This window comes from Xyrauchen texanus, chromosome 2, assembly GCF_025860055.1.
Source record: "Xyrauchen texanus isolate HMW12.3.18 chromosome 2, RBS_HiC_50CHRs, whole genome shotgun sequence".
Classification (NCBI taxonomy): Eukaryota; Metazoa; Chordata; class Actinopteri; order Cypriniformes; family Catostomidae; genus Xyrauchen; species Xyrauchen texanus.
Genome location: NC_068277.1, coordinates 34,485,244 through 34,557,332, shown reverse-complemented (window position 1 = coordinate 34,557,332; position 72,089 = coordinate 34,485,244).

Genomic DNA, 72,089 nt, shown 5'->3' with positions numbered 1-72,089 from the left:
TTAATAAAAAATGCACTTAAATATTGATCTATTTCTCACCCACACGCTTCTGAAGATATGTATTTAACCACTGGAGCCATTTGGATCACTTTTGTGATGCCTTTATGTGCTTTTTGGAGATTCAAAGTTCTGGCCACCATTTACTTGCATTGAATGGGCCAGCAGAGCTGAAATGTTCTTCTAAAAGTCTTTGTTTGTGTTCTGCTGAATGAGATGTTCTTCATATTGTGCAACAGGTGTGCAGAATCAGTGGCTTATGATATGATTGGTTAAACTCGCATCTGATTGGCTAAAGAGTACGACAGACCCACGTGGGAAGAAATCTCTGCCAGGAAAGTCTCAAAAACACACACACACAAATCCCTAGGGAGGTGTTTCAGGCACGTCCAGCTGGGAGGAGGCCTCGGGGAAGACCCAGGACTAGGTGGAGAGATTACATCTCCACACTGGCCTGGGAACGCCTCGGGGTCCCCCAGTCAGAGATAGTTAATGTGGCTCGGGATAGGGAAGTTTGGGGCCCTCTGCTGGAGCAGCTGCCCCCGCGACCCGACTTCGGATAAGCGGTTGAAGATGGATGGACATTCAGATTCATGGATACACTCGTACATTTTAAACATTCGAAACTTTTTGCGACTAGTTGTATATCTATGAAGTATGTTTTGCGTTTTTAAAATGTATTTTACGTATGCATACTTTTATTTTGCGCATGTGAATTGCTTTTTGTGAATATATATTTTTTTCACGCACGTGAATTTTTTTTTGTGTACGTGAATTAGGTTTCATGCATGTGAAATTGTCTACGCATGTGTGAATCGTTTTTTGTGCGTGAATTATTAATGAGATTGATCTGGCTCCATACTTAACAGGTTCAATGTTCTGTCTGCCTTATGCTTTATAGCATTTATTGTTGTCATCTTCTGCATCTTGCTTGACTTGCTATGGGCCTGCAGCACAGCACTGACCTCTGGTTTCGCAAACAATTTAAAATGCCAAAAAAAGAAAAAAAAATCAAACATAGTTCACGGTTAAAAAAATTACAGTGTTGTAGTGATTATAATACTGTAAATTGTGGGTTTAACACATTCTCCAAGACCTGAAGCACCATAATTCCAGAATTAGATTGATTCTCACATCATCTACCAGTGTCTGTCTGGGCAGCATCTGCACACTCCAGGTGAAGATGATCATCTACATGTTATATGGCTTGATGTAAAGATGCAAATAAATTAGTAAACTTAGGACAAAAAGGCATATGCTATATAGCACACATGCAGCCTCTTCTTAAAGTAATATTCAGAGTTGAATGCAATGAAACCTCTATTGACAGCATCTGTGGCTTGCTGTCAATTAGCATCTCCTTAGTTTGTAAATGTTTTTGTTAAAGCACTTATTTTTTAAAAGCATGTACAAAATATTACGTACAGTTATGTTATTAATCTTTGCATAAATCTTGCTTTCATGTAAAATCATTCTTAGAACACGGTCACATTAGATCCTTCCATTGAACTGAATAATGGCAGAATTGTCCATAAATGGAAGTGGAGCGTAGTTCTAGCGGGAAGACCAGCAGGTGTACATCATCACATCATTAGCTGGGTAACTCCTAGCCAATCGTACGTAAGCCAATGCTTTATAAGTCCGCTCACAATCTATCACATTGCTGTTTCGGTGTGCTAACACTGCAACTAGACGCATTTCGAACTCTCCAGGCCACAAACAGTGCACGGCACATCTCTGGAAGCCCGCCTTCCCTTTCCAATGACGTCGTCACTTCATCTCAACTTCTGCCAACATCAAACCCGGATCTTCACCCATATCTCATTCACTCAGGAGATCTCTCTCAATCGCATTGCACGACCCGGCGCGGAAGGAGCGCGCACCCCGCGAATCCTGCTAAATCGTCGGCTCAGGCAGCAGCCGGCTTCCATCAGAAATAAGTCATTTTCATATCCATCAAATGCATTCAGATCTAGTCATGGTCTAGACCTTCCGTTGCCATGCTACCTGTTCATCACGAAGTTGCAACGCTGCATGTTCATCATAACACATTCGCATCAATATCAAATGCCAGTATTTCATGTCAAAAGCGCATTCACTCTCATAGTATGGCAGGCAATCGCGTAATCTCATGAGGGCAACTCGGTCAAGGTTCATTCACTTGTCATTCACAGTCTGCCTGCCCGAGTGTTCCCCATCGGGGAATTAAGATAATTATTCAGGCATATCATCATGTACAGTCAACGCTTATCATACGGTCTCCCATTACTTCATTCAGTAAGAATTTACTTCGTTCGGTACAACATTCAATGAGGTTCTCAGAGCGCCTCCAAGGGCGCATTTACACGATCCATAAAACGCAGCATTTTCTTACTCCAGATGTACTTCCATGTTCTCATCGCTAGCACCACTGTTGCAGCGTGCCTCTGACACCTAGTGGTAGGCTCCGCACTGCTTCCCCTATTCATCAGATTATCTACCACCAGCGTAAGATATTTCGCTATGATCAGGTCATACAGCAAGTAATTCCCATCTCATGGCATACTTCCATTTTATTATCATTCAGGCATCATCAAAGAGCAGAAATTCGTTGGCATGTCTTCACAAATCATTCACTCATCGTGGTCAGACCACTACAGCAACAACTATTCAGAACCAATATGATCGACAGCGTAAATGCCGGAATTCAGCCATACATGTTTAGGCGTGCGAGTATCTGGTCTACGGAACATGTCATAGACAATGGTAACTTGGCACATCAGCCGTCGTATCAGCTATCAAGCAAAGAGATTTGCAAATATTCACAAAATATAAAGTGCGATACTGCATCTTCAGGTCGTAAATGTGGGACATGAACAGCCGGAACTGATCCATGCTCGAGAATCACATTCTTGAAGATCCCGATTCATATCAACACTCATTCACAAAGCAGTCTTGTGCAAGATGATTTGCACAAACATGCACACATTTTTGTATGTTTCGGGGCACACCTCCTTCAAAAACTAAACTGTCCACTGCATCTTCAGGGCTCTATGCTGGGAGTACATGAAGACTCTTATGTTCCTTTTACAGCCAACAACTAAACTCTCATGAAGCTTAGACATTATTCTTCTCACAGCTCAAGGAATAAGAGGAAGGAGAGAGCGAGAGAGAGAGAGAAAAAAAAAACACAATGAGCCACGTCTCTAGAATTCTAGACATCACACACATTCTCTAAACATGCAAGCTTCCCCCCTAAAGAAACATGACAGGATCAGGTCTATTTTCACGTCATTCCCTGGTCAGTTTGGGTCTCCTAACGCAATCTCCAGCCCTACTAGGCCACCTCAATTTTGCCATGCTTATCATTCCTCAAGGCCACTCCGCTGTTTTTCCGCCTCCTCACACTAGCTCATTCCATAGACAGCCTCTCCTACCCACCAATCGATGATGGCTGGCGAGAATCTCCGGATGACACGCCCCTATTCTCGGACATGGCTCCCTCCATAGGATTCAGGGGTTGCCGTCTAGGACCATGGTTCACAGGGAAATGGCCAGAATTATTCTTTCTTCAATATAGCTTCCTACGCTCCAGACACTCTCTTCGGAAGTATTTCCATTGCTAGATATTTAATAATTGAATGTATTTAACAACTGTTCTCGATCTACAATCCCAGTCTCGATGCGGCTCAGCAGAGGAAAGAAAGAAAATACACCGAGACCCAAGCTTCAAATCCTTCCTTGCCATTCGTACAGCACTTCATCATACGGTCCAGCAAACAACCCTACCCTCTACCCTCCAATGAAATGGTTCTTTACCCTATATGGGGTAAAATATATGTTTGAGTTCAGAAATAGGAAATACATTCCCAGAACCACTGCAGCCTTGTTCCGCGATGACACAGCAAGCTACATCTACAAAATAAGTTTAAAATAGGCCTTTCTTATTCCACACCCATCATCACGGCCAGCGTCATATGGGTTCCCTCAAGAAACTCAAACGCATCGTAGTCATGCGACAATTCCGCAGTCGTTACTACAATCATTAAAGTCTGGCCCTCCTCGAACCATCATGTCCCCTATGAGACGTCTGACATGGCAGAGCATTTTCTGTAACTTCATCATCCCAGCCAGACACATTCCCGGGTTTTTCAATGTAGTCTCTGACCCCCTCCCTCGCTTCGCAGGAGTTCCACAGACCAGCTCGACGGGCACCCTTCGAGGTATACCGGAATCTACAATGAAGATGCTCGGCCGCTGCTCTCCCCAATCGAACCTGAAATAGTCTACTTGATCTAAATCATCAAACAAGCTCAACTCCCCATCAGCCATAAGTTCTGATGCATATCTGTTTGTGGTTGGTGGCTCTTCCCCAGCTCATCCTTACCTACACAATGATTCATTTCAAGCAAGCTCACCGTTCGCAAGGACAGCACATAACTATGTTCCCCCCTCCCCCTCGCCGGGCTCCCATAATCTCAAGCACAGTTCCTTCACATAGGTATTGCTCAAACCAGCCGCCCCTCGCCGGAAGCTCGCACCATAACGAGATGGCTTTCAACAAGGTATGGCACGACAACATCGCCATTATCGTATGGCGTTATGTATGCTGTTCACTCTGGCAAAGATAACCATCAAACAACTTTCCCATACAATAACGTTGACATTATCGTATGGCTCTACACATGTTGTCCCCCTCGGCAAAGATGCCTTAAACAACTTTTCCCTCGCCGGAGGGTTTTCATATCAATTGTCGTTTATCTTTCAACAAAGACACTGCACATCAATGCCGGCCTAAAGCAAAGATTCTGCTCAACCAGGGGCTCTCGACGGAGTGCCCAAAATCACACTCGAGGACATAGAGGAAATGCACAGGGATGAAATCAAACTCAAAAAAAATTAAATAATAAAATCGCACAGTCTTCACACAACCACACCAGAGGTATGTCAAATTCTGACGCTCGCATCTCTTAATTCCTCCTCCAGAATGAACGCCCAAAACAAGACCTGGTTCGTACCAAACTGGATCATCTCTTTTGGGGGTAGTATACTACTTTCTCTCTTTTTGGGGGTAGGCTCCTCGCCCCTGCCTCCTATCTCTGGCAGGACATGACGGTTCCGTGTACAACTCCCTCGGACTGCCGGATGGGGTCTACGCCAAAGAGAGAGACATCACCTCCCGTTTTACATCTATCAAATAAATGGCATCTCAAACTTCACTCAAGCCTGCGTGTCTTCCCGATAGAAATGGAAGTGGAGCGTAGTTCTAGCGGGAAGACCAGCAGGTGTACATCATCACATCATTAGCTGGGTAACTCCTAACCAATCGCACGTAAGCCAATGCTTTATAAGTCCGCTCACAATCTATCACATTGATGTTTCGGTGTGCTAACACTGCAACCTCCACCTCCCCACCACCACCAGTTGAGCCCTGTCCCGCAGGGATGTAGGCTCCTCGCCCCTGCCTCCTATCTCCGGCAGGACATAACGGTTCCGGGTACAACTCCCTCGGACTGCCGGACGGGGCCTACGCCAAAGAGAGAGACATCACCTCCCGTTTAACATCTATCAAATAAATGGCATCTCAAACTTCATTCAGGCCTGCGTGTCTTCCCGATAGAACTAATTATCTTAAACTGTACCTCCTTAGAGCAAAATGAAAGTAAGTATGTGAAAATACTGCTTTAAGTTTGGTATTTTTTTTATAATGGCAGTCTATCTCTGTGTAAAGAAATACCTAGTTTTGTATTCAAAACAATAACTCTTGCTCCGTCCCCCACCCCCATCCACCTGGATCATTTAAATAAACTATTCTTGGTTGTCAGGAGCCAACCTTCACGTTGACTGACACTATTTTCCTCCAGTGCATCTGTCCCTATGGAAGGGTAAAAGCCCAGCTTATGTTTAGATTATGGGAACAATAGGTTTGTAAACATTCAATAAAATGCCATGCAGAATGAGAGGATATATATAATCAGAGAATATTTCCGTAATTCCATGTATAAAGAAATATTAAAATCAGCACATAACTTTTTATTTTTTTCATGCACGACCAGAAATTTGTGCCTGCCTTTGACTATTTAATGAACTGATTTTGGATAATCTACAAATAATAACACAGGCTTTCTGGAAGTTGTCTAATGAGTTTACGGTTTGATTCATAATGGTGTGGTCTTTTCTGTTTCCTTTAATGGCAGGTGTTTTTTTTTTCCTAACCTATTTTACAAGATAAACTCTCTCTTGAGTGCTCTTAAAAGTGCTCTTTTACTGCAGTGTTGCTGCAGATGGGATTAACTGATTATTCCTTTCAATTAGATTTAGCGAAATGCTGCATATCATCCACATTGATAACATCAGTCAGACTGGCATGTCTGCATGGACCCTGTCTGATAACTCCCCTTGACCTTGGCTTTGTGGTCATTCTCCTTGTGAACGGGAATGTGTGTGTGTGTGTGTGTGTGTGTGTACGTACCTAAGTGTGTCTGTGTGTTTAAAAGATGGACTGTTCAGCTCTATTTTCTTTTTCCTTACTTAGCATTGTCATCTTTTCTAAACTCAGTACCATTCGCACTCTCTTTTTTTCAAAATTATTTAGTTTTCTTCTCATAAATACACTAATAATGCTCTTACTAGAAGGTTCTGCTCTGATCCTGAAATCCTTTAAACAGTAACACTTTAGAATACTGTATCTTACTTAATGCATAACTAATAAGGTATTACTGCAGAACTAATAAGTAATTCTTCATTAACAATTAAGTCACTAATATTAACTACTAAGGAAGATGTGTTAACTAATCAGTATGTAATAGCATTTTATAGTTGTGTTAAGTAACAATTAGTTAATCAATAACTATTGAATTCAATCATGCCTCCTGATGAACTACTTTTAATTATCTACTAATTCAGCTTCAGGAGAAATAACTATTGAGTAACTACTAATGAACAGTCGATTAATTACAATTATTTACAATAATATCATAACAATTAGCCATTACAATATTCAGGTTGTGGCCATTTCGTCTTCCTTACTTCTAATGTTATTATTACTATGGAAATGCAATTTGCATTTTGTGGAATTACTACACTCCCAAAATGAGTCATTACAGCGAATAAGTTTTGGACTGTATGGTCAATTGCTTTGTGAGTGTGGTCTGTAACCAGAAATCAACAACGGAATGGAACCCCATCTTACAGTCAACTTACCTCAGGTAGGTTTATGATTTATATACAGTATAGTGTGTGTATCTCTTGTTTTCCTCAGCACATATCACATTACATTTGGGTCAATTATTCCTGTATGTAAGGCAATGACTGAGGGGAAGGGAACATACAGGGAACCCCCGAGTAATTAATAAAGAATGACCACATAATTATGAGGGAATAACTTACAACCTGAAACAGTATTCTAAAGTGAAAATACAGGGAACCCATGATTAATTAATACAGAATTGCCACATAATTATGAGGGAATTACTTACAACCTGGAACAGTATTGTAGTTAATCGACTGTTCATTAGTAGTTACTCAATAGTTATTTCTCCTGAAGCTGAATTAGTAGATAATTAAAAGTAGTTCATCAGGAGGCATGACTGAATTCAATAGTTATTGATTAGCTAATTGTTACTTAACACAACTATAAAATGCTATTACATACTGATTAGTTAACACATCTTCCTTAGTAGTTAATAGTAGTGACTTAAGTGTTAATGAAGAATTACTTATTAGTTCTGCAGTAATTCCTTATTAGTTATGAATTAAGTAAGATACAGTATTCTAAAGTGTTACCCTTTAAACAATATACACATTCCTTCAGAAAATGTTTGTCATTGGGAAACTGTGTTCTGTAACAGTGACTCACATTTTTTGCATGAGGAAATGACAGAGCACAGAAAAAAGTATGCAATAATAGATGTATGTTGGGAATTGAAGAGGAACTGGAAATAAGATAGGTACAGCTGTACATCTAATTATTCATGAGATTATCTAATCAGCCAATAATGTGGCAGCAGTGTAATTTATAAAATCATACAGATATGGGTCAGGAGCTTCAGTTAATGTTCACATCAACCATCAGAATGGGGAAAAAATGTATCTCAGTGATTGAGACCGTGGTATGATTGTTGGTGCCAGACGGGCTGGTTTGAGAATTTCTGAAACTGTTGATCTCCTGGGATTTTCACACACAACAGTCTCTAGAGTGCAAAGAGAAACAAAAAACAACCAGCTAAAACAAAACATCGCAAAGGCCCGCGGATGCTGTTGATGCAATGTGATTTCTGCCCAGTGCTCCGAATGCCAAAGTGAAGAAATTCAATGACGCGCGGGTAAACAGCGGGAGTAATTATGACTGTTACACGGCCCGGGCACCTCCTCGTGGCGATCGATGGATATGGTGTGAAACTCCGGTGTTGTATTTCACCAACCCACCTGAACTAACATCCGGGCCTCACCCATGTGGACCAACCACCCACCTTGGGGGAAACTGCTGGTTACAGACAAAAACATTTTTCATGAAAAACCTTGCCCCTATGGAAGCCAGGAAAACAGCAGCAGCTTTGGCAAAGACTAACACAAGTACTTTTGAAAAAACTATTACCTCTATGACAGTGACAACCTGTCATTACTGTGGGAAAACCTTTCCTTCCTTGAGAAGTCTGGGTATGCACAGACATCACCAGCACTGTAGGAGCCATGTAATGGGAAAGTCATGTGACCAAACGATAATGGGAGTGTCATTAATTAAGTGGGGTTAAAACACCTGTTGTGTGTGTGTGTGTGTTCATGGAAGAATGGGGGTGAGTGCTGGAGCACATATTTTGTTGACCGTGAAACCTGTACAAAATAAAACAACATGCAAGCTTCAAGGATAAACGCGTCACAGAAGTTATTCCTCCACTCAGCGGTTTTAGGGTTGTTTATATGTGCCGCTACAAGTTAGTCAACAAAATTGTTTGTTTGAGGACGTGAACGCGTCTACTTTGGATTCAAGGAAGAGGCCTTCGCCCTTTTATTGGACGGAAAGGAAGCGCAGCTCTGACTGACGGAGATTTGCCCAGCTCTTGCTTGTTTTAATGAGGATTATTGCACATTGAACTTTTAACGCAACAGGACGGACGTCTTTGGATACGTTTGCTGCTAACAATCATCGCACAATTGGACGTTCAAAGCAACAGGACCGACGTCTTCGGATACGTTTGCTGCTGTTGAACTGGTAGGACATTGGGTTGTTACGTGTCTTTGCTTGTGTTCGTGGATGATTTGAAATGGTCTGGCTGTTTGCGGTTTGTTTACGATTGATGCAGCGCTGTTGGTGTGTTTGATGAATCGTTGTTTAGACTGTTGGTCTTTTGCGAATCTATTGGAGTTGTGAGACATATATGCGTTGTTTTGGATTGTGTTCGCTTGTTTTGGGAAGCGTCTAAATGTACCGTATTCAGACGCGCTGAGGTGTGCGTGCTTCAATCATGAGTGAGATTGAAACAGGTGCGGATGTTGAACCTGAACAGGACACGTGTAAAAGAAAAGTTCAACTCACAGCAAAGGCTTTGGCTTATAAACTTGAGCAACTTCAGAAAGAACGAAAAAGAAAAGTAAATGTGATTAAAGTTCTATACCAGCCATCAAAGAACTCACGCTGAAAAATGAGAACATTAGGCATTAGGCCGCATTAAGGCAGAGGCTGATATTGCAGCTTTGTTGGTACGCCAAAAGTTAATGAAGGAAAAACATGCAATTGAAGAAAAGGAACAGAACTTAAGGAAACAGAAAGAGGATTTTGAGTTGCAAATGGAGATTGCTGTAACTATGGCAAAAGTGAAAGTGCTTAGAGGTTCCAGTGTGCATTATGTTAAAAGTGATGTGACTCAACGGTCCGATGGAATGAATTCCTACTTTGATAAAGGACAACAGGCAACACAGACACTTAACACTGATGCAAATTCATTTACTCCTAGAGCCGAGACGCAACAAATTGTTTCTTCTAAGGATGGTGACAATGCAGGTGCCAAGGCAAACAAGGAGAATGTTTCTCAGACAATTTATTCCCAGAACATCTCAAAGTTAAGTAAAACAATTCCGAGTGGTTATGTGAATGCTGGTCCAGGAAATACTGATCAAGTACTCCATATTATTGATAAACAAAATGAAATTACATCTTTACTGATTCAACAACAGTGTTTGTCATCTTTGCCTAAAAGGGAAATTCAAGTGTTTGATGGAAACCCTCTGCAATATCATGCCTTCATGAAATCCTTTGAAAGTGGTGTGGAGCGTAAAACTGAAAGCCCTAGTGATCAGCTTATACTTTCTTGAACAGTATACTAGGGGTCACCCAAAAGAGATTATAAAAAGTTGCCAGCATATGCCTGCTGACCGTGGGTATTTAAGGGCCAAAGGTTTACTACAAGAGCATTTTGGTGACCAGTATATAATTGCATCTACCTATATGGAAAAGGCTCTCTTATGGGCAAATATCAAAAGTGAAGATGTCAGAGCTTTACAGGATTATAGTCTGTTCCTAAGAAGCTGTTGTAACGCCATGGAAGATATTCAGTATTTTCATGAGTTGGATACACCCTCTAATATGTTGACTGTAGTGAAGAAATTACCATACAAATTGAGGGAAAAATGGAGATCTGAAGTCTGTGAATTGCAGGAAGCTCTCAATCAAAGAGCTACCTCAACTTTGTTGAAAGACAAGTAAAAATAATGACTGATCCAGTTTTTGGAGACATACAGGATGGTCCAGCATTAACAGGAAGTAAATTGTTGAACAAAGGCAAGTCTCAGTCTTCTCTTAAATCTAAAAGAAGCAGTTTTGCTACTACCGTTACAGCAATGGAGAATAAATCAGAAATTGGAACCTACAAAAAAGAAATCGTTTCACCCGGCAACAAGAGTTGTTTGTTTTGTAGACGTGGACATGCTCTGGAATTGTGCCCTCTATTGGAAAAGAGGAGTCATGGTGAGAAGATTACGTTCTTAAAAGAGAATGGCGTTTGTTTTGGCTGTATGTGCACAGGGCACATCAGTAGAGATTGTAGAAATCGCCTTTCATGTAAAGTGTGTAATCTTAGGCACCCAAGTATACTTCACATCTACCCAAGAGAAAAGGAGACCAATTCAAAACCCATCAGGAGACAAATGGACACTCTAATGTAATGGGCAGTGCTCCGGGATCTATTGAGTCCAGTGGATTTATTGGGGCTGGTGAATTGGAATGTAAACTTTCCATAGTTCCTGTACAAGTGAAATCTAAAAAAGGAAATAAGATTGTGATTACTTATGCTTTTCTGGATCAAGGTAGCACTGCAGTATTTTGTACACCTGCACTGATGAACAGACTTGGTCTTTCAAGTAAAAAGACTAATATTCTCTTGCTTACTATGGGACAGGAGAAAGTTACAACTACCCATGTTGTTTCTGGATTAGAGGTGGCTGGTTTGAATAAAGACGACTTTTGGGAATTGCCTGATGCCTATACACAAAATACCATGCCTGTGCATAGTGGAAACATCCCAAGACAAAAGGATCTAAAGAGATGGCCACATCTGAAACATGTGACTCTACCTGAAATTGACTCTGAAGTTGAATTGCTTATAGGAATCAATGCCCCAAGGGTTATGGAGCCAATTCAAGTGATCTGCAGTGTCAATAATGGACCATATGCAATTAAAACCAGGTTGGGATGGACCGTAAATGGTCCACTAAGAGGAGATGGTGGTGACCAGTCTGCTTTTGAGTATCCTGATGTTACAGTTAACAGGATTTCAGTTTCAAACTTGGGAGAGCTTTGGCAACAACAATTCAAGGTTGATTTTCCTGAGTGTAACAAAAATGAACAAGTTGGGTTTTCAAGAGAAGATCACAAATTCAGCGAGATGGTAACAGACTCATTAAAGCTTGTAGATGGTCATTATTCTATTGGCTTACCTTTGAGGAAGAAAAATGTTTGTATGCCAGACAACAGGACAATTGCGGAACAGCGTGCTATGAACCTAAAGAAAAGGTTGAAAAAGGATGTTTAATTTCATTCTGAATACTCTGTTTTCATGAAAGACCTTATTTCTAAAGGTTATGCAGAGAGAGTGCCAACGGAGGACGTAGGACGTAGCGACGGGAAGGTATGGACATACCCCATCACGGTGTCCATCACCCACAAAAAGGAAAGCTCCGGGTTTTATTTGATTGTGGTGTACATTTCTAGGGATATCTTTGAATACCCAACTGTTACAGGGTCCAGATCTCACCAGTTCATTGATTGGAGTGATATCCAGATTCAGGAAGGAAAGAGTTGTAATCACAGCAGATATTGAAGCAATGTTTCATCAGGTGAGGGTGCCAAAAAATTATGCAGATATGCTGAGATTTCTTTGGTGGCCTGATGGTGACCTTACTCAAAATATGGTCGAGCACCGCATGGTTGTGCATCTCTTCGGAGCTACTTCATCACCCAGTTGTGCAAATTTTGCCCTCAGAAGGTGTGCTGAAGACAACAAAGACTTCAGCAAGGACGTAATTGAAGCAATCTTGCATTGTTTTTATGTGGATGACTGTCTGTTGTCAGTAAATTCAGATGAAAAGGCTGTTTCACTGTATCACGACCTTGTTGCTATTTGTGCGAAAGGAGGTTTTTCACTGACAAAATGGATAAGTAACAATCGAGATGTTCTAAGAGCAAACAATGTGAAGGATTTGGATTTGGACCAAGATTTACTTCCAGTGGAAAGAGTGCTGGGAGTACAATGGTGCATACAATCTGATGCCTTCAAGTTTAAGATTGTGTTGCAGCAAAGACCTCTGACCAAAAGAGGGATCCTGGCTACCATGAGTTCTGTCTATGATCCTTTAGGAATCCTGTCTCCTGTAATTTTGTATGCAAAAAAGATCTTGCAAGATTTGTGCAGAAAGAAACTAGGCTGGGACGAAATCATTCCTGCTTCAAATGCTCAGGAGTGGATCAAGTGTTTGGATGGATTGCGTGAATTGGAAAACTTCAAAATCGATAGATGCTTCAAACCAACGGGTTTCGGGGAAGTGGGCACAGCACAATTACACCACTTTTCCAACGCAAGTGAAGATGGTTATGGAGTAGTTTCGTATCTGCTTTTGCATAATGTTGACTCACAATCACACGTCGCCTTTGTAATGGGGAAAGCTAGAGTAGCTCCTTTGAAGTTGGTGTCTATCCCTCGAATGGAACTTACTGCTGCAACACTGGCAAGTCGAATGGATTCAATGTGGAGATTGGAACTGTGCATGGACTTTCAAGACTCTGTCTTCTGGACTGACAGCACATCTGTACTTAAATATATCAAAAACAAAGTCTCTAGGTACAAAACATTTGTCGCCAACAGAGTTTCGGAAATCCTAAAGGTGTCTCGATCATCACAATGGCAGTATGTGAACACTGCAATTAATCCAGCAGATATAGCTTCTAGAGGGTTGAGAGTGGAATCATTCCTGAAAAACAAGAATTGTGTGTTTGGACCTCAGTTTCTTCTTTTGCCTGAACAGGAGTGGCCAGTTAATCCTATTGACCTGGGGGAATGTTCACTAGATGATCCAGAGATAAAATCAAGTGTCACAGTCAATGCTGTACAAATAGAAGAGAATATGAATGTGCCAACATACTTCAACCAGTATTTCTCCTCTTGGACCTTTTTGAAGCAGTCAGTGGCTTGGATCCTCAGATTTAAGCAATTACTCCTTAATCTAAGCCAGAAGAGGAAATTACTGAGTATGTCTTTAATACAATCTGGCATGAACAAAAACCAACAAACACAACATTCGAAAGAGGAAATGGAGAAAATCAAGGCACAATGTGCCAAAATGAGTTTTCTGTGGTAGCTGAATTAGAGGTAATTCGTTACTGCCAAAGAAAAAGATACTCTGATGAAATCTCAAGCTTGCAAAAGGGGGAAAATGTGAAAAAGAACAGTCACATTTATAAGCTCAATCCCATCCTTGAAGAAGGTGTTTTAAGAGTCGGTGGACGTTTGAGTAGGGCAGTTATGCCTGAAGAGACAAAATATCCCGCTATACTTGCTAAGGATTTTCACATCTCAGACCTCATTCTTAAACATATACATCAAGAGGTGGGTCATGGTGGTCGAAACTATATGCTATCAAGGCTGCATCAGAGGTACTGGATACCTGGCGCCAGTGGAGCCATAAGGACGATATTGTCCAAGTGTGTGATCTGCAAGTGTTTGCAAGCAGCTCCAGGGCATCAACAGATGGCAAACCTACCTCTGAATAGAGTTTCTCCAGATAAACCTCAATTTACATACGTCGGAGTCGACTGTTTTGGACCCTTTGAAATTAAGAGCAGGAGAAGTATTGTGAAGAGATACGGAGTTATCTTCACATGTCTAGCCATTTGTGCTATTCATATTGAAGTGGTACAATCATTGGATACTGATTCCTTTATTAACGCACTGCGACGATTTATCGCAAGACGTGGACAAGTCTTGGAAATACAATCTGACAATGGTACAAATTTTCATGTAGCGGAATGCGAGTTAAGGCAAGCTATTGAATGCTGGAACCAATCTCAGATCAACAACATGCTTCTGCAGAAGTGAATAAAGTGGATTTTTAATCCCACAAGCGGTTCACATCACGGAGGCATATGGGAAAGAATGATTAGGTCTGTAAGAAAAGTACTTAATGCCACCTTAAGAACACAAAACCTTGATGAAGAAGGTCTTCATACAGTTCTATGTGAAGCTGAAGCCATTATTAATGGACGTCCCATTACTAAGGAATCTACTGACACCAATGATTTGGAAGCACTGACACCCAATCATTTGCTGCTGTTAAAGACTACCCCATCATTGCCACCAGAGGTCTTTCAAGAGGAGGATATATATGCTTGTCGTCGATGGAAACAGGTGCAATATATATCAGACCTGTTCTGGAAACGATGGACAAAGGAGTACTTGCCTCAACTGCAAGAGCGGCAAAAATGGTCAGCTCCATCTCGCAACTTCGTTCCAGGTGATATCGTGCTTTTGGTTGATGACTCAGCACCACGTAATTCATGGATAACTGGAAAAGTGATTCAGACATTCCCAGATAATCAAGGCTTTGTTCGTCAAGTGAGACTTAAGACCAAGACAAACTGTTTGATTAGACCAGTGACAAAAATCTGCCTTCTGCAAGAGGTGGATATTTGACATTTTTCTTTAAAAGAGAACACAGACATGGACTTATCACACTTATCACATTGACACACCATATATTTTCACTTTACATCGATTGTAAATTCACTCTGTGCTGACACTGTGTTATGGACTTTACAAGGACTCAGTTCTGAATAATTGATGTATTGTAAATGTGCAAACATTTGATTGAGGTAAAAAATGTTTTTGTATTTTGAGATCTTGTATTTATAAATGTCTCCTATGTGTATTTAATATAATTATTGATTTATAATAATTAGGGGCCGGTATGTAGGAGCCATGTAATGGGAAAGTCATGTGACCAAACGATAATGGGAGTGTCATTAATTAAGTGGGGTTAAAACACCTGTTGTGTGTGTGTGCGGGGGCAGTGGTGGCTCAGTGGTTGAGGCTCAGGGTTACTGACCAGAAGGTCAGGGGTTCAAGCCCCAGCACCACCAAGATGCCACTGTTGGGCCCTTGAGCAAGGCCCTTAACTCCAGGTTGCTCCGGGGGGATTGTCCCTGTAATAAGTGCACTGTAAGTCGCTTTGGATAAAAGCGTCTGCCAAATGCATAAATGTAAATGTAAATGTGTGTGTGTGTGTGTGTGTGTGTGTGTGTGTGTGTGTGTGTGCGTGTTCATGGAAGAATGGGGGTGAGTGCTGGAGCACATATTTTGTTGACCGTGAAACCTGTACAAAATAAAACAACATGCAAGCTTCAAGGATGAACGCGTCACAGAAGTTATTCCTCCACTCAGCTCCTTAGCGGTTTTAGTATTGTTTATATGTGCCGCTACAAGCACCCTGAGGAACTTTACGAAGAAAGCGTACAACTACAGCTGGAGAAAAGGAAGATGTGGTCAACACGTGAAGACAACCAGCTGATTAATCTGGCAAATGAGGAATTGAGAGAAACCATGCCCCAAAAGGAGCATTTGAGGATATTGCAGCTGACTCTCTCTCACCGATCAAGCGATGCCATCAAGAAGAGACTGCAAATATTGAAAATGGTAACCCCCTCCATGGAAACCAGATCTGAGCCAGTCATCCTCCTCTCAAATGGCACCAACAATTACATTGCCTAAGGCATTTGATTATCCATGTAACACAGTTCAATGGAAAGGAGGAGGCGAGAACTGTCATGGTGATATATAAACAATATTTTAATGATTAACTTAAACAAAAGACAAACACACACACGACGGACATGTCCATAAACATCTCTCTCGTCGCACCACCGTCCGCAATCGGCCTTTGTCCCTCTCAGAGGCTTAATTAGCCTGATAAGGGACCGGGTGTGTATAAGCACGACCCGGCCCCGCCCTCCGTTCTGTCACAATCAAACTCTGGAAAGAGGAAGGAAGAATGAGGGATGATGTATGAGAGGCAAAATATGGAAGGAAGAGGAAGACAAATATAAAGCAGGCGGATGAGATCTGGAATGCCACCATCCCTAGTAAGATACATGACTAACCTCTACAGTCATTCTGAATTACACCTCGGAACAATGACCACGAAATGTGGAAGAGGGGTGAGGCAAGGGAACATAATCTCACCAATTCTCTTTATACTTACGATGGGAGAGATTGTCGAGAAGGCAATCCCTGAAATTGGTATTGAGATGGGAGAACAGCTAGTGGCCTACGCCGATGACTTGATATTGTTAGCCGAGCACCCACAGCAATTACAGGCCAAGCTAAATTGTCCCTGTAATAAGTGCACTGTAAGTCGCTTTGGATAAAAGTGTCTGCCAAATGCATAAATGTAAATGTAAAATGGACAGAGGAAGCATATGGTTCTGCTGCCCCACTTCTACAACACCAAGGACGGAGTAAGACTATCTATGGGAATGCAGGACAAACAAAATACCTGGGAATGGAGTTCTGTTGGAGATGAAAGATCATTCCTAAGCAAACAAAGAACAAAAAGAATGTCACAACAGCCACATTGAAACCATACCAATGGATGGAACTTCTCAATATATTCCTCGTACCAAAATTACCACACAAAATGGGATGTGCCCAAAGGAACACAATAGCCAAAATGGACAGAATGATAAGGAAGACAGTGAGAAAGTGGTTCCACCTACCAATGGACACACCACTCGGCTTTCTTTATACACCAATAAAAGCTGGTGGATTGGAAATTCCACGTTTGGGGACATCAATCCCATTACTACAAAAATATAGATTTGAAAAGCTACTCGCAAACAATAACATCTTTGAAAAGGCTCTGACTGGACAACCATCTTTCAAGACAATTCTACGGAGGATTAACATGCCTTGTAAAACTGGCAAAGAAACTATATAACCGAAGAAGGAAAGGTTGAGTGGATTAAACAACTAAAGGCCTCGGTGGATAGGAGAGACCTTGTGATGGAAGAAGTGGACAATTCAAGCTGCCACTGGTTGGAAAGATCAGGAAATTCTTTCCCCACCTTCACCTACTGGGGATGCAACTTCAGGGAGGAGTGCTACACACAAAATCAAGAGCAGCCAGAGGAAGGAACAAAGACGTTGAAGATACATGATGTCGAGGGGCATGTCGCACAAAGGAGACATTAAACCATATATTACAGATATGTGAAGTTACCCATGATGCACGATGCACCCGACATAACTGGATAGTTACACACAGAAAAAATCCTTAGGAAGAGTGCAAGACATGGATAGAACCAGTGATACCAATGAAGACAAGCTTCATTAAGCCTGACATCATGATCGACAACATCAGGAAAATAACAATTCTAGACGTCAATAGTGGCAGGATATAGGATGGAAGAGAGTCATAAACTAAAGATCGCTAAATATGGCTCAATAGACAACAACACTGCTATAAATCAAGTCAAGCCAAAAGGTTTTTATTGTCGTTCAACCATATACAGTTAGTACAGTACACAGTGAAATGAGACAACATTCCTCCAGGATCATGGTGCTACATAAATCAACATAGGACAAACACAGTACCACATGAGACTACACAGACTAAATAACATACCTATATAAAGTGCACGTGCAAACATGTGCAAAAAGTACAGGACAGTACCATAAATTACTAAAAATGAACAGAACAATAGGCGCTGTGAGAAACAGGGAGAGACAGTGCAGCACTGACCAGTATGCAGTAGTACAAAAAGATGACAGTTAACATAACATACATAACATACTATGAGATAGTGATCTATGGACATAGCAGTTATTGAAGTAGCAGCCAGGTATATAGTGACAATAATTAAAGTGCAACTCAGGACACGTGTGTGTGTGTGTGTGTGTGTCAGTCCAGTCTCTGAGTATTGAAGTGTCTGCTGGCTTGGGGGAAGAAGCTGTACAAAGTCTGGCCATGAGGGCCCGAATGCTTCGGTACCTCTTGCCAGACGATATGGAAACTGCAGATGGTCTAGTGAGGGAGGCAGCTGGGTCTTAATGTGCCTCATGACGAGCCTCTCGAAGCATTTCATGATGATGGGTATGAGTGTGATGGGATGGTGGTCGTTGAGGCAGGACACTGAAGATTTCTTTGGCATGGGAAAGATGGTGGTGGCCTTGAAGCACATTGGAACGACGGCGCTGCTCAGAGAGATATTGAAGATGTCGGTAAGAACATCTGCCAGCTGGACTTCACATCCTCTGAGCACTCTGCCAGGAATGTTGTCTGGTCCAGCAGCCTTCCGTGGGTTGACTCTATGTAGAGGTTTCCTCACATCAGCCTTGGTAAGGCATAGCACCTGGTCGTTGGGAGGAGGGGTGGTCTTCTTCGCCATCACATCGTTCTGTGCTTCAAACCTAGCATAGAAGTCAGCTCATCTGGAAGGGAGTCATATTTGTCACAGACAACTGAAGTCGTACTTTAGTTGGTGATGGCCTGGATGCCCTGCCACATGCACCATGTGTCGCCGCTGTCCTGAAAGTGACTTTGGATTATCTGGGCGTGTGCGCTGTTTGCCTCTCTGAAGGCCCGGGACAGTTTGGCACTCGCTGTTCTTAGGGCCACCTTGTCGCCTGCTCTGAAGGCGGAGTCTCGGATCCTCAGCAGCGCATGCACCTCTGCTGTAATCCACGGCTTCTGGTTGGAGCTTATGGTGATGGTCTCGGAGAAGGTGACATCATCAATGCACTTGCTGATGTAGCTGGTCACTGATGCTGTGTATTCTTCCAAGTTGGTAGTGTCGCCATATGTTGCAGCCTCACTAAACATGTGCCAGTCAGTACACTCAACACAGTCCTGAAGAGCAGATATGGCTCCTGCTGGCCAGGTTTTCACCTGCTTCTGGGGCGGTTTTGTGCATCTCACGAGCAGTCTGTATGCTGGAATTAGCATAACAGAGATGTGGTCTGAGTAGCCGAAGGATTCAGCTGTAACCACGGCCCTGATAAACCATCTACCGGTGATCATCTCTAGTAGAGTACTGATCTATTGACAATCAGGAAGGGGACTTAGTTAGATGGGACTGTCCAAGCGAGATCTGTCAGACCTCAGTCTTCTGTCAATTATATGATCACTTAAATGTTATGACCTATACACAAGAGGAACCTAAAATATCGCAATAAAGGAAAGTACTATGCAACATGACCTGTGCCTGCAGCGATGACCTTACTAGAGATCACGAATAGCACCTATAACTTAAGCTCTGAGTGGACCTCATCTACAAAGGTGACTTGATAACACGATGTAAATAGTCAAATGCCTCATCATCTAATTAGTGACACGCATGAATGGAGATTCCCACTGTCCCTAACTACTATCTAGCGAAACCACAGATGAGACATGCTGCTGCTTCTACTGTACCAAGATCAAGATAAGCCCCCCAAAAGCTATATTTTAAAATAGATAAAACAAGCAAACAGCAATGTCTCCCCTCCCCCAAGCAGATCATATCGTCAGACGTGGGCTGAAATTAGGTGGATTTCAATCGTGTGTAGCTTGCCATGTGTCCCTAAATTTGTTTTCAATAGGTTTATCTAGTAACCTAAAGAACTATGTGTACGTGAATGAACTAAATTACTAGATAACTAGGAGCAACATGCACCTTGTAGAGTTTCATAAGTAAATATATTTGTAATATCAGTTAGGACAACTTGATTTAGCTTAAAGATTTATATTGCTGCAAGACATTGAATTAGGCTTGGTCTTGACAACTGATCTGCTAACATCTGCTGCTGTTTGCGCAAAACCATGATGCTGCTGAGACAGAAGAGATATCCTGTTGCTACTTTAACACATCAAGAAAAAGCTCCCCAACACTTACAGTATATAATACAGCAAACAGCAGAGTCTCCCCTGTCCCCAGCTGATCAGACCGACAGAAGTGGACTGTAGAAGGATGGATTTCAATCACGTGTTGCTTGCCATGTATCCCTAAATATGTTCTCAATGGGTTTATCTAGTTACCCGAAAAACTGTGTGATTCTCGATTTAGCTTAAAGGGGTCATGAAATGCTCTTTTTCTAGTTTCATTATCTTCCCTGAATTCCACTGATAATATTAGTAACGTTTTTTTTCTTCACCAAAACAGTCATCATTTTGTAATTTATGATAATTTTCCAACCTGTCTCTGACAATCTTTCTTAAAAGCTAGATTTTTGCTTCAGCTCCTCTTGTAAACTTCAATGTAAACACCCTCTGTTATGATTGGTAAGAGCATGCAGCCCCTCAAATTCAGCCATTTTTAAAATTCAATCGGAAGAGAATGAACAAGCACCAACACATTCAAAATGAACATTTCACGGTTTATACATAACACACTTTCAGCACATTGCATTCAAATATATTACACTATTAATCTCAAGCACAACTGATAACACTCACACCCGGTCTACAACGGATGCTATAATCAATGATTCTGTCAACAGTAGAAGCATCCATGGCACGTCACTCCAATAGTAAACAAACAGGTGTCGCATTCAATTTTGCGCTGGTGCTACTACTGCCAACAACACAAAGAAACATTTTAGAAAGTTTATGTCAATGCGCCCAGTGTAGACAGCCTCAAGACATTGCATTGCGTCACGTCAATGGACATGCCCGGTGTAGACAGTGTGTTAGAATCAAAAACAATCATGACACTTTAAATATTAATGAATGGAACTGTTTACTTACAATTTTGATCGTATCCAATAGTGTTTTTAACTGTCACATATCATTCAGTCACATTTCCTAATATAATAATGCAATATGGGAGTAGATCCAGTATGCCAAGAGAGAAAAGAAAGACAGCTGAACTTGGCAAATGCCTATGGATTAGTTCCACTCCAGCTTTTTATCTATGATCTGGAGTTTTTCCATGTAACAGTGCATAATGGAGCTTGGTAGACAGTTACTATGGGGACTTGAAGATATATCTGGCAACACAGGACCATGCAACGTGATGGCAACAACTGGAAAAAGGAATAGCAATGGAATGTTCAATCACTCCCATCCTGTTCACGCCTGGATTTGAGATCATCCTAATTGGTGCAATACAAATGGTCAGAGGAATCTGTGCACAATCTAGGGTCAGATTGCCAGCTATGTGCAGTTATATGGATGATGTCACAAGCATACTCCAGACTGCTGCATGTACAAACCGGCTTTTGAAAAGGCTGGAAGAGCTATTGGCATGGGCTATGATGAAGATTAAGCAAACAAAATCACATAGTCTTTCTATTAGAAAGGGGGTGAGGGACAATTGTATTTCATTTGAGACAGTGATACAGTGGGAAAGAATCCCGGTTGTGGCTGAGCAGCTTTTTCAAAGGTTAGGGAGAGAATATAAACCAGATCTTTCAGAAAAACACATGGCAGAGTTGGGCCTGAAGCAACTGAATGACACTTGTCATCTCCTAGACAAATTCAAGGTTTGGTGTTCCGTGTCAAAAATCTACACTTTGATGCTGCGCTGATTTTAGCGCTTTGGGAACAGCTTTAGGTGTGACTAGCAGTGAATATGTGTGCAACACATCAATGAAATTGACTACAATTTATAGCCTCTGCTGGTGACATCAATTGACTGTAGCAGCGCTATAAATAGATACGTCACAGGAACAAGATATTTTGTCTTCAGATCACTCTGTGTGTGTTGTGCTTCTCAAGCTGTCAGAACTTTCTTTCCTCTGTTAGGAGTTAGAATTTGTTAGGCAGTGCGCAGAAAACCTTTTCTCCTTAACAAGAATGAGTGTATAGCAAAGCAAGCAGTGTGCGTTCCCCTTGTTTATGTTCTATGGCTGAAATGGACACTCACCAGTTTTGTTTTGTGTGTTTGGGGGAAGAGCATGCTGCTCTTGTGTTGGGGCGGGGCGGTTGCGAGCATTGCGATCTGTTTAGAGCCAGCACCAACTCTTTCATCGTGGGGCTCTCGCATCGAAGCGTGCTTTGGCGCCTCTTTGGTTCATGAGGGGGATGCTGAATCTCTTGAGTCTGTGGACTTTGTGTACCCACCTCTGAACATTCCACGTACAATAATAAAGCGGCTGAGCTTAATAAAGCGGCTGAGCTTAATTATTCGAGGTGTTTAATACGGTTGTGACCAGGCTACAGTTAGACTGGCCACATGAATAAGAGACCCCCAAACGCTCCAAACTCCAAGACAGATTTCTGGTGGCCAAAATAAAAAGAAGGGGGGAATGCTATATCAGTCCCTTCCTTTATTTGATGACCTCCATGACAAGCTTTCTCATTCATGGAGGAATCTTTATACTTCCTGTGTCTTCGTGCCCTCGATGTTGACATATTCGACTATCATAGGTGCTGTTATCTCTCGCCTGGCTCGGCATCATCGCTAAAGAGACCCATTCTCCCCACAAAGCCGTGCAGGACCACCTCCACGCTTGTGGGAAGGCTTATCAGGCAGCAGGTCAGGCTGGTGCTGCCCTGCACACTATGGCAGTGTTACAGGTGTACCAGGCTGATCTGTTGAAGGACCTGAGTGTGGGCAATGATGCTGTCTCTCCGCGTGGCACGGATCTGTCTCTCTGCGCAACCAAGCAGACGGATCGCGCAATTGGCCGGTTGGGCATCAGAGATAAGGACAAAGTTTTCCATCTCGATGCCCCTGTTTCGCCTTCTGGCTTATTTGGTGATGCTATGAATGTAGTTATCACCAGGTTCCAGGAGGCAAAAATCCATGAGGAAGCCTCCAGGCAATTCCTTCCTCACCGTATTCAGGGAGAGGGGCCGTCGGCCACCCAGCCCAGCCACGGTCTTTCTAGATGGGAGGCTCAAATACAAAGCGTGGAGAATCGTGCTCCCCCTCGTAAAGACTGGGGGCCGGTTCGTTGCCCTCAGCAGTCCCCAAAGCAACACCTCAAGGCAGTTATTTTTAAAAGGAAAAAACCCTGATGGTTTTGCGACCAGCCTTGTGGGGGTAGCATCCCTTGGGACGGGTCACATGAAACATCCACCTGTACCCTCCTGATACCCCACGAAACTGCTCCATTCCCGCCGCCTCTAGTGTTTCGGGAGTTAGCTGTTTCCAGCAAAATGTTGAGTGTTCCTGCCGTAGTCCAGGACATGGGACACTCGACATCCCCTCATTAGGAAGTGTCAGAATTGATACCCATCTCAGAGAAGATGTTTCACATGAGACTGTTTCAGTTGTGGCTCAAAGCCAAGGGATATCATCCAAGGGCCAATCCCCTAGGCTGATAAGGGTTACGAACCGCATGCTACGTACACTTTCTATGTGGTTCAGACCCTGGTTTCTCACTTTGGGTCCCAATCTTGGTGTGTCTTGCCATCGCAGGTTGCTAACGATAGACGCCTCCCTGACGGGCTGGGTAGCGGTCTTAAAAGGTCGTCCAGCGCAAGGGGAATGGGAGGGTTGTCAGCTCAATTGTCACATTAACTGTCTCGAGTTGATGGCTGTATTTCTGGCCCTGAAATACTTCCTCCAGAGACTGCCATGTCTTGGTGCGGGTGGACAACACAGCGGTAGTCTCTTACATAAACCATCAAGAAGGTCAACGTTTACGCCAACTGAACAGACTGGCATGGCAGATTCTCCTTTGGGCCCAGGGCAAGCTCCTGTTAATCAGAGCAGCTTATATCCCTGGATACCTGAATGGGAACAGATTTACTGTCCAGACAGAAAATACCAACAGGGGAGTGGAAACTCCACCCCGAGGTAGTGGAACAAATCTGGTTGAGATTTTACAAGAGCAGAAGTGGACCTCTTCGCCTCCCAACAGACAGGGCAATGTCCCCTCTACTTCTCTCTGAGTCATCCAGCCTCCCCTTGGTCTGGATGCGATGGCACATACATGGCCCAGAATGTGCCTCTATGCTTTCCCCCTGGTTGCTCTGCTCCCGGGAGCCTTGGCCAGAGTTCGCCAGCAATGGTCCTGCCTCTTAATGATAGCGCCGCACTGGCAGAACAGGATATGGTTCTCGGAGATAATGTCTCTCCTCAACGGCTTGCTTTGGGCAATTTCGGACAGGAGACCTTCTGTCTCAGGGGACAATATTTCATCCCCGGCCCGAGCTATGGAACCTTCATGTTTGGCCCCTGAAGGCTTTCACCTGAAGTTATCAAGACCATTCTAAGTGCAAGGACTCGCCAATTTTGGGGTGTATTTGAAAGACGGTGCATTGCACATAATGCAGATCCAGTTAACTGCCAGATTGTTTCAGTTCTGGACTTTCTGCAGGAAAAATTATCAGTAGGCACATGCCCCACACTCTCAGGGTTTACTTAGCTGCTCTATTGGCTTGGCACCCCTTGATTGACAGGGTGCCATTGTGGAGACATCCTCTGCTCGCTCGCATCCTCTGATGCCCCAGGACAGCTCTTCAGACAAAATACCTGACAATGCACCTGTGACACCTCTATTTTTAGCCCTGCTACAGGTGCATCCAATAAATGTCACTAGCAGAGGCTATACATTTTAGTCAATTTCATTGGATTGTTGCACACATATTCACAGCTGGTCACACCTAAAGCTGTTCTCAAAGCGCTAAAATCAGCGCAGCATCTCATTCCACTTTTATCAGGGAACAGGGGTTACAGTTAAGTAACCAGAGACGTTACCAATTTATACTCTACCATTGCCTGATGTGTCCATAAGGATGGACACCAAGGCCAACAGTTATATCAGGAAGTGGCTAGGCCTGCCATGTTGTCTCTCAGATGTAGCATTGTGTGGAAAAAAATACTTTACAACCGCCTCTAAAATCACTCACTCTGGACTACAGGTTGGAAAAACCAGGCTTGTTTAGGAGCTACTGGAATCAACAGACCAGGCAGTGAGGGCAGATCAAGTCCCAGTCTGAACAGGCAGAAATTTAAAGGCAGAGGAGGTCGTAACCCAGGAGGTTTCACAATTGAACCATCAAGAGATAGTTAGAAGAACACGTTCACGAAGAACAGGCCTTAGATCTGGGTGGCTTACAAACTGCGGGCAGTAGCCTCATGATTACAGAGGCATGCAATAGTTGTCATGGAAGTAACTAGGATGGAAGTGGAAGGGTATACAGTTAGGGCAGTCAGCCAGCAGAAGCAAGGGTGTTGGACCATATGGGATTGGACATCTGATAGAGTGTTAGGATTGGCTGACAGGTGGAAGTTGCCCCAGGCCAGGCTAAATTTGAATTACAGAGAGACACTGTACCAGTGCCAGTAGGGCACTGAGTACGCCTCTCTGTGCTAATTGTCCAAAGGTCTGGCATGTATGGCTGTGTCAGGGTATTATGACATATAGAACCCTGGTTCTGAGTAATTCGTGAAGGAAGGATGTTTGGATGGGAAGGCAAGGATGAGAGGCTTTGGTGGGGATCTGGTGTCCAGCTGCGGGGGGTGATAGGGAGATGTCCCTGACCGCTGCCACACCACCAGGAGATATTACGGGGTTAATGGGGCAAAACATATAAGATAAGTGGCTCCCGGCTGATGACCCCACAGCTGGGCTGAAGGCACTGGTGGAGATGCAGCAGGCAATAATGTCCAGCAGGTTGATAAGGCTACCTGTGCATCTACCATGGCAAAGACACATTTCATGATTCTTTAATCACACACATCCAGTTTATCATCCTACACTGAGGTGCACATCTGGGAAATAAATAAAAACGGTCAAAGATATCCATCTGGTGCATGTTTACATACACCAACGATTCTAAATAGCGCTCATAGGCTAAAGAACAGTTTGTTGAGCAGTTTAAAGCTCCAGTGTCCCATTTATTTGTGGCCAAGGGAACCTTGGATGCTGCAGTCGTTTCTGCTTCACTCCTGGAAGAGTGCTAGTGTATGCTTCTGGATCAAGTCTTTTGTTAAACATGGTTGCTTAGCTAGAGGAACCACAAACTCATCATGGGTACCAGGATTGCAGATATCAGGATGTGGTGTCAGAGGATTTGTGTTTGTACGGGCAACGACAATTGATGTATGATAGCATGTCCGTTTATGAATGCTGAAAGGAAGACAGCACGTTAATAGTAGTCAGGAAATCGCAGGACGATAACGCTACACACACTGCGCTGCTGTAGCCATATTCCGGTGTATTGCATGAGGTGAGTAGCAGCTTTATATATTTTGACACAAGGAAAATGCTTCTAATTGGATGATGTAGGATGAGCTTCACCTTTTCGACATATCAGCCGAGCTATGTAGAGTTTCCTAACTGAGCTTACTTTGTCAATTCTATGTCACTCTTGAGAGCCCGAGACACCTCTGATCTTTGATAAAAGGCCAATGAGAATTGGCGAGTGGTATTTGCATGCCACTACCCTGAACATATGGGTATAATCTTCTGTTGTTTAATATTAAACATTCCTTCTTCTTTTATTCCAGTATGTCCGGGGGAGTGGCATGCAAATTCATCATGCCAATTCTCATTGGCCGCCCCCCAATAGAGGTGTTCAGGGCTCTCAAGAGCGACCCCTAGTGTGTCACTAAATTGACACAACGTCTCATTCTCTCTATCAGGGAACGGAGGTTACGATAGTAACCAAGATGGTCTCAAGACTCTGTAGCCACTAACTATAAAAGGTATAGAAAATTGCACAGATGTGTGAACTATTATTTATGGATTTTTTTGTTGTAATGTAGCTAATTAATTATATATGCTATATTTACCCAGTCAGGAAAAATCCACTTGTGGATTGCCACTTGCATTGCAGTTTGTGGAGGGTAGAGAGGTGCTGCTTTAACTTAAGGGTTTGTGTTAAGAGCCTGAGGTGGTTTGGTAGCTAGCCCCTTGTCTACCGTATACATGACATTTCTTATTAAAGCACTCATGACAGGGTTGTGCTTCATTGTCATGAACTCATAACAAGACCATCACTGCTCATACTCCTGAGGTCACCATTACATTTGACCTCTGTCTCATCATCGCTCTTAATGTGACACCTCTCCCCTCTTAAGGGGCCACATGTACCAATCACATGCTTGCTCGCTTGATTCCAGCTCCCCAGATTGGCCAGAGCATTGTTGGCCTGTCTAGAAAGGGGAAACTGAGGAGGGCCAGTGCATTCTAATGAGACAGATATAGCATAGAGCTCTAATGTCTTACACACATAGTCACACACACACCCTCAACATTGTTAAGCAGACCCCAGCTGCAGGCTGTCAGGTTGCTTGTTAGGCCCAGTCAGTTAGGCACAGTGGGCCACCAAATATCGTCATATTCTCTCTCTCTCTCTCTCTCTCTCTCTTTGTGATTTGCTCTTGATACAATTAACAATTGGAACAATTGCCTGTGTTTTGTCTTTGAGTGTGCACATTGGAGGTTGGGTATTGCATTGTTAATGCCAGCATTGTTAACTCAACATCCTCATACAGCTCTGCTGCCTGCATTGACCAGACAGCTTGACTTTCTGTATCTATCTTTATCTTTCATATTTTTTTCTTCATAAACTACCCCATAAATGTATTGTATGCATCAATATAGTATAACATACACATATTGAATGATAAAATGACAGGAACTTTTTAATATGGCTAGATTAGCCATATATTATTCCAGAATACTGAAAGAAGTTGAAACTGACATTTTCCCCAAATAATGTCACATAGGCACATGACATCCAACAGTTCGATAATGACTCTATAGTGCAGGAGCATAACCTGGCCAATTACATTTTCAGTTGACAGCACCAACCCCATTAATGACACACACACACACACACACACACACACACACACACACACACACACACACACACACACACACACACACACACACACACAACCCCCGAGTGCATTACTATTCCTTTCTTCTAGCTGCAGGTGTAATTGACAGTCACTATGGTTATAGCAGTTTTCTCTTAGACATAAACATCTCAGTGAAACTCATACAAAGTCACTCACACACAAATACCTTTCTGAAACACACAGTGACATTAATCGCCAGTTGTGTCTCCACTAGCTCAGAGTTCCAGAGTAGAAAGGACAAGCTGAGCACTGCATATTTCAAAAACAGTTGAACTCACCACAAACTCCTGCACTGCCTTTAACAGGGCCTCTTCCTCAGATAAGGTTCAGTTTTTCAGAGGACCACATAAAATAACCCTTTGGCATCTTGTCTCTAGCAGTGATTTTTGAAAACAGTGTCAAATTGGAAGCAATGCATCCACAATAGTTATAACACATGCTGTTTTAATTTTTATTAATTGTACTTTTCCACAAAGTTTCCCTCACCTGGTTCTTCATCTACCTCTTTCTACTGCACTGTCAAAAAGAAAGGTTACAAATAGAACCATCAAGGGTTTTTAAAGTCTGGTGCCACAGTATAACTTTTTAATGTTCCAATTTTTTTTATTTTTATATATAATCTAGTTTTTTAGAAAACCACCTGTACTGAAATTTTAACCTATAATATAACATCAATAACTTCCTTTTAAATCTCTAACAACTATATAGCCAACTCAAGAACCATTACAGTAAAAAAAAAAAGAATAAAAAATAAAAGATATTGTTAAGAAGAGGCTCTTAACAAAGAACTAATTAAAACCTTCATGTATAAAAGTATTGTAGGATTATCCACGAACAACGCAATCAAATGAACAAAACATCAAATTCCACAGATCAGAGAGATCCCCACGAGCCATTAAAGTGTCATAAAACTAATCTATGGCGCCTAAATTGCTGAAGGAGACCGTCTCTCCCATGCCTGCTTAATCTGAAACTAGGGTTTGTGATGCCAGAGCTGACCTATAAAGAAAATCTTTCTTTGTTCCACCAAATTAAACCATCAGCATGATCTTCTGAACTTCCACACAGAGCTAAAGCAGGTTTTCTTTGAACTGTTTCTGTGGCAGTGGGGGCGTGGTCAAGCGCCCGTCCGGGAGAGAAAAGCGGTAAGGGCGCTTACACCTGAGCTAAATTATGTCTAACACCTGTCTCTAATTTCAGTGAGCACGGTGAGAGTGGCATAAAAGGGCTGCGAGTGGGCCTCCAGAGGAGGAAGATGACAGACTAACCCAGTGCGCTGTTATTGTGTTGTGTGTGTTAAGTTATAGTGTAAAGAGCAATGTGAATTAAAAAGCTTACCTTGTGGGGAAGACGTGTTTCCTGTCGTCCTTCATGTGAAGAGTGCTACACTGGTGCCGAAACCCGGGAATTTAAAGGAAACAACATTTCCAAGTGGTCGCCCCATAGAGTCCTCCCAGCTGGCAGAAGTCCTCCAGTCCCTCGCGACGCTGCATCAAGGCCACCAGCAATCCCTGCTTGAGCTCCGGCAGGACCAAGATCGCCGATTTTTCGAAAAAAAATCGCCAGCCAGGAGGCCGCGTCGGCCACAACCGTGACCCCGGACACCCACGCTACGCTGCCCCCCCCATGCTTCAGAAGATGGGGGCAGCAGATGATCCTGAGGCCTTCCTCGATTTGTTCGAGTGCTCAGCAGAAATCTGGGGCTGGCCCCTCGAACAGTGGGCAGCCCGCCTGATTCCCCTCCTGTCCGGGGAAGCTCAACTTGTGGCACAGCAGCTGCCGGCGACGAATCTCCTGGCCTACACCGATCTGAAGAGGTCTATTCTGCAGCGGGTCAGTCGGAGCCCGGAAGAGAATCGCCAGCTCTTCCGGGGCATGAAATTAGAAATGTCCGATCGCCCGTTCGCGTTCGCTCAACGGCTCGGAGGTGGCTGCTCGCGGGGGACCGCAACGTCGAGGAGTAATCGACCAGGTGGTACTGGAACAGTTCGTTCAACGGCTGCCTCGGAAGACGACGGGGTGGGTCCAGTGCCATCGCCCGGCGTCGCTGGAGGAAGCTGCTCGACTGGCGGAGGACCACTTGGCGGTGATCCCGAGGGCGGACGAGACTTCTTCTTCTCTCTCTCTTTCCCCTTCCCTTGTGTCTGCCCCTGCCCTCTCCCCTCCCCTATGTTCTCTCCCTCTGTTCTCTCCCCAGGGCCCACTCCTGCCCCGCGCAGGCATGGAGGGTTCCAGAGACAAACTTCCCGGCCGTGGGAGAATGTACCCTCCCATTCCCCGTCATTCAGCCGCACTCCTCCTCAGGTGGGGGCGCCCGCCAGCAGAAGTGCGGCTGCAACGCCTGGGCCGGCCTGTTGGAGGTGCGGAGACCCAGACCACTTCCGGGATCAGTGTCCGCTGATGGAGGTGGGGACGGTGGTGCGGGTCTCCGACATCCCGCAGGCTGCCCCCTATTAGGCTGGAGCATACCGGATTCCGGTAAGGAACAGGGGGGGTATTTACCAAGCTTTGCTGGATACCGGCTGCAATCAGACCACCATCCACCAACGCTTGGTTCAACCCGGGGCTTTGGGTTTAGCTAAACTGGTGAGGGTGAGGTGTGTGCATGGGGATGTTCACGAGTATCCCATGGTGACTTTGGCGATTAAATTCAGGGGAAGAAACCATAGTGTGGAGGCAGCGGTTAGTTCCCGCCTCACCCATCCGCTAATCTTGGGTACTGATTGGCCGAATTTTAAAGATATTTTAGAGGGTATTTGTCCGGATGGGTCCTGCATAAAGAGGTGTGCGGTGTGCAATGCTTTGGCAGGGGAGGCGGAGCCGGGGCCGTCCTCGGCTGCTCGGAATGATGAGGGAAGGGGCGAGGTGGCCACCCCTCCTCCCTGAGGGGGACTTCCCTCTAGAGCAGTCGCGGGACGAAACCCTTAAACATGCTCTTGACCAAGTGAGAGTAATTGATGGTCAACAGCTCCGGCCGGGCATCGCCATTGCATACCCATATTTTGCCATGATTAGAGATCGGTTATATAGAGTGAAGCAGGACGCTCAAACAAAGGAGGAAGTGACACAATTATTGATCCCACGGAGCCACCGGGAAATGGTTTTCCAGGCGACTCACTATAATCCTATGGCCGGTCACCTAGGGGAACGGAAAACACTTCTCCGTCTAATAGCCCGTTTCTATTGGCCGGGCATTGCCGGTGACGTCCGCAGGTGGTGTGCGGCCTGCCATGAATGTCAGCTGGTAAACCCACCGGCCACCCCAAGAGCGCCATTGCGCCCTCTACCATTAATCGAGGTCCCCTTCGAAAGAATTGGGATGGACCTCGTCGGGCCATTAGAATGGTCAGCACGCGGACATTGCTTCGTGTTAGTCCTAGTGGATTACGCGACACGATATCCGGAAGCAGTGCCTCTGAGCAACATCTCTGCACATAGTGTTGCAGGGGCACTCTTCAAGATAATCTCCCGGGTGGGGATTCCGAAAGAAATCTTCACCGATCAAGGCACGACTTTTATGTCACGGACACTTCGTGAACTTTACGAGCTCTTGGGAATTAAATCAATTCGCACTAGCGTTTACCATCCGCAGACTGATGGCCTAGTGGAACGGTTTAATAAAACGCTCAAGAACATGATTCGTAAATTCGTACACGATGACGCTAGAAATTGGGATAAGTGGCTAGACCCCCTGTTGTTTGCAGTACGAGAGGTCCCACAAGCCTCCACAGGGCTCTCCCCGTTTGAGCTGCTGTACGGGCGACGCCCACGCGGTGTCCTTGACGTCATCCGCGAAGCTTGGGAGGAGGGACCTTCTAATAGCAAAAATGAAATTCAGTTCGTTCTCGATCTTAGAGCAAAACTCCACACACTGGGGCGACTAACACAGGAGAATTTGCTCCAAGCTCAAGAACGCCAACGCCGGCTGTATGACAGGGGTGCTCGGCTACGGGAATTTGCACCGGGAGATAAGGTACTCGTATTACTCCCAACATCGAGCTCTAAATTACTCGCCAAGTGGCAAGGACCCTTTGAGGTCACACGACGAGTGGGGGGATCTCGATTATGAAGTTAAACGTACCGACAGAGGGTCAAATTTATCACCTCAACCCCCTGAAATTGTGGAGGGAGGAGGCGGCCTCTGTGACGTTGGCCACGGTAGTTCCGGAGAGGGCTGAGCTCGGACCGGAGGTAAACAAAAACTGTAATCTTAACACTCCGGTTGCTTGTGGAGACCACCTCTCACCGCGTCAACTCACAGAGGTTTCCGAATTACAAAAGGAATTTGCGGATGTGTTTTCCCCTCTACCGGGTCGTACAAACAGACCGAGCCAGGCGCGGTGGTGCGTTGCCGGCCCTATCGCTTACCCGAACATAAGAAGAAAATAGTACGGGAGGAATTAAATGCGATGCTTGATATGGGCATAATAGAGGAATCCCACAGTGATTGGTCCAGCCCAGTTGTTCTTGTTCCCAAGAGTGATGGGTCTGTTCGATTCTGTGTGGATTACAGAAAAGTCAACGCGGTGTCTAAATTTGACGCGTACCCAATGCCCCGTGTTGATGAACTGCTCGATCGGTTAGGTACTGCTCGATTTTATTTGACCTTGGATTTAACAAAGGGTTATTGGCAGATCCCCTTGACACCAATGTCCCGTGAGAAAACAACCTTCACTACGCCGTTTCGATTACACCAATTTGTGACGCTTCCTTTTGGAAACCAGCCACGTTTCAGCGTCTTATGGATCGGATCCTCAGACCTCACACCGCGTACGCCGTTGCCTATTTAGATGATATAATCATTTATAGCAATGACTGGCAGCTGCACATGCAACATCTGAGGGGCGTCCTGAGATCGCTGCGGCGGGCGGGGATCACAGCAAATCCTAAGAAGTGCGCGGTTGGGCGTGTGGAGGTACGGTATCTGGGGTTCCACTTGGGTCATGGCCAGGTGCGTCCCCAAATTGACAAAACCGCAGCGATTGCGACTTGCCCTAGACCCAATACCAAAAAGGGGGTGAGGCAGTTCCTGGGGCTGGCTGGCTATTATAGGAGGTTTGTGCCTAATTATTTGGATGTCACCAGCCCGCTGACTGACCTCACTAAAAAGGGGGCTCCAGATCCGGTCCAATGGTCGGAGCAATGCCAACAGGCGTTTTTGCAGATTAAAGCCGCACTTTGTGGGGGGCCGCTTCTTCATGCACCTGACTTCTCTCTCCCTTTTGTATTGCTGACGGACGCTTCAGACAGTGTTTGGCCATCAAGTGGGCGGTCCTCACCCTCCGTTACTACCTGCTGGGGCGGGCCTTCACCCTCTGCTCGGATCACGCCCCACTGCAGTGGCTCCATCGCATGAAAGATACTAACGCCCGGATCACCTGTTGGTATCTAGCTCTCCAGCCCTTTAATTATCCTTTATTTTACCAGGATAGTCCCATTGAGATAAAAATCTCTTCTTCCAGGGAGTCCTGGCCAAAATGGCAGCACAAAAAGTTTCACATATACAATACAAACAAAAAATCGTACATAGAATGTAACCCAGCACTCATAAAATGGCAACAAAAGTTACTTTACAAAACATGCACACGTTTCCTTTAAATTGGTCAATAAGAGATTTTTAAAACCGTTTAAAGAGGGGAGAGTTTGTATCATTATTATACTCTGCAGCTCATTCCATAACCAGGGGCATAGGAAGAAAAGGCAGTTTTACCAAGCTCTGAACGTACTCTAGGAACCTTTAAAAGCAGTTTTGCACTAGATCTAGTGCTATAATTACAAATACAATAAGATAATAGACGACAGATATAAATTGGTAATTTGCCTAACAATGCCTTAGCAATAAACATCAACATGTGTATTTTTCTCCTTTGAAACAAAGAAGTCCAACCCACCAATTCATATAAAGTACAATGATGAGTGCGTGAGGAGGCACTCGTCACAAAGCGTAAGGCAGCATGGTAAACACAATCCAATCTTTTTAGCGACGATGAACCTGCATGCATATAAATCACATCACCGTAATCCAATACTGATAGGAAACAGCTTTGAATAATTCTCTTTCTTGCTTCAAAAGGAAAACATTTCTTTAAACGAAAGAGGAAACCCAGTTTTGGTCTAAGCTTTTTCAAGAGATTTTCAATATGTACATTAAAACCTAATTTTTCATCCAACCATATGCCTAAGTATTTATAACAATTTACTCTTTCTATACAGTCCCCCTGTAAACTTTAAATTCAAGGTGGTCCACAGACCGGGGGTGCAGATGGCTGTTGCCGACTTCCTCTTCAGAAATGGGGGGGGGAGTGGTAGGCAGGCCGGAGCGGCATAAAAGGGCAGCTAGTGGGCCTCCAGAGGAGGAAGATGACAGACTAACCCAGTGTGCTGTTATTGTGTTGTGTGTGTTAAGTTATAGTGTAAAGAGCAACGTGAATTAAAAAGCTTACCTTGTGGGGAAGACGTGTTTCCTGTCGTCCTTCATGTGAAGAGTGCTATAGTTTCCTTGTGAGATCCTCATGAGATCCTCATCCCTGTCCAAACTTGTGATTTAACCCTATAAAATATACACCATACCTAGCCTTGCTAGATAATTATGTATATGACTCTATGACCTGTGATCACTTAAGTAACTGACAAATGAATGATTATTGCCGATGTACCTTTTAAAATATGTGTAGTGATTGCAAATCCCTTATAACTGACAAATCAATGACTATAATCTTTAATCTGGTATGATTCATCGAATTCTATTAAGAATAGTAACTTTTCAACTGGATATTATACCCCGACATTCAAGTTTCTCATAACATGTAATGTATTATCCTTGTTGTAAAACCAATGAGTTAACCTGTATGATTTGTAACTAGGGATTTTCATGTTTTATTATTTACACGTATAATATGAATGAAGTAATGTCATATTTAGTATGTAAATGCTTGCTTGTTTATGTAGAGAATGTTGATGACAGTGAATGTAATGTCTCTTATACTGTTGTCAAGATATACAAGTTAATGATTAAACAAGCACTATTTTTGAGCAAGAGTTTGTAAGAATCCTTCACAAAGGATCGTAAATCAACTTTGGAAATGGACAGACCTGTCGATCATGTGACTCTGAAAAGCCACTTCTGATTGGCTCAGGATACCTTTGGCATGCGGCCAATTTTAGTTCAAAATGTTCCTACCCAAGGAAGAATGCGCTTCTGCTGAATTTCTCTCTTGCAATGCTCCTTTTGAACCGTCCCTTGGTCTCTCCTCTTCGGCTATCTTGCTGCTTCCAGACCCTCCATGCCATGTAGGATTTCAAGGAAATCTCGAGACACACAAAGTTCAGAGGAAGCAAGGCCAAGGCGTCACTACTTCCACCACATCGTTCCAGCGACTGCACTATCGAGCTCCACCCCGGGGCTTCACCGCCCCGTGGCAGAATCTATCCCCTGTCTGAACCTGAATCTCTCGCCATGAAATCCTACATAGAACAAGAACTAGCCAAGGGGTTCATCCGACACTCCACCTCCCCAGCGGCAGCCGGCTTCTTCTTCGTGGGCAAGAAAGATGGCTCGTTACGCCCCTGTATTGACTATCGTGGCCTGAAGGACGTCACAGTAAAGTTCCGATACCCACTGCCCCTAGTTCCCTCAGCCCTGGAACAACTGAGATCGGCAAAGATTTATACCAAGTTGGACCTCCGAAGTGCCTACAACTTGATTCGCATCCGGGAGGGGGACGAGTGGAAGACCGCCTTTTCCACCACCAGCGGCCATTATGAATATCGGGTCATGCCGTTCGGCCTGTCCAACAGCCCCTCAGTGTTCCAATCCTACGTTAACGACGTCTTCAGGGACATGCTCAATAGGTGCCTGATTGTATACATCGATGACATCCTGATCTACTCTGATTCCCTCGAGGAACACATCGTCCAAGTTAGAGTGGTCCTGAAGCGTCTAATCCAACACCAGTTATATGCCAAGGCTGAGAAATGTGAGTTCCATTTGAGATCTGTTGCCTTCCTGTGGTACATCATCAGCCCTGAAGGGGTGGCCATGGACAACAATAAGGTCCAAGCCGTGCTAAACTGGCCTCAACCCACCACGGTGAAAGAACTCCAATGCTTTCTGGGATTCTCCAACTTTTACCGGAGATTCATCAGAAACTTCAGCACCGTCGCCTCACCTCTCACCGCCATGGTAAAGGGGAATCAAAACAAACTTCACTGGACCCCCGACTCCCTCCGGGCCTTCGCTCAGCTGAAGGAGCGATTTACCTCTGCACCCATTCTGCACCACCCTGACCCTGACATACCGTTCGTCGTGGAGGTGGACGCCTCGAACACGGACATTGGAGCGATCCTCTCCCAATGCCAAGGTAACCCTCCTAAGCTATTTCCCTGTGCCTTCTACTCCCGCAAACTCTCTCCAGCCGAACAAAATTATGACGTCGGCAACCGTGAACTCCTGGCTATGAAAGCCGCGCTGGAGGAGTGGCGACATTGGTTGGAGGGGGCCAGACATCCGTTCCAAGTTTTCACGGATCATCTCAACCTTGAATACCTTCGCTCTGCCAAGAGACTCAACCCCAGGCAGGCCAGATGGGCTCTATTCTTTATTTATTTAATTTATTTTATTTATTAATTTATTTGACAGGGACAGTGTACATTAATTAGCATTACTGCAAATGCACCAGAATTAGCCAAAAGTCTATTTTTCATCCGTTGTCCCTGGACAGATCTTAATATTGTCTACCTTAAAAAGAAAAACAGATTTAAAACATTACAAGGAAAATACAAAATATAAAAACAATAAAACAATATGACACGTTAAATCCTTTAAATGAATACAGTGTACAAATTCACTATGTTTTCAACATTAGATTAAAATTAAATATAATAATGTTGAACACAGTTACCCAACAGGGACACAGATGACAGCACGATCGGGTAGAGGGAAATTATAGCCTATATACTTATTAGTGTTGACATGACTGGTGTAATATGAACCAGTTTTTTAGGTGCTTATTAAACAAAGTGTATGTAGTGAGTTCTCTAATATTCTGAGGAACAGAGTTCCAATTCTGTGCTGCTGAGACTGAAAAAGCATGCTGGCTGAATGCAGTTTTCCGCAAAGGAACAACACAGTCTCCTCGGGCCGACCCTCGTGTTACTCGCTGTGAGGAGTCATAAGTTAGAATACTTGATAGCATTTTCCCAACTTAAAAGTTTATGCTTTTGTAATATGACACAAAGGTGAGATCTAAATGATTTTTTATCTAAAATTTTGATTGTTTGCTTGTAAAGTGACTCTAATGGTTTTAACGTTATTTTCTTTGCTTATGACCATGTTGTAAGGCAATAAGTGATGTGGGGCAAAACCATACTATACATAAACATTTTGGCGGCCTCAGTTGATAGGTGTGATCTTATAAAACGGAAATTTGCGATATTAAATTTAACTCGATTACAAACCAGTTTTATCTGTGATTTAAAGGTTAGTTTAGAGTCTATTACGATGCCTAGATATTTAAATTCTGACACAACTTTTATTTTTTCCCCTGACACATAAATATCATGCTGATTGTTTGTAGTATTTGATTTCGAAAAGTACATTGAAACTGTTTTATTTACATTAAGTTTTAAACAAGATTAATTTAACCATTCAGAAACTTGAACCATTGACTGTGTAAGCTTTTCAGCAACTTGTTTCCTGTTTTTACCATGGGTATAAATAACTGTATCGTCAGCATACATTTGAATACTGACGTCTGGACAACATGACGGTAGGTCGTTTATATAAAGCGAAAATAACAGTGGTCCCAAAATAGAACCCTGAGGAACCCCCGTAGACGTAACAAGGGGCGGTGAATGGCAGTCACTAGTCCTGACTGACTGTTGGCGATTCGATAGATATGATTTTATCCATTTTACTGCATCTGATGAAAAATTACATTTATTTAATTTGCTTAATAATATTTTATGGTTTACAGTATCGAAGGCCTTTTTTAGATCGAGAAACACAGCTCCAACCACACCACCTTTATCCATTCGATGTTTAATATTTTCCATGAAAAAACAATTTGCAGTTTCCGCGGAATATTGAGTTCTAAAACCAAATTGCATAGAGTGAAGGGTAAATGTAGAAGTATTTAGATGTGTTATTATTTGTTGGGAAATTAATTTCTCTGCAACTTTTGATACTGTAGGTAAGATGCTGATTGGTCTATAATTATCCACTAACAATGGATCTCCATTTTTAAAAACTGGTACAACCGCAGCTGACTTCCACACCCTAGGAAATACTGCCTCAATAAAGGAGAGATTAATAATTGTAGTTACCGGTGTTAACAATGTGGAACTGAGTTCTTTCAGCATGCACATATCTATACCAAATATGTCTCTAGTTCTGGAAGCTTTTAATGTTCTAATTGTCTGTAAGACTTCAGATTCTGTCACTGTCCTTAAATTGAAAATAGGCTCTGAATTATGTATCGGGCAGATTTTTAATTTATTAGATGAAAAGCTTTGAGCAATAGTTGATACAGATTCAATAAAAAAATTATTGAAAGCATCTGCAACTTTGTTTGTGTTATTTATAATTTGTCCATCTATCTTAATTTCTACAAGTTTTTTCTTTTTTGTGTCCTGTCCTACAAGTTTCTTCAATTGGTTCCAAATTATTTTAGAATCCCCTTTTGCGTTTTCTATTATTGTCAAAAAAAAATCTGCTTTGGCCTTACGTATAGCCTTAACCGTCTTATTTCTCAATGTTGTAAACAGATTTTTAGCACTAATTGACTTAGTTTTAATTGCTGTTTTTAATGCAAAATCCCTCTCTTTCATTAGTTTGGGTATATCTGAGTTCATCCAAGGAAGTATATTTTTATTGTGTTTGTGTTTAATTGTACTACTAAAATCTTTAATTGTTCTCTCAATTTTCGCCACGAAAGATGCACAATCAATCCACTTCACACTTCGTTCCCGACAGTATGCGATCCCAATCTATCTGCTGGACAACATTTATAAATCCTTCCTGGCAATTTTTTGGGATTCCAACATACTCCCGTTCTCTGGCAGAATAAACAAATCTCTTTTTAGAGAGCTTTCTCGCCACAAGGATCAAATTGTGATCAGAAAGACCAGCCAACATATTATATGATTTAGTTATTCTCTCGGGTCAGTTGGAAAATACTAGATCAATCTGAGTGCTGCTAGATGTAGTAATTCTCGTTGGCCCTTTGATCATTTGAACTAGATCAAATTTGTCAGTTATATTTTTTAGTTTTCTTCTACATAATATATCCTCCCAATTTATGTTTATATCCCCAAAAATAATGATCTCTTTATTTAGATTCGATTCTTTCAATAATTTTTCAAACCTTTCATAAAAACTGGCATCTGAAGATGGGGGGCGATATATCGCAACAATTGTAAGAAACATCTGTTGGGATAGTATGATGTTTAAACCCACACATTCTAGTTCATGATCATTCTGCCATTGAATTTTCTGACACTGAATGTTATTTTTTATATATATCATGACACCACCACCCTTTGCTCCTTCTCTGTCTCTCCTGAACATATTATATCCAGGGATGTTAAGTGCTGCAGATGGAGCATTCTTATTGAGCCAGGTCTCAGACAGACATAAAAAATCCAAATTTGAATTAAGTAACAGATGATTAACTTGTTCTGTTTTTGACATGATGCTTCTTATATTTAAGTGCCCACCCAACAGACCTTTGGGTTTTGCTTTAGGGTCCCAAACTATTTTCGAGTGGTTAACAGTTTCAAAGAACGCCCACTTCCGGTGATTAGCTACCCCTGGATTAAGGCGCTTTCTGTTTACTGACGTTACCATGGTGACCGAGCGGCCATGCAGAAAAGTTTGTTGTTGTTGTGTATCTGGATCTTGTCTCCCGCTCCCATGCGAAGCGAAAACTGCACCACGCTGCAGACCCATGGACTCGCCTCTATAGCCTCTGTCCAACACACCGCCACACATCCTCAGACCCGGACTTTCTCCGTGCAGTACCCCAATAGACTGCCCCGGTACCACGCCATCCACACCATCGCTTCCTCGGACAGACAAGTCGTCCACAGTTGACGACGAAAACAAAGGAAGGAAAGGTTCAGGATATTGTGCAGAGGAACACAAAAATGTACCTGAAAGTACCTGCAAGGTAGGAGTGTCGCGTTTGTCATCTGCTCCTAGATTAGCCTCTCCTGGCATCTTAAAGTGGTGCGGGCCTGGGCACGGGTGGATATCTCCAGATAACATTAAACATATAGCGATAATTAATCCAGTTGTCAGTGGCGATTTAGTCGGTGTTATTGATTTAGTTTTCTTGGTAAATTTATTATAAATTGATGGATAGATTAAGGCCATGGCCAATGTATAGGTTCCATAGCCGATGCTTGCGTTTGCCGATTCCTTGATTGTTTGTTTGTAACCCAGGACTTCATATATCAACGGTTTGTCATTTAAATGAGGCAGAGGAAAGATAATACCAACCATCTGAGTTGAATTAGCATGAATAGGCATTAGATCTTCACAAGCAAACAATAGACTAGGAGTGCTAAAACAGCCCCTCTCCCACCTTCCGCCATTTTACTACATGAGCTACATTTTACTACTCGCTTTGACTTCACTATTTCTTACCTCCCCGGGTCCAAGAATGTCAAGGCCGACTCCCTCTCTCGGCAGCACGAAGCCACACCTCCACGTTTTGACGCCGAGCCCATAGTTCCTCCCAACTTGGTTCTTGCCCCGTCCAGTGGGACCTCATGGCAGACATCACCCAGGCTCATACCACTGCTCCGCCTCCACCTGAATATCCGCCCAACCGGACCTTTGTACCTCCTAGTCTGCGGGAAAGGGTCATGCGCTGGGTACATGACGCACCGCACTCCGGACACCCGGGCATCACGGCCACCGTCCGCCTACTGCGGAATCGCTTCTGGTGGGAGACACAGTCGGACGACACCACCGACTTCGTGAGCAAGTGTCAAGCCTGCAACATAGCCAAGACCCCTAAGCAACCGCCAGCTGGTCTGCTTCAACCACTACCCATACCTCGACGTCCCTGGTCGCATATCGCCGTGGACTTCATCACTGACCTACCCAGCTCTCAACACCATACCACAATTCTAACCGTCATTGACCGATTCTCCAAAGCCTGCCGTCTCATACACCTGCCCAAACTGCCATCAGCCCTGGAGACCCTTAAACACTGCTTATGGATCCCAACCTGCCTGAGTCTTCGTTACATTTTCAACAGACACCGTGAAGTTCATTGTATCTGTATTGATAGTTTATTTCACATTCTGTTACTTTACTCACAAACCAGTTTCAAGTTGTATGTGGTAGATTCAATTTATGTTTAGAATAGCAATAAAAAAGTTTGTCTGTATTCAAAGATGTTGTGAACTGGTATATTTTGATAAATAATTTCATCCCTGTTTTTAAAATATTTTGCTTCAAAGCTATATCTAAATATTATATTTATTTTCAACAAACCATATGAATAATATTACACCAACAATTTAATTAATCATAATTCCCTTTTTAAAGCTAATTCCTTACAATAGAATATACAGATACAAAGAGATGTTGTATTATGATATTAATGGTGGGAATTTTTGTTATTTTTCATTTATATAATTTATAATGGTTGGCGAACGTGACTAATTCCATTATAAATTTCCTTACATAATAATGTAGAATAAGGAGAGTTTATTTGAATTCCTCACACATACTGTTCCAACATAAAATGGTGGAGAATTGCAGCACATTAATCCGTACCATGCACATTTATACAACCACATTTGCTACAGTATCCACCTTTTTCCTATGTCCCGTGATGCTTAATGTGAAATGTGGGCATTACTTCCGTTGTCAAGTAAACACAGCTGTTGTTGATACATCCATTCATTCTTTTGTTGCAGTGTTGGGATTTTGAGGAGAGTGTTTATGAATTTGTGAGGACATACAACAATCACTATACCAGTGTCTTACTGAATTATATAAAACTGCAGACAAGCCATATAGACAAAGAAAGTGTGGACAAATCCGGTGCTCTGTTTAGATGCAGTTGAGATTTAATCTAAGCACAAATGCAACATTTTAATCTAAGCACAAATGCAACATTTCGAACGGAGTTATCTGTTGTTTTTAGTGGATTTCCTGTGTTAGTTCAGAGCTAGGGAAAGCTATAGAATGACTTCCGGTGGAAGTCTCACCCACATTAGTTTCTCCAGTAAGACCCCCAGGAAAAAGGTGGATAGGAAGAAATTCTTCGCTGATATCTGTCATATTTGACCTTCTCCCTTCCTTCATTCACTCTACTCTCTGTAATTTTACTCATTCTACACTATAACCAGTGCTGGGTAGATTACTACTGAATTGTAATTTGGCACTACTTACAAATTACATGACTAAACTTTTAGTCAGTAATGTAATCTCTTGGATTACATTTTTAAAGTTATCTAATCTGATTGCTTTTGGATTACCTCTGGTTTAAACATTGTTTATTTTATGTCACATTCATTTGATTTTTTTACATAAAAAATGCCATCCATGTATGGTAATAGATTAGACCAGTTATATATCTAAATCAATGTAAAAAAAAAAATAAAATATCAAACATTGTCGAAAAAGCGCATTCATGTAAATTTTTGAAGCCAAGTCATTTAAAAAGTAACTGTAATCTGATTATGAATATTTTAAAATGTAATTTAATCTCTAATTTTAAGTGCTTTCTTTTTGTAATATGATTACCTAATACAGATTACATGGAATATTTATTACTTCACAGCACATGTTATAACCCATAGTTAGTAAAGAACTCCGCAAAGGCAGACTGTTTGGTTCTGGCCCACTGGTCAAGTAGAAGGGGTGGGGGATTGGGAATGGCAGTTCTCTGGTGACTCGTCAGAGAGGTTCTGCACAGCTCTAGTCACGTTGATATAGTGCCTCTGCCAAGAATTCATTCCACCCATCCTTACAGAACAATTAGCAATGCTGAGCAGCTTCACAATTAACCGCTCGGTAATTGTCACTTGCCCCACTTTCCAAATCAAGCGCAGCAATATCTGTTTTACAGCAAAGTTTAATTACAAAGCGACAGCATTTGCATTCTCCATCATTAGCATTTTAAATGACTTCCTTTGACATTGTTGTCTCAGACAGAGTGAAGAGGAGAGATGTGTGATGTGTTTTCTGAAACTTGGTGATAGGTTCATTCCAGATCTGCTAAATATTCTGGAGCTGGTATTCCAGGTTTTCTGTGTTTATTTGCGCACACGTACTTCAGAATCAGAATCACAATCAGCTTTATTGCCAAGTATGCTTACACATACAAGGAATTTGTCTTGGTGACAGGAGCTTCCAGTGTACAACAATACAAACAATACCAAAAACAGCAGCAAGACATAGGTAATTAAAAACAAAAAATAAAAAAGAATAAAAATAAATAATTATGCATATACATACATACACACACGTAGCGCAAATCTATTACAATCTGTTATATAAACAACAAAAATACAGTATATTATGTACAGAGCAAGTAATGGCAGAAGTGGATATGTTGGATAATATAAATAGACTTAAACTGTGTGTTGCACATAATTATTGCTCAATGGGGCAATTTAATTGTTCATGAAATGGATAGCCTGAGGGAAAAAACTGTTCCTGTGTCTGACGGTTCTTGTGCTCAAAAGTTCAAAAAGGTAGTGGGCAGGGTGAGCGGGGTCCAGAGTGATTTCCCCAGCCTTTTTCTTCACTCTGGAAGTGTATAGTTCTTGAAGGGGGGGCAGGGGGCAACCAATAATCCTCTCAGCAGCCTGAACTGTCCTTTGTAGTCTTCTGATGTCTGATTTCATAGCTGCACCAAACCAGACAATTATTGAAGTGCAGATGACCGACTCAATGACTGCTGAGTAGAACTGGATCAGCAGCACCTGTGGCAGATTGAACTTCCTCAGCTGGCGAAGGAAGTACAACCTCTGCTGGGCCTTTTTCACAATGGAGTCAATGTGTATCTCCCACTTCAGGTCCTGTGAGATGGTAGTGCCCAGGAATCTGAATGACTCCACTGCTGCCACCGTGCTGTTTAGAATGGTGAGGGGGAACAATGTTGTGGTGTTCCTTCTAAAGTCCACAATCATCTCCACCGTTTTGAGCATGTTCATCTCCAGGTTGTTTTGACTGCACCAGACAGCCAGCCGTTCAACCTCCTTTCTATATGCAGGCTCATCATCATCTCGGATGAGGCCGATGACAGTAGTGTCGTCTGCAAACTTCAGGAGCTTGACAGAGGGACAGAGAGACTTATGTATAAGCAATACCGCAGCTCCCTATAAACAGACTTCACAGTCTGCGTAGGGCACCAACTCCCTAGGGGGGCACCAGCTTACCCTATGAGGGCACCAGAAAGTCCACCGGCTGCCCTTACTCACACGTTATACGTTATTCAAGGACCCGAAAGAAGTTGCAGAACCATTTCGCTGTGATCTCTGAGATTATTAATTGTTGGTATACAGTATGCTTCTGCTGAAGTTATCAATCAGCATCATTTCAAATAAATTAGATTTTTTTTAATTGTGTTTAATAGCAGTATTCCAAGTGAAGAACTACACTACCCATGATTCTGAGGGGGAAAATCCATCAATCAGAGAATTACTGTAAACAAACTGTGCCAAAGGAGCTCTGTAGCCACAGCCCACTCCCGTAACAAGTTTAAAATAATGTAATTGAGTCTGTCTCCCTACATTCTCAAACAGCTTATATATTTGTATATATCTAATTATTTTGTGAAGTTGTAATTAATGGTTTCTTAATGTGTTTAGACTATGAGGTTTAAAAAATAAATAAATACTATTGTTTATTTGATAGAAAAACTATCAATATAATCTAACTACAGTAATGCGGAGCCATCCATGGTCTTACCTACGGTAATGACCTTATCATTACAAATACCACTGTGTGGTAATCTTTCATATAGGCAAGTACAATTTAGAATGAAGGGGTTAAAATTTCCATGAATGATGAACAAATTATTGACAAACTGTCCTTCTGTTCTAACTGTCCATGACCAGAGGTGGGTAGAGTAACCAACATTTTTACTCAAGTAAAAGTACAATTATTAAATATATATATATATATATATGTATAATTATATGTAATTTTAGTCCCATTCAAAGTCCCATTCAAAAAAGTACAAAAATTATGCATTTATTAAAACTTAAAATTAAAATTAAATGAAAACAAGAAATGTAACAATAGGAAGGTCACCCATTGTAATGAAGTAACAGTAAAACTTTGTAAGAGTGAAATGTACCCACCATTAATCTCAAGTAAACTCAAGTAAATGCATAACATCACTACCTACTTCTGTCCATGACATAGATATTCTAAAGATGACTTAAATTATCAGTCTTGTGTCCAACTAAACTAATATCTTTCTCATTTAAATAAAATGTCCAAATAAATTCATGCAGTGACAGTCTCCAGTTACCTTAATCACTTTTTGCAAGGCGGAGTTGGAGGCCCAGAGAGGACAGACTGTATTCACACTGCACTGAAGGAGTCATGGAGGACAAGCTGCACTTCCTCACTCACTGCAGTAAATATAATACAATTAGAAAAACTTACTTTAAACAAATAGCTCCTATTCTACCTGAATTCCAGGACATACATAATTTAGCCAAACTCTCTCACTCTATCTTTTGGAAGAGAAAGTAGAGTGTATTCAGCTAGCAGCGCAGTATGTGTCATCCTGTCATCATATGAGGGAGAGAGGCTGACCCGTCATGATTTTAGAGCTCTATTGAAACTTCTATTTACATTTTTTTCTCTCCTTCATCATTGCTCTCTTTATGTACTTTGTCATTTCTTAGTGTTTTATTTCATTATTATTATTTATTTTCTGTTTATTATTTTAAATAAAAATAAAAAATTATTTATTTTCTATTATTTACATGTTTCTTTATGTTTGTAATATGTTTATTACTCAATGCTTTGGCAACATTTTACATTGCATACAGTTATGCCAATGAAGCTCAATTTAATTTTTATTTGAGTGGCTACTGACCTTGGAAACTTCAAGCCACAGTGGCCGGTCAGCCAAAAAGTTAATTTCATATGTATATACATGGTTTGAAATTTGTGTTCCTTGTATTCTGTGGCTTATATACAGTGATGAATGCATTTAGACCATCATGTTTTTGCACAGCAAGGGTAAATTGTATACCATATAACCCTAACATGTATTATATGTATATGAACTTTGCACAAACTCAAAACTTAGGTGCATTCAATTATAGATAAATATAGATATAGATTCCTCACATTGAATTTGCTAAACTTGGATATATTCTGTTGATGTGATCTGGCACACACACACACACACACACACACACACACACACACTGTCTGTTACCCAATCTTGTTTTCATCTGTCTCTTTTACCCTGTCTCTCTTATAGGGTTTAGTGTTTCACGAGTGTCCCTGTGGGTATAGGGTCTATCACACTGCATTTGTTTCAGGGTCTCTTCATTCACTTTCAAAAGGTTAAACAACCTTTTCACTTGGCCATCAACATTCCCTGGCCTGCCTGGCTGAAAAGTTTTGTCTCTCGATCGACACTTGTCTCTGCGTTCTGTTGTTGCCTGCGTGGTGTAATATCCATGACAATCATGTTGGGCCCTTGAGTGGGATGAGGCTGGAGAGGGCCGAGGGGCCACTTTCAGGCTGTAAAGAACTTTATTTGTGAAGATTTGAAAGAGTAGTTTGAAGGGCCCTCCACTCTAAATTCTCTTCAGCAACTCATCCTGCATCAATGTGTCTTTAGCATACACACACATCAGTACCACCCTCACGTTCTCATGGCCTGACAGCCATGATGCCACTATGTGAAAGGAAGTAGACAGATAGAAAGAAAGTGTAGAGTTGTTGAGAAAATGAAGGACTGAGGGTGAGAATGTGGAATATGAATGGAGGGACACAGAGTAGGGTTGCGCAGATTACCGGTACTAATGAAGTATTGCGATACCAAAATAAATTAAATGATACGATATCATCTTGTTGCTAATTTCAGTACCATATTACAGTATGCTGTCATTAGAAAAAATTATATGAGATGTGACAGTTTTGAGATTAAATCAATGACAATAATATACAGTCACATTGGCTGCATGCTGCAGAATGAAAAAGTTGCCGCTCTACTCTGTCAAATGTTACACACACACTCACACAAATGTAAAACACACTGCTGGTGCTTGATTTTCATGCAGTGTGTTTAGAGTATAAATGGCTGTTAACACTTAAATTAACTCCTCCGGTGCAGCTCGGAGATTTCAGCTCGAGAGTTGCAATGGGAGTATCCCAGTATTAATGGGAAGCTTGATATAACTTACCAGTCAAAACAAGATGATCACAAATGTCTGTCAAAATAAATATCCACATGAAAGCTCTATTCAACTAGATACTTGCAATTGAAGACAGAAAAATATAACTAATGTATCATTAATACTCATAATAACAATTACAGTATACAATATTAAATGAATGTTTTAATATTATTAATATGATTATTATTACTATTACAATTAATATTATTATTATCCGTAAACAATATCGCAAATGCAATGGTTTTTCAGCAGGTTGTGATTCAGCCATAGCAGCCTTGTGTCACTGGTTATCAGATTTTTTTTAGTAATGTTTTCATTAATACTCTGAATCTCTGTTGTGCAGTGTTTTATTTTACCAAAAATAAAATTGCATTTTTGTCAAAATAAATAAATATATATATTATTTAAAATTTAAAGCTGTATGTAAACATAACGATCAAATGGTGATGAATCAAATTGATACATCACCATTTGATCATTACGTTTAATTCAAACATTAACATGAAATCCAGAAAATTTTAAATGGAAAATGCATAATTTGTATCTGTGACTTTATGCAGTTTATTGTCATTTTCTGTGTAATTTCATAAAAAACTAGAGGCCTAAGTTTTATTTGTTGCCTAAGTATCGATTTAGTATAGATACCGAGGTAACAGGGCTGCTATCGTACTGATACCAAAAATGTGGTATCGATGCAATCCTAAGAGACACATAGATGAAGTTTCATTAAGAAAACACAAAGGAAAAAGAGTGAGATGGAAAGCACAAGAAACAGCAAATACTCCTCCCTCTCACGTATGACTAAGAGCTCTCTACATGGCATCAGGGGCGTGTGCATGTGTATGTGTGTGTGTGTTTAGTTAAGGGTCGTGGGAAGTAAAAGCAAACTGCAGCGTATCTATTTTCATGGACCATATGGAAATTCTGTTGTATTTGTGTTCGAGTCGACAGATAACGGGCGACCCTAACGGTTTTGTGTGTGTATTTTGAATGGTGTGTGTATGTGAAGTGGGAGGGCACTCTGACCCCAGGCATATGGACAGCCGATCTGGAGGAGGGCTCCCTCAAACACACTCGCACCCTTGGGACTTTGATTTGTTAATGAATTGCTCTATTGACTTGAATCTTGGCTTGCATCATTGGAGAAAGACCAACACTGCCACTTTCCCTCTTGCCCTGTTTTACTGTTGAAAAGTGAGTGTGTGTGTGTGTGTGTGTGTGTGTGTGTGTGTGAGAGAGAGAGAGAGAGAGAGAGAGAGAGAGAGAGAGAGAGAGAGAAAGAGTAGAGGAGGGGTTGCACAGAGCAAACTATTGTGCAGTCGATTTCAACTTCACATTTGTCGTCTGCTTTAGTCTTGCACTCTTTTTGGCTGAGCTAATTTGTATTGTGAGGATATAAGACAACCCTCCAGTGTTCAGTGATGTGAAACAGTAAGCCACAATGCCCTTCAACACCCCTCCTTCACTCTCTCTCTCCAACCCTCTGTTCCTTCATTCCCTCCATCCATCCATCCATCCATCCATCCATCCCTCTCTCTATCTCTCTCTCTCTCTCTCTCTCTCTCTTCCATATCAATGTATTCAAGGCCCCTTCCTGTGTTCATTAGCATGTTTGACAATGATGTTATTGTGCTGGCGATACCTGCTTTACAAGGGCCAGATTATTGTGTAGGGTTAGTGTTAACACAACAAGTACAAGCTCTTCTGTCTGAGGGACACACTGTCTGTCAACAGCAAGCAGCAGCTGTTCTATTGCGGGGCACCACATACTGAGTTTAACATCCATGGCTGAGTCTGAGGCCTTGGCCACACTAATATGTTTTTTGTTTCAAAACATTCACACAAGAATGCCGTTTTCCTGTGTTTTCGAGTGTTTCAGAAACGCTGGCCTGAATTCAGTGTTGAACACAGTTATTAAAAAATTATATTGTAGAAATGGAGTGTGACAAACATATTGTTAGCATCATGTAATCACTGCATGGCATCGTTTATTCACCCTCATGTTCAAAACCTAGGTGCATTCAATTATAGATAAATATAGATATAGATTCCTCACATTGAATTTGCTAAACTTGGATATATTCTGTTGATGTGATCTGGCACACACACACACACACACACACTGTCTGTTACCCAATCTTGTTTTCATCTGTCTCTTTTACCCTGTCTCTCTTATAGGGTTTAGTGTTTCACGAGTGTCCCTGTGGGTATAGGGTCTATCACACTGCATTTGTTTCAGGGTCTCTTCATTCACTTTCAAAAGGTTAAACAACCTTTTCACTTGGCCATCAACATTCCCTGGCCTGCCTGGCTGAAAAGTTTTGTCTCTCGATCAACACTTGTCTCTGCGTTCTGTTGTTGCCTGCGTGGTGTAATATCCATGACAATCATGTTGGGCCCTTGAGTGGGATGAGGCTGGAGAGGGCCGAGGGGCCACTTTCAGGCTTTACAAGGGCCTTGAATGGCTCACACTGTGTTTGAACAGGGAATCACTTACTGCATATCTAACAGGGTGAGCCCTTAGCATGATGTTGGAGGGGTCTACAACACCCTACTACGGGGGTCAACACCACGGTCTGGCAGGATCGCTCATAGCAGATGCAATGTGGGGGCCCTCACTGCATCTGAAACCGGGAAGTCCTCATTGTGCTTTGAAGGGGAGCCCATGATATGAATAAACATGAGTTAGCTTGCATGCAATAGAACGGAAGAACCCCGTGCTGCACTTCGGAAAGGAGAGCCCTTGAGTTTTTAGGCGGGACCGTCCAGCAATATCCTGGGCAGGCCGGAGAGCAGCCAAACGGTTGGGCCTGCCTGGTGATTTGATAAGGAAAAGACATGTGTCCCCCTGATCTTGAATGTATCGTGGTTAGCTAATGGGGGCTTATTGAGTGGGTTGGTACGGATATATGAACATGCTTGGTATGCATGTAGCTATGGTAAGTTTCGGATGACCAACGGCCCTGTAATCGTATCTGATGCTCTGGCAGGCCTTTTGGGGCTGCCATGGTTACAGCGGCATAGCGGAAGGAATGGCTTTAATATAGTTTTTCTGAGATGCCGAATTTAATCAGAGTGGATCTGAGGTGTTTTTGGAACCAGAATTGGGAAACTGCTTGTTTTCTACGAAGAGTGGGTCGAGAGGGTTTTTTGGGATTGTGAACCTCTGTAGTGTTTTCATGTGAAAAATGTACCCTGCAAATAAGCAAGAACTCATTCTGCGATGCGAATGGGTTGAGCACAGCATTCGAATTGAAGGCGTATGGTAGGCTATGTTCGAATTACATTTTAATGATGTGGAGATGCAGGCTTATGGTGAACTGTTTAGGCAAGACCTGAATCAGCCCAATTGTTGTCATTTGCTAGGTGGGTGATGGTTCATTTGGTATGGGTGACATAATATGGGTAACAGAGCCATGGAGGGAAAGACACGTGGTCTGAAATACATGCCGCATTTGTGGCAGGTTGTGGCCCTGAAGACACCGAGATTGCTGCCTAAACATAATAGTTTGCTAGGTTAATTATCTGGAACATATGTGAAACAATGTTAGGAAACCTGCTTGCATGTGCATACCAAACCATGTCATTTAAAGCTGGTTTGTCATGAAATTAGAAGGCACCTCAAACTGAGTGCCCAGACAAATACCGTAGTCTGATGTTTATTAACTTAAACATATGGTTTTGGTGCTTTGTAGTTTGTTTTCAAATGTAATGTGTCACGGATGTGGAAAGGAGAAGGCAGACAGGGAATTCGGATCCAAAAGCGGTTTAATAGATAAACAATAGGATGAACACAAAACACTGGAACAAATAAAAGGGTCCACAATGGGAAAAGTAAACTCAACACAAACTCACACACGGGTGAACACGAGTTGACAAACATCCATGAACAGCAGGGTAATCCTTGAACGAACACGAAAAGAGATAGCACACACTGACAAAGGCATGAATGAGAAACGATACCGATCGACAACGGAGAGAGGAAACGATGGGGTTTAAGTAGACAGACACAGTGATAACAAAATAAGCGACAGGTGCGGACAATAACGCTGTGACAGCGGTGATGAGGAGTGAGGAAGAATGGAAGTGTAGTTTTAACAGAGACATTGAAACACAGGCGGACAACAAGGAAGAAATGACAGGGAGCGTGATAGGTGAAGCAGAAAACACGAGACGGATAACAAGGAAGAGTGACATGGAACGTGACTGGCGAGGGTGAAACAGAAAACACGGGACGGACCACATGGAAACGTGACATGAACGTGACTAGAGAAACAGAGCATTGTTGCCAACTTAGCGACTTTGTCGCTATTTTTAGCGACTTTTCAGACCCCTTTAGCGACATTTTTTCAAAAAAGCGACTAGCGACAAATCTAGCGACTTTTTGGACAAACCTTAGCAACTTTCCAAATTCCAAATATCGCCAGTACTGCAAGCGTGAGGTCTTACTTCCCCGCTGCGTCTGCTCTGTTCAGTGAGCGGCTGAGAGGAGCAGCACATTCCGTTGACTGCACGCCAGCTGACATAGACATGAATGAGCTGCGCATGTGCACGCTGTGTTAGCAGGAACCAATCAGTGATCACATAGCAGCTGCCTTCTCCTTTGTTTTAATTCAAAACATTTAATTTGACCGTTTTTTCTTGGCATGCGCTTATATTCACTACTAATCAGAGTTTTAGTTCATTCCGGTTCGGTTTCTGAACTCTCTGACTTCAGATCGTATATTTACAGACTCTATACATTTTACTTATCCAAACACAACAATAAACCTTCTTCAAACTCATAAACATATAACGTTAGCTAAGTTCCATTCCGTTCCGTTGTCTAACAGAAAATATGTAATTGAGAACCGTTTTACTGGACATTTGGCTATATACTTATATAAAAACAGTATGAGCACGGTTTAGGGGAGATAACTGTTATTATAAACTGAAGTAGGCTACAGTACCGACAAATTAGGCAGAATGCAAATACGACGCGATGACGTCATTAATATGCTAATGACGCATGACGTCATCTGGCGACATTTAGCTACTTTTCAAGCAGGCTTTAGCTACTTTCCATTGAAAATAGTTGGCAACACTGAAACAGAGAACACAGTGAGGACAACAGGGGATCGTGACATAATGCAAGTCATTTCATAGCACTGTATTATTGGCACAGGGTGACTCCTCTTGTTTTGATGAGGATGTATGCAATTGTAGCACATTGTGCTTGGGAGTTGGATTTAATATATACTATAAGAGCACTGTTTGCAGTAGTGTGGTGAATAAAACGACTTGTTTGTATTGATGACTTGTAATCAATTCTACCTAAAATCTGAAATATTGGAGTATAAAGCAAAGTGCCAAGCTGAATTGTTCGGTGTCAGTTTAAACCTTACTTTAAATTGGGTGGAGCATAAAATTATGACAGATTGTTGAAAGCTTTTTAAGACCATGCAGCGATTTCAGTTGTACGGTCAAGCTTGTAAATAAAGTTTGTAATCTAATGATTCTGGCAAATGTAGAGAAGACTGTCTGTAAAATAAAATAATAGATTGATTTTACCTACGTAAGCATTTGTCCTATCGAGAGGAGGGAAATTCATGTTATAGTGTTGAGATGTGTTATCTCTAGATTGTGTTATCGGGGCTGTGCGGCAAAGTGAGCTTGAATGCTGAGAGGAGGCAAGACACATGCAGAATGATTATTAATTGATCGGGACGCAGCACATGATCCATCTCTTGCAGAGCCGAATTTTGCTCGTGTCTGTTCGGACAGGAGCTGTGTATAATGGTCATGTGGAATGGTCATAGCGAGTATTGTGCAGCAGCGAGCTTAAGCTAAAATGTCTATGTTGGTAAAAAAAAAAAAGGTCTAATTATAGTATCAGTTGATTGGAAGGAGTTTGCTGTTGCCTGATTGCCCCTGTGTTCTGAATGGAATACATCACAATTCGAAGGATATTTTGGAGGGAGAAACAATTGTGATATTCATGTTAGAAGATGATGAACAGAATCACTGGATAGAGCACGCCCTAAATGAACTCCGCGGTCAGGTAATGAGGCTGACAGGAATCACCTGTGTGGAAGAACCAGATTAAAAATGCTTGGGGTGTTGAAATGGTGGTTGGATTGAATAGTTGTAAGCGGGTTAAAGGGAAAGGAGGAGACGAGAACCGGCTTAACAATTTAAATAATATTTAATTAAATAAAAAGACACACAAACACATACTGGGAAACTGCCCATAATTCTCTCCCTCTCGAACTATTTTCACCGGCCGACTTCATCGCGTGCCCTATTAGTCTGATTGGGGACTGGATGTGCGTCGTTCGCTCTACAATAGTTAATCTTTGTTTCTCTCACTTTCAAATAAAAATTGAATGGCATGAAGCCAGAACGGCACTCTTTCTCAGAGACTGCTTGCACGATACTGCAGAGGCGGGCTCACACAGCGCACCATTCTGGGTGGGAAATTTAGATAAGAGCACATATGAGCTTTTGTAGAGAGCTGTTACAAATGTATACAGTGCCGGAGAAGCCAGTTTGCGGAAACAGCTTTAGCAGATGGGATAGGAGAACATATGAGCAGTCGTAAAGAGCTGTTCACATGTATACAGCACCAAAGCAGCCAGTTTGCGGAAGCAGCTTCACACAGCTGGCCACTCCGGGTGGGAAATTTAGATAGGAGAACATATGAGAAGCTGTAGAGAGCTGTTTCACGTGTACACAGAGCTGAAGCAGACAGTTTGCAGAAGCAGCTTCATGCAGCTGGCCGCTCCATGTTGGGAAATTTAGATAGGAGAACATATGAGCAGTCGTAGAAAGCTGTTTCACATGTACAGAGTGCCGGGGCAGCCAGTTTGCAGAAGCAGCTTCACTCAACTGGCTGCTCCGGGTGAGAAATTTTGATAGGAGAACATATGAACAAATGTAGGGAGCTGTTTCTCATGTATACAACACCGGAGCAGCCAGTTTGCGTAAACAACTTCACGCAGCTTGCCGCTCCGAGTAGGAAATTTAGATAGGAGGACATATGAGCAGTTGTAGAGAGCTTATTCACATGTATACAGTGCATAGGTAGCCAGATTGCTGAAGCAACTTCAAGCTATAAACTACTTTGTTGAATGAAGTATAGAAAGATAGACAGAGTAAAAATGTAACACTTAACGTGGTAGCCGTCAGTACTGCAAAAACAAATGAGCTACTGTGGCAGCTTCTGTTGAATAACAAGATTATGTAATGGATGTAAGAGCTGTTCTGAATAAGGCGAATGCTTTGCAGCGAAGTTACATCCAATGATCCGACTGCCTGGGTATGTTCTTGGGCAATGGGAGGGAACAAAAGCCGGAAGACTGTAGAGGTAAGCAGCTGTTTATATAAGCTTACTCTGGTGATGTGATTGGTCAGATTAAATGACCTTGCTCCTCCTGAACCTAGTTTATAAAACACCACTTTGTGTTCCATAGAAGAATCAAATAAAATAAAATCACTTTATTGTCACACTACCATGTACACAAGTGCAACAGTAGGTGAAATTCTTGTGTGCAGTTCCGAGCAACATAGCAGTCATGACAGTGATGAGACATATACCAATAAAAGTAAACAACATACTTACACAACACAATTTACATATCAAATGTACACATACTTACACAACACAATAATTATATATACAATGTACAGTAGACCTGGCGACCTGTCCAGGGTGTCCCCCGCCTTTCGCCCAATGTTAGCTGGGATAGGCTCCAGCCCCCCGTGACCCTGTACACAGGATAAGCGGTTGACGATGGATGGATGGATGGATGGATGGATGTACAGTAGACAATACACACAATATAGAATACACAATATACAATAAGTAAGAGTATATGAAATATATATATATATATATATATATAAGTAGTTGTATTGAGGAGAATATGTTGACAGTCCAGTGTGAGATTATAGATGAATAAAGTGCAGTGCTAATTATTGATCCCGATAGATAAAGTGTTAAACGGTCTGATTGCTTGGGGGAAGAAGCTATCATGTAGTAATTATTGATCCTGATAGATCAAATGTTCAACAGTCTGATTGCTTGGGGGAAGAAGCTATCATGTAGTCGGCTGGTGCGGGTCCTGATGCTGCGATACCGCCTGCCTGATGGTAGCAGTGAGAAAAGACCATGACTCGGGTGGCTGGAGTCTCTGATGATCCTCCGAGCTTTTTTCACACACCGCCTTGTATATATGTCCTGGAGGGAGGGAAGCTCACCTCCGATGATGTTTCTGGCAGTTCGCACCACCCTTTGCAGGGCTTTGCAGTTGTGGGCAGTGCTATTGCCGTACCAGGCGGTGATGCAGCCAGTCAGGATGCTCTCTACAGTACTAGTGTAGAACCGTGTGAGGATGTGTTGGTTCATTCCAAACTTCCTCAGCCGTCTCAGGAAGAAGAGGCGCTGGTGAGCCTTCTTCACAATGGCCTCAGTGTGGACGGACCATGTGAGTTCCTCAGTAATGTGGACACCGAGGAACTTGAAACTGCTGACTCTCTCTACCGGTGCTCCGTTAATGGTGATGGGGCTGTGTTCTCCGTCTTTCTTCCTGAAGTCCACTACAAGCTCCTTGGTCTTACTGACATTGAGGGAGAGGTGGTGCTCCTGATACCAGCGTGTCAGAGTGTGCACCTCCTCTCTGTAGGCTCTTTCATCATTGTCAGTGATCAGACCTACCACCGTCGTATCGTCAGCAAACTTCATGATGGTATTGGAGCTATGTGTTGCCACACAGTCATGTGTGTATAGGGAATACAGAAGTGGGCTGAGAACACAGCCCTGCGGGGCTCCAGTGTTGAGGGTCAGTGATGAGGAAGTGTTGCTGCCCATTCTAACCACCTGACGTCTGCCTGACAGGAAATCCAGGATCCAGCTGCACAGCGAGCTGTTTAAGCCCAGAGCCTGGAGTTTCTCATCAAGTTTGGAGGACACTATGGTGTTGAATGCTGAGCTGTAGTCTACAAAAAGCATTTGCTGATGATGGGGGTCAGAGCAACAGGACGCCAGTCATTTAAGCAAGTGATTATAGCTTGCTTCGGTACAGACACAATGGTTGATGTTTTGAAGCATGTGGGGACTACAGACAGGGAGAGGGACAGATTGAAAATGTCCGTAAAAACACCAGCCAGTTGATTCGCGCACGCTCTGATGACGCGGCCCGGAATGCCGTCTGGACCCGCAGCTTTACGGATGTTCACCCGTCGGAATGATCGGGTTACATCCACAACAGAGACGGAGAGTGAACCAACCTCTGTAGCGTCAGCCGCGAGTGCTCTCTCCACGAGGGCGGTGTTATTGTCCTCGAAACGAGCATAAAATGTATTAAGTTCGTCCGGGAGAGATGCAGCGGTGTTCATGGCGGAGTCTTTATTCCGTTTGTAGTCCGTGATGGTGTTAATTCCCTGCCACATGCTTCTGGAGTCAGTGGTGTTGAACTGACATTCAAGTTTGTGCCTGTACTGGCGTTTGGCTGCACTGATAGTGTTACGGAGGGCATAACTGGCTTGTTTACGCTCCTCCGTGTTAGAAGAATTAAAAGCGGAGGTCCGCGCAGTGAGTGCCGCACGAACATCGCCGTTAACCCATGGTTTCTGGTTGGGGTATATCCGGATTGTTTTGGTCGGAACAACGTCCTCTATGCACTTCCTGATGAAACACGTTACGCTGTCAGCGTAAACCTCGATGTCGTCATCAGAGGCGGACCGGAACATCTCCCAGTCCGCGTGATCAAAACAGTCTTGTAGTGCAGAGTCTTATTGGTCCGACCAGCACTGGATCGTTCTGAGGGTGGGTGCTTCCCGTTTAAGTTTCTGCCTGTAAGCGGGACTTTATGTGTTGGTGGTATTTTGGAGCGATTGTTTTGAAGTTGGCTTTGTTAAAGTCCCCGGTAACAATGAACGCAGCCTCAAGGTGCACGGTTTCCTGCTCACTTATACACCCATACAGTTCCCTGAGTGCCCTGTCTGTGTCGGCTTGTGGGGGGATGTACACAGCTGTGATGATGACCACTGTGAATTCCATCAGTAGCCAGAATGGTCGACACAGAAGCATGAGATATTCCAGATCAGGAGAGCAGAAAGACTTGATGAAATGTACGTTCCTCTGGTCACACCATGATTTGTTGATCATAAAACATACACCACCACCTCTGCTTTTACCAGAGAGGTCTTTTGCTCTGTCCGCTCGGTGCACGGAAAAGCCTGTGATTTCGATGGTCTGGAATCTCCGCAGCCAGCCAGGTTTCTGTAAGGCAGATAACACAGCAATCTCTCATCTCTCGTTGGAAAGAGATCCGCGCTCTCAGCTCGCAGAGCTTGTTGTCCAGAGACTGAACATTTGCCAGTAGTATACTGGGTAGCGGGGGTCGATTTGCACAACGTCTTACTCTGATGAGAACGCCGGCTCGTTTTCCCCTTTTCCTTCTGCTTTTCCGCGGCCGAGCAGCCCAGACAAAGGGCTCCGCCGGTGTGTTTGTAAACAGCGGGTCGGCATTAAGGAATTTGAAGTCCGGTTTTCGATGTGTAATTGTAGAACCAATGTCCAAAAGCGTTTGTCTGTCATAAACTATAAGGCAGACAACATCCAAGACAAAAAAACAAAGAACTGTAAACAAAACAAACAATAAACTGCAGTGTTGTAACGGAGCTCGCAACGCAGCAGCCATACTCTGCGCCATCTTGAGTTCAGAATGGGTGGGTTTAGAAAGAACATGAGCATAAGTAAATGTTGACAGAATTTTAATTTCAGGGTGAACTATCTCTTTAACCCTACAAATTCTGAGGTGATTTTCTTTTAATTGCCTGGACAACGCAGCAGACAGTATATAGTCATCTCTATGAGCACTGTATATCCACAGTGGTACACAAAGTGAGTGAAAACAGCCTTTTATCTAATCATGTTGAACTTCTGCTGACAACAGCAGATATGGTGGGTTTCAAAGACTCTTTTCTCCCCTCTACTTCCACTGCCACAGTGAGCATCATGTTTGAGTCAGTCAGGGAGCTCTTATCTTATGTTGCCTTGCAAATGCCACAGGGGTTACAGTCAGTGTCACACACACCTTACAAAAAGGACAAACCAGGAAATATGACAGACGTTCAAAATCCCATTCTATCTACTCATAGAAAGGCTTAATTTCTCAAAATGACACTGTGTTGGGTACATGCTTGAGCATAAACTCTTAAGGGTGGTGACTTTTTGGATTGTACTTCCTAGCTTTAGCATAATGGTAGCTCACCTACTGTGAGGGCTTGGCAGACTGTGTATCCTGTCAGTGCAAGCAGGGGGAAGTGGGTTCAATATTAGGGTTTCCTGCCCACTAGATTTCCAAAGCACATACACACACGCTTGTTACACAAGTGCAAGTAAACACACACACACACACACACACACACACACACACACACATACCAGTTATATTATTCTACTGCAAATCAAAGCGAATTTCATGTGTACACACAAAAACACAGTGTATAGTCCTGCTGTGAGTACCCCTGATAGTGTTCCAGCTCTATTGTCTGTATAGAGGATATGTGTCTCTCTCGCTGAGCCTCGGTCCTGGACACACAGGGCATGACGCATGTCTCGTTCCCCCAGACCTCTGCAACACCGGGTGGGGTTCCCCTGCCGGCCAGCTTAGGGGGTAGAAATAACTCCCTGAGGGGCTATAATTAAGAGGAACAGTACAGAAGCGCTTATAGAATAAGCCAAAGATGTACAGTGCAATATTTAGATGAATTCAGATGTACAGTATTTATTAGACTTTAATTAGATACACTTGATTCTTGATAAATCTAATAAACTTTATACTCCATAATGCATCAGTTAATGTGACAGATATGTCATGAAACTTGATTAATACATACAGTATTCATATTTGAATGTGCATATTCAAATGTATGTTAAATTGGAAAAAAAAAAATAAGGTATAGGGAAGATATTAGTTTTGATACTGTTTAAACCCAATAAGTATTTCATATTTAAGTGCAAAGAAAATAAAAATAAAATAAAATAGAAAAAGAATGGCAGGCCGTCTTAATGGCAGGGTTAGAAGGAATACATTTTAAATGTATTCCACAACAGAATTTATTCTGTAAAATGTAACATTCAGTTATTCAATAAAGCAAAATAATGTAAATGCTTTGTTTACATCATTGTTTTTTCTTGCAGTTAAAAAGATTGGAGAACAACTACTATCATAAAAGTAGTTCATTCAACTGTTTAAGTCTCCAGAAAAAAATACAATAGCTATGTAAGAAACAAAGTTGTTATTCTTCTCTGAAAATCTTATCATAATCATATAACGTTACCCAGTATGACTGGATCTTTGAGTCAGAGAGTTGAACTAAAGAATCGGATCAGTACAATTTGTGAACAAATCGTTCATACTGGTTTTGTGAATCAGACCTACCAATTAATTAAGAAAATATCAAACTCAAACAAACAATCTGTTCATGTATCAGACTTTCATACTTTTTATAATGAATAACAAATTAAATTTCCAACTGTTCCTATCGCAAAGTGGCATATGACAACACTGCCTAAACTGAATTGCCTTATAGTAGAATGACTAAATATGAAATGAAATAAATTAAATTCAAAGTATTACATTCAGTAATTTAAATCTTTTTTAATATAATCTGATTATAAAAATGATTAGATTATAACTATTTGTAATGGAATACAGTTACTCATATTTTGTATTTTAAATGTGGAACACTGGTACATGTATTCCATTACCCTCCAGTCATGTTCACTGATATTTATCCTTTAACTTCCATTAATATTAGCACTGTTTTTCCCTAACTGTACCTGTTTTGTGGTTAGTTTTGTATATTACACACACACACACACACACACACACACACACACACACACACACACACACACACACACACACATACCAGTTATATTATTCTTTGCTCTTTTATGGTGGAGAGACCTTAAGGTGGGTGGTATTTGGTGGGAACTGAAGGCCCTGATCACTCTGTAGTTGGGCGCCTGCAGGATTTATTCTGAGTGTATGCACAGAAATCATCCTAGAGGTCTTCACAGGTCTTAAAACCTGAACCCACGACCATGTGGTCGGGAAAGCCTACCCAGCCCGAACAATACCGTCAGATTTGAAGCCTGAACTCGACACGAAATCGCATACTATTTAATTTCTTCTCCTAGTTCCTTCTTCTAGTATAGCTGGATTTTATGTAAGCATATAGGAAACATTCTGAACAGTAATGAAACGTCTAGGTTACGTATGTAACCTCCGTTCATCGATGGAGGGAATGAGACATTGTGTTGGAGAAGCGACACTAGGGGTCTCTCTTGAGCGCCAAAATATGCCTCTGACTTATGAAAAAAGGCCAATGAGGAGTTGGCAGACAGTTTTTGCATACCCCGCCCCCGGACATACAGGTATTTAAGCGGGGCAAATACGGGAGTTCATTCAGGATTTTTCTGAGGAGCCGGAAATGGTCAGCTCGGCTCAGCGACACAACGTCTCGTTCCCTCCAACGGGGAACGGAGGTTACATACGTAACCTAGACGTTCCCCTTCTGTCGCTCTCTCTCCACGTTGTGGCGGAGAAGCGACACTAAGGGTCCCACTTTAATCATGCCATGCGCTGAGCCGTTTACGTGAACTGATGAAACAGAAGTGGGCAGGTAATCTTTACGTGCAAACGCGACCAGCTGTATCAGGCTGCACATACCCTTCCCCAATGCCCCATTAAAGTCATCATAATCCTTCTGGTTACCCTAATGAGGGGAACAAGGTAATGCTCGCCAACCTGGGAACGTGCCAAGCCTGGCTGGGCCTCTTTTCTCTCTATGTTTCTCGCATAGAGCAATCACGGCCGGGCCCTTACATGCATTAAGGGAATTTCCTATTCTTTCAGGGAGAGAAGACCCTGCGGAGACCACACCTACCCTGCAGGGGAGGTAAAGGTGGCGAATACATCACATGGCCGCTTAAGTCCTATGTGGGAAAGTTGACGCGGTGGTAGATCCAACCTCGTAGAGGGGGGAGTTGCTACAGCGCGGTGACCGAGGCAGCTGGAACTGCCTAAGGGAGACACGAGGGTCCACTCATGAGGGGACAGTACCGCAGAGATTACACACAGGGGGAGTCCGCGTAGGAGGCCTTTAACCTGTGGAGCACCTATTCCAGTACAGGGTAGATTAAGTACCCGTAGTGGATTGGGTCAGCGAGTTCCTCCGCTGAACTGCGGACCCATGAGGGCTAAGGAGGAATCAACCAGGGATCCGAGAGGTGGGATCTCCTGGGAAAGAAGGCACACTATTTTACCTCGGCTGAGGGAAAGGGCGCTAGGCACAAGCGATTCACCCGGCCAGTTCGTCAGCGTGTTACCGAGTTCTATGGGCTCGGACCTGAGAAAACACGAGACGATACCGACTCACCCCGAAGATTGTAGAATCTCGCGAAGGTATTGGGTGTTGCCCACCCTGCTGCTCTACAGATGTCTGCTAGGGGGGCACAACCTGGGTGTGATAAACCAATGAAAAAAACTAGCTACAAATAAATGCTTTGCAAACAAAAAGGTTTGACTATCATCCAGAAAGTGACAAAATTGGCCAAAAAATATTGATATTTAGCTGAATATGTACATAGTATTGCTTACTAATGTTTATTTAGCAAGTTTCACATAAATTTGCTTAAAAATAGAGGCTAGCTTGCTGTCTGATGAACGATGATGATCATGTAAATTATTTTCCAAAAATAACTAGCTTTACATGTACAAACCTAAAACAATTTGACTTTCAATTGATAATCTTGACAACACATGTTAAACAACTTTTTAACAGTTTTCAATTTGAAGCAGTAAATCCAACACTTGAGGTAATCTACCAGGTCATCCTCTCTGGCTCCCCCCAGGCAAATGGAGGATGACGATGATGACGATACATTTATTATTCTCGCCCAGTTATCCCTAAACAATCATATGTGATTTTAGCTTTTATTGTCATGAGTATCTGGCAGTTTTCAGAAATAAAATTGTTGATTGGACGGCAAATATATTGAGACAGGAACCATAGAAATAATTGTTCCCAAATTTGATAGCTCTGGCTGGTAAGAGTTAACAAGGCATGGCAGCCCCTTAGTACACAAGAGCAGAAAGGGGAAAAAAGCATTACCTTATCATTTATTTGCAGAAACTCCACTTGGTGCAGAACAATCTGGAATAATATGAAACAATGCAACAGTCTCCTCTATGCAGCTGGAACTTTTTCAGATTGTTGAAACTTTGTGACAAATACGCTAAAAACAATCTAGATGTAGTGCAAAGAATGAAACAGAGCGCAGGTGTCTCAACATATATTTTGAAAATGTGAAGTTCTTTTTAACTTGTCATGATGTTTAAAAAGTGCCGGTTCAGTGCAAGACGCTGAAGAAAAAGTGAGATGTGGTGCAAATGTCAAAGACATTCATCCAGTAAGTGTTTAAACAATGGGAAAACAGAACAGACTTGCGCAAACAAGACGAGCAGATGCAAAAACATGTTCAGTTTGAACAGCCCCTTGTTCACATGACACAGCACTTGCAAAAGTTACCTCTCAAAAAGACAGCCTTTTGTTTCAGTTGACTGTAGGTAAATTTACACTGGATCCAGCGCTATATTCGTAATATCCGATACTGTTTTAATGATTCAGTGATAGAGCGCTCTGATCTAAATGTACTGAATCACGAATTGATTCAGACCGTTTTGCAAGCCTGTTTGGCCAATTCACTGAAAAGAACCGACTCAAAATAATTATTCATTCACACTTTGCGCATTGCTAGTTTTTTAAACAGCCAACAGAAATATGGGACACATTTTATGATTGGTGAAATATTATAAGAGTATATTTCTCAGCTCAGTCGGAGCGCTCATAGTATGCACAGTGCGTACGGCCGTACAGCTGCAGGCACCACTGGTTCACATCCAGCCTAATACTTGATACCTAATGAAATTGCCTTTGTGTAATTATCAGTGTTGGGTAAATTACTTAAAAAAAGTAATCCACAACAAATTACTAATAATTTATCTAAACAATTACTTCATTGAAAACGTAATCACATTGCTAATTACTTTACTTTCTAAAACGTATCGGTTACCTAACGTAACCTCGGTTCTCTCTAGATGAGGGAACGAGTATTGCGTAAGCTAGCTACGGGAAAGATTAATCTTTTCTGAGATATTGAAGCCAAAAAATTATCCTTAATTTTTGTATCCATTGTCAACGCAGTGCGGCAGCTGCAGACCTTGAGCGGGCTAGCTAGCGAGCTCATAGGTTGCTCTGCGGCAACTGCTGCAGCCTATAGACGAGCTTGGGCGAACTCGCATCCAATGAGAGGCGTCCGCGCGCTCACTGCAACAAAGCCCGCCAAAATGGGCGTGACTAGAGTGCATATAAGCGTAGTTCGTAGGCTGGAACCCTGGTTTTCATTGACTGAAGCGAAAAGTCACTCGTGGCGCGAGCACGGCCGGCTACGCAATACTCGTTCCCTCATCTAGAGAGAACTGAGGTTACGTTAGGTAAGCAAGCTTACGCTACGGGAACCCATTGTCAACGCCGTGCGTGCCAAGCATCCACTGTATGAGCCCCAGGGAATTAAGGGGGGACCCGTGGGAGCCCTTATGAGTGGGGAAATAATATTTGGCCGGCAAGAATGCGGGTCATTGATTGTGTAATACATAAGCACATAGTGGGAAGGGAACGACAGAGCGGCGGTGCCGGTCTGTGTGGAATGTGTCCCATCAGTGCAGCTCACCAGGGGAGCTGTAGCGTATTAAACCGCTAACAGTTTTGCCTGCAGAGCGGGCACTTCCATATTGTAAAATCTGACAAAGGTGGAGGGGGAAGTCCATCCCGCTGCCACACATATGTCGTGAATGGAAATCCCGCTGGACCATGCCCATGAGGATGCCATGCCTCTAGTGGAGTGAGCCCTAATGCCCAACGGGCATGGCAGGTCTTTTGATGCGTATGTAGCAGCAATAGCGTCCACTATCCATCTAGATAGTGTCTGTTTCGAGGCGGCGAGACCTTTGGTGCGCCCTCCGAACGAAACGAAAAGCTGCTCAGAGCGTCTGAAAGCGGCGGAGCGCGCAGTATACAATCTCAGTGCTCTGACCGGGCAAAGGAGATTGGCGTCGCGTTCGCTAACGGGTGCTGGCAGCGCCGATAGGGAAATGACCTGTGCTCTGAAAGGAGTACCGATCACCTTGGGAACATAGCTGTGTCTAGGCTTTAAAATGACCTTGCAGTCACTTGGTCCAAACTCAAGACACGCAGCGCTGACAGACAGTGCGTGAAGGTCTCCCACACGTTTGACTGATGACAGGGCAGTCAGAAAAACGGTTTTGAGTGAAAGGTATTTCAAATCCACGGATTGAAGTGGTTCGAAAGGGGGGGCTTTCATAGTTTCGAGAACTATAGAAAGATCCCAGATAGGAACCGATGGGGGGCGCAGGGGGGTTCATCCTTCTAGCTCCCCTGAGGAAGCGGATGACCAGCTCGTTTTTACCTCATGACTGGCTGTGCAGGGGTTCAGCGAACGCCACAACGGCCGCCACATACACTTTGAGCGTGGATGGGGATCTGCCCTTATCCAGCAGCTCTTGTAGAAATACGAGCAGCAACGACACCCCACATGTCCGCGGGTCCAGGTCTCGGTCGGTGCACCATTTTGAGAACACAGACCATTTTGACGCATAGAGTCTTCTCGTGGAAGGGGCTCTAGCGTGTATGATGGTGTTTATTACTCCTTCTGGCAGAGCGACGGGTAGTCGTTGATCACCCACGCATGCAGCGCCCAGCGCTCTGGGTGGGGATGCCAAATTGTGCCGCGAGCTTAAGAAAGGAAATCTGCTCTCACTGGGATGGGCCACGGCGCTGTCAGTGACAGCTGCGTAAGCTCCGGGAACCATGTCTGATTCTCCCAACGCGGGGCTATGAGGAGCACCGAGTGACGCGTTTCCCTGATCCTCTGCATTACCTGTGGCAATAGCGAGACGGGAGGGAAGGCGTAAAGCAGGCGTCTGGGCCAGTCCTGGGCCAGCACGTCCTCGCTTTTCGAGAAAAATATTGGGCAGTGAGAGTTCTCTTTGGACGCAAAGAGGTCTATCTCCGCTCTGCCGAATAGGTGCCATAACGTCTGGACTGTTTGAGCGTGCAGGGACCATTCCCCTGGGGGAATATTGTCTCTGGACAGTCTGTCCGGGCCGTCGTTCAGGTGGCCTGGCACGTGCGTCGCCCTCAGCGAGCGCAGGTGGCACTGGGACCAACTCAGTATGCGTTTCGTCAGATGGAAGAGGTTCCTGGATCTGACACCGCCCTAACGGTTTAGGTAGGATACCACAGATCTGTTGTCCGAATGGACCAGGACGTGGTGACCCTGAATGACCGGGAGAAAGCGCACGAGCGCGTACTCGACCGCTATCATTTCCAGACAATTTATGTGAAGGAGCTTTTCCTGAACTGACCATAGGCCGAAAACCGGAGAGCCCTCGCAGACCGCGCCCCAACCCGTGTTGGACGCGTCTGTCGAGATGACTTTTCGGCAAGATAAAGCTCCCATTGTCACTCCCCGCTGATACCATTCGGCCACTGTCCAGGGCTGCAGAGCTGAAATACAGGTCTGAGTCACCTTGATGGGCTGGCGGCCTGTGGCCCAAGCCCGGCGAGACGCCGGGTGTTTAGCCAATGCTGAAGCGGGCGATGTGCAGTAAACCCAGCTGAAGTACTGCTGCGGCTGAGGCCATGTAGCCTAGCACTCTCTGAAATTTCTTCAGAGGTGTGAGGCTGTTCATCTGAAATGACGCAGCTAGTCGCTGCACACGGCGCAGCTGTGTAGATAAGCGAGCCGTCATTGCCACTGAGTCTAGTTCTATTCCAAGGAAGGAAATTGCCTGACTGGGCTGTAGTGAGCTCTTGGTCCAATTGACTGCAAGGCCCAAACTGTTCAGATGACTGAGGAGAACTGTACTGTGAGACAGAAGCTCCGTATGTGATTGTGCCAAAATCAGCCAATCGTCCAAATAGTTCAGAATTCGCAAACCCTGACTCCGCAGGGGTGCGAGCGCCGCGTCCATGCACTTCGTGAAAGTACGGGGTGCTAAGGACAGGCCGAACGGAAGGACGGTGTATTGATAAACCTGGCCGTCGAAGGCGAATCTCACGAATGGCCTGTGACGTGGATTTATCTGAATCTGAAAGTATGCATTTTTCAGATCGAGAGAAATAAACCAGTCCCCTGGCGCACATGCGCGAGGAGTTTGCTGGTTGTAAGCATTTTGAACGGTCTTTTGCAAGCGCTTTGTTCAAAACCCTGAGATCTAATATTGGTCTGAGGCCGCCGTCTTTCTTGGGGACAAGAAAATAACGGCTGTAAAACCCCGACTCGCTCAGGGAGGCGGCACTCTCTATGGCCCTTTTGCACAGAAGGTTTGCTATTTCTGAACGAAGCATGCACGCTGCTTCCGTGTTCAAAGTAGTTTCCAGCCGGCTCTGAAGCAAGGAGGACGGCGATCGAACTGTAGCAAATAGCCCTGTTTTATTGTGCTTAATACCCATTCGGATATTCCTGGAATATCTTCCCACGCTTCGAGCGCAATGTTAGAGGGTGAATGGCCAAATCGCTCTGATTGCCGCACACAGCAGCTGAACAGAATGTGTGAGCGCTTACTGTGCTTATGCTGGACTGCTCGCAGACAGCATGGACAGGCTGTTCTGTGAGTGACTTCCGATTGAGGTGAATGGGGAAAGAGTCACGTCTGTTAAGTGATGCGCAAGCATAGCCACGGGCACGGGACTTACATACAGAGAAGTGTTTGCTGGCCGTGTGACAGAGCGGGCAGAGAATGGGCGCGCGCACGTATTCGTGAGCGCATTTATTGACTCTAACACTCGAGTGGTTCGTAACCGCTTTTGAGTGTGCTCTGATGGGGACACGGAACGTGTAATGCTTGTGTGTAGAGCTGAACACTAGATCGTGGGCACATTTTCTACACATAAGGCTGGTCGTGAGACAGAGCGGCCAGAGAATGGGCGCGCGCACGGATTCGTGGGTGCGTTTATTAACCCTAACACTCGAGCGGGTCGTAACCGCTTTATGTGAGTGTGCTCTGATAGGGACACGGGACGTGTAATGCTTGTGTGTAGGGGTGAACACTGAATCTTGGGCACATTTTCTACACATAAGGCTTTATTTTGGGCCGCCGTGGAAACGGCGTTTGAGTGCAGGCAAGCGGGTAATATCACCGGCTTGTTGGCTGCTGAATCCACCACTGCAGTAGCCTGAGAGAAGGGGACTGACAAGGGGCGTACGGGACTTACATACAGCTGGCCGTGTGACAGAGCGGGCAGAGGAGGGGCGCGCGCACGGGCTCGTGGGTGCGTTTATTAACTCTTAACACTCGAGCGGGTCGTAACCGCTTATGTGAGTGTGCTCTGATAGGGACACGGGATGTGTAATGCTTGTGTGTAGGGGTGAGCACTGGATTGTGGGCACATTTTCTACACATAAGGCATGTTTACTCTTTACAAGATTTCTTTGGGTCGCCGTGAAAACGGCGTTTGAGTGCAGGCCAAACGGGTAGTATCACCGGCTTGTTGGCTGCTGAATCCACCACTGCAGTAGCCTGAGAGAAGGGGACTGACAGGGGGCGAAGCTTTGACGGTGGTCCGGTTTCAGTACAATCTTAGGCCGAGGCCCGCAGGGGGGCGGCTGTCTGAGCGCGATCGAGGGCGGCCGCCCTGTCGACGCTGAGAAGTCTGGCTTGTTGAGCTGGGCACTGTGAAGAGGCTCGTGCAGGAGGCTGGTCACGTGGGCGGCCTGCAGAGGAGCTAGCGCGACGAGGCAGAAAGAGATTCAGATCTGAAACAGCCTCTGTCTGTAAGACGGCCATGGAATGCAGAGCAGATGCGGCTTGGCCGGCGGCGGTATAGGCGCGGCCAACACAGGCGGAAGTAGTTCTGCAGGCCTTAGACGGGAGCACCAGCTTAGACTGTCATCTCGCGGAGGGCGGGCAAAGGTGCGGCGTGGAGTCTGTTGGGAGCCTGTTCAGGGGGCGGTGAGCACTCGAGCCCGAGGCGGTCGACGGCCTGTGTGAGGAGGCGCGTTAGTTCCCCTTCGACTCCGGCGCGGGTCCTGCTGGATTCCTGGGCCGAGGAGGAGGCGTGTGAGCCTGACCACTCCTCGCTGTCCGAAGCCATGATGGAACAGCCCTTGTCCTCCGCTTCTTCGTCCGAGATGGCAGCAGAGCAGCCGCTCGGCGGCAACTGCGCGTCCCGAGTGGGCGGGGAGGGTGAAGGCGATGCTCGAGGGAGGGGCTCCGGCGAGGCAATCGCTTCTACCACTGGTTCCGGCAGCCTTTGAGAGCGGCGCTTTTTACTGCGCGGCTGAATGGAAGGCGGCGCTGCGGCTTCGGTCCTGAGCGCTTCGAGTCGAGCCCGCAGGGTCGACATCGGAAGCTCCTCGCAGAGATCGCATCCGCCTTCAGCGAGGGCGAGCTCTGCATGCCCCAGTCCCAGGCAGAGAGCGCAGATGACGTGGAGGTCTCCGGTGCTGAGAGGGGCGCAGCATGAGGCGCAAGTGGAGCGAAACATCTTTAAAAAGACGCTCGTACTCTTTTGTGAAGTTCATAAGAACTAGCTTGCTTTAAAAAGGATACGTCGCCGGATGGCGTAGCTCGCAGGACGGCTGAAGGTGGCGAAGACGGCCGGCTTCTTCGAGCGCTGTCCACGCTTGCTTGATGCCCCTCAAACGGCGACGCGGCTTCCAGTTCAGAGATGCGAAGAGCTTCGCTGAAGAGATGAAAATCAGGGTTCCAGCCTATGAACTACGCTTATATGCACTCTAGTCACGCCCATTTTGGCGGGCTTTGTTGCAGTGAGCGCGCGGACGCCTCTCATTGGATGCGAGTTCGCCCAAGCTCGTCTATAGGCTGCAGCAGTTGCCGCAGAGCAACCTATGAGCTCGCTAGCTAGCCCGCTCAAGGTCTGCAGCTGCCGCACTGCGTTGACAATGGATACAAAAATTAAGGATAATTTTTTGGCTTCAGTATCTCAGAAAAGATGAATCTTTCCCGTAGCGTAAGCTAGCTTACGCAATACGAGAGAACCTCTCGTAAGAGAACACTTTTTTACTCAACAAATTCAAAATAATGTCTTTAATTCCTTGTTAAGTCTGATCTGCACCTCACATTTCTCCTTCACAAAGAATCGTTACAGGGCCATAATTCATGTATTCTACATCGACAATATATTAGAAATAAGCATAACCCTATAATGCACTTAAAAATAATTCAATAAATTTAAAGCCTGTTACTGTAATCTGATTACAATATTTTAAAACAATGCATTACACTACTTTTTGACTTTACTACTTTTAAGATTACAATAACTGCTTAATTTGTAATTGCATTACACCCAACACTGGTAATTATAAAAAAAAGATTGGCAGCACAATCGATGGGGAATCTAGTCTTGCACATTCACTTTAGTGAAAGTGAATGAGGCATCTTTTTTATATTTCTTTGGACTTGGATTTATGGGTATTATCTTTATTGTTGTCCCATTTGTCTGCTCCTTTCACATATACTCCAATAGCATGTGGCATGTTTGTTTAAGTTAAACCATATGTAGCTCTCCTTTTTGTGTCTTTGTACCATGAAACATAAAGTTAATTTAATGGGTAGATCTTTTGTTTTGACTGGATGGAGTGACCAATGTACAGGTCATAATGCTTGTGTGCAAGTTGAGTACACACCATAGTTGTGCACAGAGGGTTTTCATGGAGTTTCAATAGGAGCTCCACAGGGGCCTACAGCCTTCACAGCCTATGTCTCTGATTTTACACGCTGAACTACACAAATGGTAAATTATACACTGTCAGACCTACACACCCATGAACCTTAGAGTGACTGACTGCTGGCCCAGCCTAAATAGAGTTACATTATAATCAGCAACAGCAATGCAACCAAAAAATTAAAATTAACTAATGCTTGTTCTTCTTTATTTTTCTTCATTACACAACATTTGTTAAGATGCATCCACTCCTAGTGTTGTGTGTGTGTGTGTGTGTGTGGGGGTGGGTTGAGTAAGTATTGAGGCTGTTGGGGGTAGGTGGGTGACCCTTTACTATTGTACTTCTGTTGCACTTTGACATCAACTCAAATTAAATATGGCAGCATCCCATCTTCATTCTGTCACAATATGAATATGAAATTTTACAAGGCCAATTAAAAATGAATAGAATATTTGACCTTTTACCCTCTAGTTGTTGGTGAGAACTGTCTGGGTCCATCACTGTGACATGGTGATGTCAAGGGCTTTTACTGTGATAGTTGTAAATTGTACAAAATGGGGATGGAAGAGAAACATGACACTGTCGTAAGCCTAATTGTATGCCTACATTGTCCCCTGGCTGAACAAACCAGTGTCATAGCACAAAACATACATTATGTATCAACATATCAATGTCAACATATTAAAACAAGTTTAATATGTACACATTTGAATATCTAAGATCTTATCAAAATCTTATAAGCTAATGTAATTTCTGCGCTACTAGCGCCACCAAAAAAAATTGCAAAAGTAAACATTGTTTTCAAAGCTTTCTGAATATGCCCCCCTTTTTATGTCGTTGATCAGACAAACAGATAGTCCTGCCCCCAACTCACACCATAAGTTGAGTCAATGTTATTGTCTCTTGAGACTGGTTGCTCAAAACAAACAGAGTTTTTATATATCACCACAGAGACACAGTAGGTGTTTTTCAATGCTAAGAACGCATTCTCTGTCTTGTGTTCTTATGAAAATCAGTCTTGTTTTACTACCTACTCAGAAGACTTGAGGACATAATACACATCTATGCAAGTTTTGAGATGTGCTGCAATGTGTAGATTTAACAATTTATTAATTATTTTGTTTTTGGAGGTGGGTGATGACATCAAACAACTCCACAATAATGTAAGAACACAAAAAGAACAGACATTGAGAAACACCCAGTATTCACTGTTTTCAAGAAAATTAACCAATGAATGGCGTACTTTTGGCTGTCTCTGCATATTAAGCTGGGATAGGAGAAAGTATTTTAACACTTAAAAAGTTACTTCTGATTTATAGTACATTTACATTTTCGCAGATAAGATACAGTTTTGTATGTACTATATAAATATATAAAGGAATAATTCACACAAATATAAAATGTATGTCATAATTTACTCACCCTCATCTGCTCCAAACCCAAATTACTCTCTTATGCAAAACAAAAGAAGTTTTAATGAATATTGTGGGCCATCTTTTCAATACAATCGCAGGTGATAATGTCTTACTATAAAGCTTAAAATAGGAACAAAAGTATCATAAAAGCAGTCTGTCTTTTGCATCATATTCTATAGTCTTTTGAATT